The following is a 72089-nucleotide window of genomic DNA, read 5'->3' as shown; positions in this document are numbered from 1 at the left end:
TTAATATTTTTTTGCTGTAACAAAATAATAATAAATTATTTGGCATAAATTCCCCCTTTAAAACTGGATTTAAGGTTATATAAGTCAAGGTATCTAATACAGCCCATTTTACTCTGAATACATGAAAACCAGAAGATCCCCTATAAGATTCCTTGAAATAGACATGAAGCCTGGGGCAATTTTCTTGAAAACTATTCCCCTCATGAAAAAATGTCGGTAATACAGGCATGCCATAGCTGATCTTACCCAAATATGCCTGCTACTGAAGTTACAATTTCAAAATCCTGAAGATCCATTTGCTTCTTCTTGGTAATTCTCACTCAGTAGATAAATTATTCCATTTTCCCCACTCCAAACCCAGCTATGTTTGCTCTTCTAAAAGGAATCTTGCTAAATCTGAGTCTGATTTATCCTCTCGTTTGCCTCAATTCCAAGGTTTTTGTTTTAGCAATAGTAAACCTTTTCCTGCCCCCCACTATCCCTAACATAATCATGTTAATATTTCTTCATGTTTTATATAAAAACATGTTTAATTAGGCTTATGACCCATTTATAGACTTAGGTTAGGAAAACTTTATATATTCTGGTGCTTGTAGCAAACTTTCTGTGTTCATAACATTTTATATTTTATAATTAGAATATATTTTATTTTGAGGTGAGAGTTTGCTTAGATTTCTTTACTCATTGCAATACTTGGGGAAGTAGATATTGAAAAGAGCAAAGAAGTAGCATTTGTGTGGGCAGTGGTGAATAAAGCAGTAGCCACGTTCTTATAATTACATAAGATAAATATTATGCAACCCAGCCTTCATTTTAAAAATATAAAACTGAAAACTAAAAATATTTTGGGACAGCTAACTATATTTTCACTCCTCAGAATTCTTCAGTATACCTTATGGTCAATAGATTTAATATAATACTCTACAGCAGATTCCTCAGGAAAGCCTGCTCCCATGCTGATGGCGACATCCTGTGCAGAGATCATCTGATTCATTCTGTCTAGGTCACTGGTTTCCCATTCCAAGGGCATCCTGGACACACCTACAGAAGTGAGTCTCAAAGTATGGTCCCTAGACCAGCAGTTTTAGCCTCACCTGAGAATTTGTTAAACATGCAAATTCTTCAGCCCTACCTTATACCTCCTCAGAGACTCGGGATAGGGCCCAGGTATCTGTGTTTTTAAAACTCTCCAGATGATTCTGACACATGCTGATGTGTGAGAAACACTGAAATACTTAGATTGTTCTAATTATGATCTACCATGCCTGTTCCAGGCTGAAACTTTTAGGGATAAGATCTTTCCTGTAAAGTTCAGTAAACATCTACAGGCATATAGTGTAGTGATTAGCAGAATAATCTTTGGACCCGATTTGGCATGTTCTAGAATTCTTCAAATAGCCTAATTTCCCTTACTGCATTTGCTACATCTATATAATGAGGATATTAGTATTCATCTCCTAAAGTTATCATAAAGATCAAGGAATAAGGATCAAAGAACTAATATTTCTAAACTCTTTGTAGAATGACCCACACAAAGAAAATCAAAACAATAATACTTATTGATGACATTATTATAGATATGGTAAATATATTTTTATTGTTAATATAAGAAATTATCTTCACAATTATTCTTATTGAATCTATTTCAGTTTTGGCATTCAGTTTGCCTTAGATATTCCTAGCTTATAAAGTAATAGTCACTGTTGAATTTCTCTTTGTGTTTAGGGAAGGATATTGACATCTAATTTTCTATAGTTTCTTTTCCCATTTTATAAGTTGTTAGATACGCCAAAACATGTTTTTCAAAGTTTTAACATAATTCTAAACAGTATAATTTATTTGGTCACTGAAGGTATAAGTATGTGTATAGATATATATAAGTGAAATAAAATACTACAAACAATACTATATATGATTTATTCTGATATTTTATATCCCATATATGTATTATATATATTTCTATTTTACCTAAGTAAAATACTCTGCTACCATCCCCCATGTAATAAATATAGGCAGTATGAAGAACCCTGATTAAGCCAAATATAATTTAATAAGAATATTTAACAACTGCCAATTTATACCATGTCAGGTACTATAAAGATATTGTCCAATATGACAGAGTTGATTGTTCTCTTCTTTGCTTTTCCGCAGCTCTTCATAATTATAACAGTTATCACATTACATTATAATTACCTATGTTTCTATTCTTTCCACTCTTACCAAAAAATGGAGTTATTGTAGAAAACAATCCAATTATACTGCCTAGTGTGAAATACACATTGAATGTAAGTATGGTTAGATATTCAAACCACTTTTTTGTTGTTATATCACTGCTCAACTCATAAATGCAAACATTGTTTCTGGTTTAAATGGTTACCAATTAGCACAATGCATATATGAATGCATAATATATAAAAATAGGGTTTAATTTTTTATTGTTTTTATACTAGAATTTGTTTTCTCCTATAGGCATATGATTAAAATGTGTGCTAAAAGAGCAAATTTTCAACACAGTGAGAGAAAGGATTTTGAACTTTTATGTACCATATATTAGCTTTTTTTCTTATGATTTATATATCCATATTATTGCTAAAGCATCATTGCCTTGATTTTGTAAGGCAATATTGATTTGATCAAACAGATCCTTTATTATAATTAACATGAAAGTATTGATAGCAAGCTTTCTTTTGTAGTCATATACATTTTTATTTCCCTTAATGCCTTCAAAAATGTACCAAAGGATTTTCCAAGCATTTACAACGTTAAATGTGTGTCAATTTCTGTAAGTATATCTTGAATTGTCTACTTCTCTGTGAGTCATTTGCAAGCACAGATTCACTTGGTTGTCAATGCCTCATTGCTACATTTTGGCTTATCAAATAAACATACATACTTAATAAGAATATTCAGAAACTATCTTCTTGGAGCAACCATGTAAACTTTTTTACAAAAATCATGATCGTCATATTTCTTTCCTTCATGATTACTGATGAAATGGAAAAAAAATGACCTTTTCTGTCTGACTGCCCAGTGAATTCTGCACTCAGACACTGAAGGCAGCTTTGATTGTGTTTTGATGTTTTCACCAACCTATTACTGTATTGACTTGATGGAGACAAAACATACATCTGTGATCTCATTTTTCTCTAGCAGTTTTTTCCACTCAAACAGACATGTACACAAATATCCACAGGACAGAAGAATGCTTTTAACTGAAGCAAATCTCTTAGGAATAGTGTCATGCAAGAAGCTCTTTTTGAAAGACTATAGCCTGCTGTTTGTGTCAAGCATTTTTCTCCCCTTAGTGAATGACACTGAAATTAATGCCAGAAAGAAAGATTGTATTATGAATAAGTGTTTCTATTACACCAAATGTTCCCATAGTGCTAAAGACTGAGTAGTAATTGTATCTCTCTTGATAAAGGCCACAAGATTTCTACCATCTATTTGCTGTATTAATATGCTGCAACTGTCCCTTTGAATTAGCATTAAGAAATATTTCTTGCTAATGTCATGGAAGGGCAAAAAGTATGTCTCTTTCAGAGAAGAAGCACCCAAATCAGAGTTGTCTTTCCTTGGTTCTCCTCTATAGTCCACTATTACAATACTACTTTACTTCTGATGCTAAAATAATTAAATTATTACAGAGATCTAGATGTTGTTATTACTAAAAACTGAAAGATGATGAGTGGAGCCATTTAAAATAGAGCTGGAGCAGCCATTCCAGAGAAAACGCCTTGCAGGTCCTATTTTCTGTACCTCTGAACTGGACGAAGTACCAACATTCTGAGAAGTAAGCAAAGATACTAGAATATCCTGTTGAAAGAACTGATAAATGAACGAGTGACCACTTCACCTAACCAATCAATGAAGTACAAATGGAGCTTTACCTCATCTTTTACCAACTAACACCTCACCTGGTTGATTACTGCATTATGCACCAAAGAACTCTTCTCAAAAACAAATTACCTCACCTTTCTCTCTTTTTCTCCCATAAAAATCCTGAGCTCCTCTCTTGTAATCAGTAAAACTATTTGGGTTTCTCCCTAAATCTGTGTACCCCAAATTGCAATTCTTTGATCCCAAATAAACACTTTGCCTCTTGAATTGTACGTTCAATTTTTAAGTTGCCAAAATATTTTAGAAATCCTCTTTCTAATAACCCCACACCCCTCACACACATGCTATTGAAAAATACGTATTAATGGTACTTTATTTTATTGCTGATTTCATGAAAATTCAAATTCATCAAAAGCTATAAAGTTTGATATGTATTTATCAAAGGCTTATTCTTCATTATTGCATAAGCTCTCACCTTTAATTTGTACAGTTGTTTGAACTATATCTTTCTGAAAGCATTTCCTTTATTTCTAAACACATTTTACCAATGTTAATTTTAATTTGCTCTTATTATGCATTCATGGATAGGAGTCTACTTTCTTTAAATAATCATCTTTAAATTTCTAAAACATGTTCAATGTAATCACTTCCAGCATTTTCTTATGTCAATACAATTATTCATGTCCTCTCCCCTTTGTACTGTGTCTATTCCACTCTATGTAAAGAAATATGAATAATCTTGTTTTGAATTATTAATGGATGTTTAATTAACAGAATGTTTTGTTAAGTATTTTTTAGACTATGCCAAAAACTGTGAGAGTTATAAGCTTGAAAAGACGCATTCTGATTTTTTCTGTGGGGATAAAATAATCTTCCAGGATGTTATCATTCATGAAAGAACTTAACGCCTCCTGTGCCGAGTTCTATTGGAGAGCAGGGAAGAGGAAGACCCTCTTGTACAGAAGCATGTTGATGAGATAGTTTTAGAGGCTGACTTTAAAGCATCAATAAAATTTTAATTAATCACTGGAGAAAAGAAATGAAGAAAGAGATTGCAGTTTGAGGGACTGACATAAAACTATGGGTACAGAAAACTGCAGAACATCATCAGTTAAATAGTCCAGGTGGCTATAATACAGGATATGGAGTTATTTTGTTTTTGTTTTTGTTTTGCGGTACACGGGCCTCTCACTGCTGTGGCCTCTCCCGTTGCGGAGCACAGGCTCCGGACACGCAGGCTCAGCGGCCATGGCTCACGGGCCCAGCCGCTCCGTGGCATGTGGGATCCTCCCGGACTGGGGCACGAACTCGTGTCCCCTGCATCGGCAGGCGGATTCTGAACCACTGCGCCACCAGGGAAGCCCCCAGGATATGGAGTTTTACACTTCCCTCTACTCACATAAACTTTTACATGTTAAAACCCGATTGACTAATATTCAACTATTATATACTGCTTTTTCCATTCCTTATTCCTATGCTTACCTTTCATATACATGCTAACTTATCCATGTCCCCTTTAAGTATGAACTTTAAAACTGGATACATGTGTCAAACGTAATTAGATCAGTTTTGACTAGGGTAAGGCTGTTCCCTCTCTTGATCTGGATGCCGTAATCAATTAGTAATAATACATATTTTAACGATTTTATTAGCTGTATTATCTGAGTTTATCAATAAAAATTCCAAGATTTTTTTTCTTGTCCCCTCCCACCTCCTGTTAAACCAGATCTCACCACTTATAGATTACTTTCATATTTATTTGAATTTCTTACTGCTCAATTTGATTTTATGGAATTTGGTCCTCTATAGCTGCATGCTTGCTGAGTTTTTCTGATTTTTTTTAGGTATTCTTATGCATGTTATTTTTAAAAAACTATTTGGCTAAGCTATTAAATGCTATTTAAAGAAAATAATCAAAGACCTTATTGGAGAACACCCACAAAGTTAGCGCAATCCTTCAATCAATGCAGATTAAATCTAATTTTTAAATAATGACAAATTCACTGAGTTGTAAGTGTTCCCTTAAACTTTGACATGATTTGTATATCAAAATAGACTTTTTTCTTGTGGCATTACCCTGAGCTATTAATCTTATAATTTCTTGCTTAAATATCATCTCTACAAATTGTGAATTATAAATCAATTCATGATATGTTCAATGATTTAAATGTTTACCAAAACTAAATATTAAAATAAATATGTACATTATTGTCTATAGATATATACTGGTACCATGCAGCAATTAAACTTCAAAGAAATGGTTTTCACATGTTTCTGTCCCTTGAAATGATTTTATTCAATTCCTTTTTTCTCGTTTGGTATATAAGAAAATTAGAACTGAATATTACTACTTTCTTTGTATGATCTGTTATATCACACTGCAAAGATTAGGCCTTTCTCTTGCCAGTTATTCTTATTATAATGGTATCACAAAAGTATTCACTCTATAACCCATTTCTTTGTCAAAATGTGGTTCCAACTAGCAAACTGTTATTTTTAACACAGACTATTTTTTCTCTATTTGGAAAGCCATATCTAACTTCCTATTCAAAAACTTCTTTTAGCAATTTTAAGGCAATACAGTCAAAATTTAACTGACCGTTGTCTACCTAAGTCTTTTCCTGCTTCTAAAAGCAAAATTCAGAATTCAGATATAATAGGATTTTTTTGTTTCTATTGTCAAATTGTTGAATAATAATCAAACTTCCCTCAGTCCTTCCCACTGCTGAAAGAGAGAAACATCCTCACACTCTAAGTTAACCTCAGAAGTCATTTCTGAAAAATAATAACAGAAAACTCATTTCCGATTTGTGCATTTGAGAAATTAAGTGAAAAGATATACGTCACACTATTCAGCTTCTTTAATGACAAATAGGAACTTAATGTAAGTTATTAGTATATAATCTGCTTGTATTATTTGTGTTTATTTTTGAGTCACTCAATCTTTGCTCCAAGAACATGATGCTGTCAAGTTTAAAAGCCAGAGTTTCTCTGTTATGTCAGAGAAGGCACTACTAGCACTTTGTTTCTTTGAAATCTTTAATCATTTCCAGTTTTCTCTCAAACATTTAGTCATAGCATCATCTCTTCTCCTATTTCACAAAATGATTTAGAGCACCTATATAAGCCAAAGTCATTTTCATGAAGTGGTTAAGACAACATAAGCATACAGAAGGACAAGTAAACTATTTCATGTCATTATTGATATCATAAAAAGGTTTGAAAAAAACAAGGAAAAACCTCTGGTTAAATTATTGTAGCACTAAGTTCCTTAACTCTAATTCTCTCTACCTTCTTTTTAGCACAATAAGGGATTGCAACTCTATCTACATGAAATCAAAAAATTGTTCTTATGTGAAAACCAGCCAATTAATTCACTTAATAGCATATAATAACCAAAAATATGATTGAATTGACTGAATTTTGCATGTGACATTTGGAAAACTCCTTCAGAAATTTTTTGTCAAAAATATTTACTACAGGGCTTCCCTGGTGGCACAGTGGTTGAGAGTCCGCCTGCCGATGCAAGGGACACGGTTCGTGCCCCGGTCCGGGAAGATCCCACATGCCGCGGAGCAGCTGGGCCTGTGAGCCATGGCCGCTGAGCCTGCACATCCGGAGCCTGTGCTCCGCAACGGGAGAGGCCACAACAGTGAGAGGCCCGCGTACCGCAAAAAAAAAATTTACTACACACTTCTATTTAATTGAATAATGCTGTTAAGAATTTTTTAATTTTAATGGAATCTAGTTAGCTAAAATCAATATATAATACCATAGGCAAATTCTGCTGACTCTACCATGATTAGAAAAATGTGTAGTAAGCTCATTCTGTCATCAAGTAGCTGTAGCACGTGAAGTCCTAAGAGTGACAATTCTAGCAACACCATATGTTTTACCATCTGGATGATGCTGTATGGCCCATGTAGTGGTACACACTTTTCTTTAACAATTTCTAAACTGAAACTCTCAGGTTTTGTGAAGTAATCACCATTAATTCAAATCAAAATACTGACAAGTTGGTGGGGAGAATTATATGATGCTATTTTGTCCTTGCCTTTTTGTAGTAACAGAAAATAAATTAACAAAGGACAATTCCATGTCCTACATTTAATAAATGACATATTAGAATTTGAGGTTCACAACTCTATTTTTGATTAATTCATTTTGGTAATTTAAAATTTCTTAAATATTTTTGAGGACTTGCTAGGTTTTTTTTTTTTTTTCTATTTTGGAATTCGTTTTTTTTTTAACATTTCTTTTTTTTTTTTAACATCTTTATTGGAGTATAATTGCTTCACAATGGTATGTTAGTTTCAGCTTCACAACAAAATGAATCAGTTATACATATACATATATTCCCATATCTCTTCCCGCTTGCGTCTCCCTCCCTCCCACCCTCCCTATCCCACCCCTCCAGGTGGTCACAAAGCACCGAGCTGATCTCCCTGTGCTATGCGGCTGCTTCCCACCAGCCATCTACCCCACGTTTGGTAGTGTATATATGTCCATGCTTGCTAGGTTTTGATGAAGCTATTAAAACAATTTAGGGCTTCCCTGGTGGTGCAGTGGTTAAGAATCTGCCTGCCAGTTCAGGGAACACTGGTTCGAGCCCTGGTCCAGGAAGATCCCACATGCCACGGAGCAACTAAGACCGTGCGCCACAACTACTGAGTCTGTGCTCTAGAGCCTGCGAGCCACAACTACTGAGCCCATGTGCCACAACTACTGAAGCCTGCGCCCCTAGAGCCTGTGCTCTGCAACAAGAGAAGCCACCACAATGAGAAGCCCGCACACCGCAACGAAGAGTAGGCCCTGCTCGCCGCAACTAGAGAAAGCCTGTGCGCAGCAATGAAGACCCAACACAGCCAAAAAAAAAAAAAATTAAAAAAAACAATTTAAAACCATTATATATTACAGCATATTGTGCACAAAATTTCATAATTAAATTGTTAATACCTTTTCAAACATTTATCTTCACAGCCTGATTTTCACTTGTACAGCCTCAAAATACTGTTTAAAGTGATAGATTTTTTATGATGTTAAAGAATAATTTGACAAATGCAAAGTATGTTTATGGGAGGAGCGAAAGAATTCTGGTTATGGAATAAGCTGCGTATATCCATGTGCGAGTGCTGTAACATCAAAATTGGATTTTCCATGAAATGTTTAAAATAAATGTTTTATTTAAAACCATGGATCTTGTCACATACTAGAAACATTTCCAGTCAAATCAGTTAATTAGTGTCTCTTGAAGTCAGTTAAAGTGCTGTCATCCCTGTAGTTTCCATAGCCTTCTGACACATATCTAATATGAGTTTGATTGATTGAAAGATACTACCTGTCAAATAAATCTGGTGGAAACAAAGTTAAGAAAAGGAAAAAAAAAAGTCCTACTTCAGCGAAGTGCCTCAGATCTTGACTAGGCTACATGGACAACTATCCACTTGAAGCAAGTAATTTAAATTTCAACTCATATAGTAAAGAATCATATTTCATAAATGGCAAAAGGACTAAAAAATTATTAAAGACATAAAATATTAATATAGAGAAAAACAAAGGATTGAGAAACATATACAGTATATAATGTAGGAATTTAGAACAATTTAATTGGACTATGATCACCCTAACATATTAAACCACAGGTTATGAAATGATGGCAAGTATCTATTAAAAATGAGGAGGAGAGGGGCTTCCCTGGTGGCGCAGTGGTTGAGAGTCCGCCTGCCGATGCAGGGGACACTGGTTCGTGCCCCGGTCCGGGAAGATCCCACATGCCGCGAAGTGGCTGGGCCCGTGAGCCATGGCCGCTGAGCCTGCGCGTCTGGAGCCTGTGCTCCGCAACGGGAGAGGCCACAACAGTGAGAGGCCCACGTACCACAAAAAAAAAAAAAAAAATGAGGAGGAGAGAAAGAACTAGCCCACACATATCAGTACAATATTTGGAAAGACAAAGCAAATCTGTACGGTTGTATTAGACACCTTAAGGGCATTATGTAAAGCTGACCCCCCTCATATCTGATCCTTGATGGCATGTTAATTTTACATTTTCTCTCTTTATAGACATTACTAATTTGAACACAGGAATATAACTGGTCCCAGCATAGGCAAGCAGATTATTTCTATTGCAGTGTGAAATGGTGACGATAAGATAGCCCGACAGTATCTGTGTTGGCATAAATTAAAATATGTGAAGCTGTCTCCACTGTGGAGGACATATTTTGTCATGTATATGTCAAAAATGTAACATCAATATTGTAATATGTCACCTAACTATCATTTTTCACATTCTATGCAGGGTGAAATAATTATGAATAATCACATAGATGTGAATATTTTGGACAAGCTCCAACAGATCTAGTCTCAGCCTAATTTTCATCTCAAGCTCTTCTTTCTCTTCAATCTTCATAACTAGAAAAACTGTCTGGCTGCTGCTTTAGCAATCATAAATTCATATTAATATCCATATCATATTATTGTCCTACATAGTTTAGAATGGGTGGTGAAATTCAAGGCCACCTACTTAATTTGCAGAACCTAGTAAAATTAAAATGTGAGATTCCTTGTTAGAAAAGCAGGGGGAGAGTGCTGTTAAAGGTAATAAATATAAAGCTTTTCCCATCCTTCCATGATGGGTGTCTCAAAGTGTCATTGCAATTTTTATTTACTATATAATGCCATTTTAGGTAAAAAATAAATAAAAAGTTAAATCATTAGCATAAGTTTTACCATTGTCTTTATATTGTGTAATGGCAGTTTTTAAATGCCTGAAATTATACAATTTGTATTTTATAGCTCACACATGCATATGCATATTGTATGAACAGGGGAAACACTGCAGAAATCTAACTCAACTGCTTTTATTTCACTTCTCTACATTTGGCTGATAGGTAAGGAAGGACTGAAAGATAAAGGAACTATAGATTGCCCTATCTTTCCTTTTTCTTCTATGTCATCATTTTCAGCATAAATGGTTGGCTAATACAGGGAAGTAACGTAAGAAAGAATATAATAGGACCCTTTGATTGTTTGCATTTTTTAGAACACCATGGCCTTCTTTAAGTCTTCAAAGCAAGTCTGGTCCAAATGAAAACTGTGGCTCTCAGGCTCATTGCCCTTGCTTACTTGATTATAGATGAGACACAATTACCTTGACTTGTTTTGAGTCACAAAGAACTTCTGTGAATCTTAGGTCCTCTGGAATTCTCTACTCATGGGACATTGTGAACTATGTATGTGAATGGGATGAGAAGGAAAGGTGGATATGAAAATTGCATGTATCTCTTCTGCTTACATGGATGATTCATTGTCCATGATTCTGTAAGTCAGTCTTCACTTACAGAACACAAGGTTAAAGATAAAATTATTAAGAATTTTAAATATGGTGATTGCAGAGTGTTAAAGCAAGTGTGGTGCCCTTCCGAGTGCAAGGCTCAGTGTGACAATACAGGTCACATACCCATTAAACTGGCCCTGGTTAAATGCCAAACTCTTTTTGAAAGTCCCAATAGGCATATCTGACCCCATATTTTTGTGTCTTTACCATAATATATTCATGGTTATCCATTAACTTTTGAAGTCAGATTAATTCAGTACATCTAAACCTTTTAAAAGTCGTTCATGGAGATGTCTGGTCACTACCCATCATAATTCTTTATGTGAGAATTTCATAGGTAGTCTTAAAAGTATCTATATAATACATGATATTTTGATTTCTTTTGTAGAACTGAAATATAGTTGACCCTTGAGCAATGCAGGGATAAAGGGTGCTGACCTTCCACATAGTCGAAAATTTGCATATAACTTTAGACTCCCCCCAAACTTAATTACTAATAGTCTACTGTTGACCAGAAGCCTTATCAATAACAGTAAATTAACACATGTTCTATATGTTATATGTATTATATACTGTATTTTTATAATAAAATAAGCTAAATAAAGGAAAATGTTATGAAGAAAATCATGGGAAGAGAAAATATATTTACACTACTCTACTGTATTTATTAATACTATAAGTTTACATAATCTGTTTACAAATTTACATCATCTGTTTATAAGATGAAATGTCTATCAGTACCTACATCAATATTGTTTTATATGATACAAAACACTGTATATGTTATACATATTACTAGTACTAGGTATCAAAAATGAAAAGATAATGTAAAAAAAATTTCTTATTTACAGGTAAAACAATTCATGCATTGATAAGTAAAAGGCAGCAATATTATTGCTTTATGTAGCTTAGTGTAATCAATACGATTGCTTTACAGTAGCCTAACCTATACACTAATGAATGCATCATTATAAAATTTTTATGGCATACAGTATTACAGTCATTTTCATAATAAGTATTGGAACCATTGTTACATTTTTTTTGAAAACACGTACCTGTGATAATAGGTTGCTATGCAGTTTTTTCCAGTTACAAGAGAGGCATACTGCACAGTAATGTAATTCTTTGAAAGCAAAGTTATAAAATGGTAAGCAAACTAACACATTATTAATTTTATATTAAGTGTTACTCACCTGATGCCTATGTAAGGATAGACTAGTATCTACATGTATTTTATGCATTCATGATAAACCTTTTAAAAAATGTTTTCAATGTTTCTAGGCTATGTTGGTACATCTATGAGGTTCTTTCAACTTGTCACAAATCTCCAAAAAATTTTCAAATATATTTATTGAAAAAAATCTGCATATTATTGGATCCACACAGTTGAAACCCATGTCATTCAAGGGTCAATAGTATTCTTTTTCATCACACATACATGCACATATACAGATTTTTCTCAGACAATATGTAAAATTATTTAAAGTGAACATTAATACTTAAAAATTTTAAAACTGCTTAACACTTAAAAAATGAAAATCAACAGGATTTAACTGAAACTCGTCCTTGAAAATTAAAAAAAAAAGTAAGGGAATGTAACTTCATTTGAATACAATAAGTAGAGAAAACAATGCCAACAAACTAACTCATCAGTTGTTCTGTACAACACAAGGAGATATGAGAGAGCTGTAAATCTTTAAGGTTAGTTAAGGAAGAATATTGGCTGCTCCTCAAGGATCAATTGAATGATGAATGTGCAGATTTCTATTTGCAACCACATCCCAAATGCTGATGTATGTCAACAAACAAGTAAAACAGATGTTACCCAAGTTGCCCATGGAGCCAAGAACTGATGGGCTGGATGTGTTGCATGAGAGCAAAAATGTACCTGAGTTGTGATCTCACAGAGTGGATTCCTATTGACCACATCTATTTTATAGTAGGACAAAAATTATTGGGGAAAAAAAAGAAGAAAAGAAAGTTTGTAGCTGACAAAGCTGTTTAGCTGTGGTCAAAAAGAACTGATGTACTGTACAAAATCTACAGTGATGGAAGGGTAAAAACACACAAGGGACTGTATGTGAAATCAATATTAAGTATGTATAAGCTATTAAATAAGTGATAATATATTGTTCATTATAAAACATTTTTTGCTAATAAACATCTGAGTACAATAAAAGTAATTATAATTACTAAAACTCCTGTATATTCCAAATCTGTCTCAAACTATGTAATGCCTCCAAAACTAATGTATGCTTTTAGAATAACATATGACATGTCTTATCTTCTCAGAAAATCTAAAAGGTATACAAATTATTCATATACTCACAGATACACAAATATTTCTTTCTCAGAAACAAACCTAGAAGAATACAATTAAAACACATAGTATTATTCATTTTCAGCATTTTCATACATTAAAACAAATAAATTAGGAGTCAAAGGAAGAAAACAGTGTTCTTCCATCTATGTTGTTTATCTTCAATGTCATCAACTGCTCTCGGTCAAAGTATTCCATTTTGCCTACTGTTTCAAGTGTTCCCATTCCTATAGTCTGCGACTATGTCTAAGCTTTCTCTTGGGTTGCCAGTAAGCCACCCTCTACCTCAGGCTGGCACAAGTCAAGGAGCTCTCTTTGAGTCCTTGGTAGGCCATCTCCCAGCACAGGTGTTTCTTATTTATCTAGAACTACAGGACGGAAGAATTGTTCTCCAGCCAAATAATCTGGACACTATCCACCTTAATTCTATAATGAGCCTACAAAGAACAGTTCCACTATTTTTCACATGTAATCCCCACACCCTGCACCAAAGGCATCAAGCCTCCCAGGTCATTATCAGCCATGCTTATTTCTATAATGCCCTAAAAATGCCCTGAAATGACATATCTGATACATTTTCCTCTCCTCACAATTTCAAATACAGTCTTCTCTGGAGAGTAGGACCTGTTACCAACAAACTCCCTCTATCCTCATTCTGCTTCTCAGGATTACAGTCACTTCCTTGCTCTAGTGGAAACCTGAAGGTCTGCTTCTAATATGAACAAGTCAGATCCTACTTGACTTTCAACCCCTGCCTTTCCAAAGATAACAACTAAAAAGTCCAGACAAATACAAGAAAATCACCTGAATGCACTAAAGACAACAAAAAACAAGGAGGAAAATTCTGGAAGAGAATGGAAACTGGAGAGAAAGGAATAGTACAGAGTAAGTTACTCATTTTTAAGGCTTTAAGGCTTTAACCTGAGGATTGGATGAAATCAGAGCCACCAGTGCATCTAAATCTGATAGAAAACCTAGTCTTCTGTCCAAATGAACAAGGAGACTAACTTGGAAATAAGCACAGCCCCTAGAATGTCAGGAGGGAATCAGAAAGGAGAATTGCAAGAGTGGGGGCCCCACATTCTATCTACAAACTTTTCCTGATTGTCTGGCTGACCTTGGAACCAGGTACTCAGAAGACAGACTGAGATTTGATGAACTAAACTGAGGAAATGTTGAGTAAGAAGGATAAAACATATTCAGCTACAAATGATGGTTGAGATTGAGGAATATATGTCTAAATGACACAAGTCCAATTTTTTTTCTCCAATACATTGTCAACATATAGGCAATTTAGAATGTGCACATACTTATTTTCTGTTCTTCATATATGAATGTAATGTTACTTATTAATAGGCTTTGAATTATTTTTCTGTAGTTGATAAGTTTACATAGTATGTTTGCAAATGACTTTTATAATTTTAATACCTAAATCATAAACCTAATATGTTCAAAATATAGTTCCATACATTTAGAAATCATAAAAAAACACTAAATTTCTACAAGATGCAAACATCTATGGAAAAAAAATTATGGTATACATCTATGGAAAAAAATTAGCAATTAACAGCTAAATGGTCAAAAAAGGAGAAAGAGACAGATTTTAAATGTCATTATCACAGTTGTGAAAATAAATTAAATTGAAAACATCCCAAATTTGGGGGTATAAGGGAGAAACACATAAATGTATAACTGAGAGTGGTATAGTTAATTTTATATTAATGATCTGTATTGTCCTCCTAAACTATCTTAATATACTGCTAGGCAAGCTAACACTGTAAAGTATTTCAATACTTCCATAAGTAAATCTGTAATTATATAACAAGGAGACACAGGACCCCCATATAAGCTACACACATGCACAAATCATCCATATATACACCTACATATTTGCATATTTCTGGATCTTCAAAAACTTGCTGAAAAGCTAAAATGAAGGTTACTTTACACTTCTTGCTTCTAATTATTTAGTCCATATTGTAAGTTTTGTAAACAATGTATTTTCTTAGGATAAAGTTTTATAATTCTCTCAAAGAATTGGCGTTAATCAAAAAATTCACTGAGAGGACCCTAACTTACTTTTTGCAACAAAGATTCTTACATCTATTGTGATAAAAATTGATAATGAACAACTACAACTTGATGTCTACTTAAAAATTTTACTCCATCTGGTACATATTATGGTAACTACTGCCTATTAAAGAGAGGAAGAAATAAAAGAAGAAGCAAACAAGGAAGGATAAGAAGAAGAAAGGAAGGGAGAAAGGAGACAAGCAAAGAGAGAAGAAAGAAGGAAGGGAGGGAGGAAAAGATAGTGGAAGAAGACTGAAAATTGGTATTTGGGTGAATGTGTACATCATATTTTTAAAAGTGGATGTATGTTTAAATATAATTTATCCCTCTTTGATTTCAGTTAAGACTAATCTATTTGCCAAAAATAATATCCTATAAGTTAAAAAATCATTTTGCCTTTACTTTTTTTTTTTTTTTTTTTTTTTTTTGCGGTATGCGGGCCTCTCACTGTTGTGGCCTCTCCCATTGCAGAGCACAGGCTCCGGATGCTCAGGCCCAGCGGCCATGGCTCACGGGCCCAGCCGCTCTGCGGCATGTGGGATCTTCCCAGACCAGGGCATGAACCTGTGTTCCCTGCATCGGCAGGCGGACTCTCAACCACTGCGCTACCAGGGAAGCCCCTTTTCTTTACATTTTAAACTAGAATTTACAGTAGATACAAAGTAAAGCTAGGAATTCCACTCAAGTGGCAAGCCAGTTAATCATCATTTGTTTCTTTTGATTTCACAATTAATTTGAATGGTTGAGAAAGCAAGTAATTGTTTTTGGCAGCCAGATTTGAGCTGGAAAGAGATTGTACAGTCTCTCTATCCTCTGAAACAGCATTAAATTTGGTTTCCTAAGGTTTGCAATGAGCTGAATACAAGTTAAGCTGAAGTTGAGTACAATTTAAATGACAGTTGAATGTGTGAGCTACACACAGCATGTTGCCTAAATAAATCAGTAACCTTATAATCAGGCACTACTTGTACTTTTCAAAGGCCAAATATCATTACTTCACAATTGGTATGATTTTCCTCTCCACTAAAATTTACAATCTTTTTCAAGTGCAGATTTGTAAGAGCACTTAGAAAGACAATGTTCAAGGCAATTTTTCACCATATAATCTTCTTGATTGAGGGTTACCTTTAGCTCTTTCAAACTCTTCATCTTGAGAGATTTAGTCATTAGGAAGGTGTTGAAAACTTTTAAAATTTAATTTGTCAAGATAACATACTGATGATTTTTCATCTTACAATTCTCACCTTAATTTTAGGAATTTGACAGAAAATTCCCCTCAACATAGGCAATCTGAGTTTATCCTGGGCTTGGAAGCCTATTGGTTTAAACCATTCTCTCTCCAGCTATAAAATAGAGCTAGATGAAAGGCGGAGAAAACTGACAACTGAGCATGTACTATCTGTCAGCTATTTTGCTGAGAATTTTTCATATGATATTTTATTTAATTTCTTTTGTGATATGTTATTACGCACCCACCTCCATTGTTTTATTAGCAGAGATTGGGGTTTTTAAACCTACATCTACCCAATTTCAAAGTCCAAATAATTTGTACCAAACCAAGCTACATCCAAAGGAAGCATTGTTAGAATTTCTTTTGTTTTTCTGTTTGTATTGGCATAAATTCCTTTTCTATATGTTGAAAGTACTACATCTCAACAAATAAGTCATACCAATTTAATATCTCTGAAATGAAAAACACAAAATATATTAGAGGAAATATGAAAGAATAGTGATCAACCCTATGCCATTGTATAGAATTTACTATATATTACAAAAGTAAAACTTTTATAACAGAAAATTAAGCAAGCAATTTAGATTTTAACAGCACCTTAACAACTCCAAAATAGTTACTTATCTTTCTATTCTTTTATGTAATTTGGCACATTCCTGTTAAAATTCTTACCAATGTAAATTATAGATATGTAAAGATTAAAATAGTGTTAACAAATTCAAAATTCCTAAGTGTTAGAAGTCTAAGTACTAACTAAATTTAATAGAAGTATAAAAAAATCATTATAACAAATGCATTAATGAAGAAAAATAAGTTAAGCACCATAACCTGTGATGATTTCAATGAAAAAAAAAGACAAAGAATTATGGGTGTATATCAGAAGAAACCTGAGATAGGTTTTAACTTATATGTTAAACAACTCACAATCATTTGAAATGTTCTCATATATTTTGTTTGATATTTTGTATTATCATGTTTTATATTTTGATTGATAGTGCTTTTGTCATCATCTTTTGGTGATTGTCAGAGAACCTACTAGATTTTCATGTTAAGAATTAAAAAGCAAAACAGCAGATAATCTAGATTTGTATCTGTCCACTAGGGAGACGCTTGATTATTTTTGTTGGGAATGTGTCATCTAATGTTTCCAACATAAATACTGAAAATATTTGGAATAAATTAAGGCAAAAAAACTACTGTATTTTAAGGTTCAACTGGTCATTAAATATCTACAACAACAATATTGTAATAAGTGATGTCAATATCATGGAGGCATGAGACACTCTGTCTTTCCCCTTCAACTTATAACCAGTTAAACATCCATAACTCTTCCTCTGCCTCTATATACAAGTAAGTTAGAGAGTTCCACATATCTGTACATCTACAGGTGGGTGAACTGGAACACAGGAGACAGAACTGGGGGCAAAGCAGAGGCAGTGTTCATAATCCTGGTCTTCTGGCCATGGCAGCTGAACCTGCAGCCCCAAAGAACCTTGTAGCAGCAGAGGAGGTAACACACATAACTCTGGCCTCCCAGCTCTAGTGGCTTCTGTGGCCACAGGGAATTGTGCTGCAGCAGTGGGGCATGTAACCTCACCTTCAACTGTGGAGGCATCTATGACTCTGGTCCCCCTACCACAGTGGTGGTGTCCACAAATCTAACAAACTCAGATACAGCAGAGGTGACCATTCCCCCAACACTGCCCCATCCTCCCACTCCCTGTGCATTGGCAGAGCCCACAACCCAGGCAAACCCATATGGGTGAAGACACCCATCATCCTGGAGCCCCAGGCAGTAATGCCAGCAACAGCAACAAAACAAGCAGCAGCAAGGCATCAGTGACCCTGGAGACATAAGCAGCAACAATAAGGGCCCAAGGCAACACCTCTAGCAGAGGTAGTGTAGGGTGGAAAGTGTCAATTCTCAAATATAGCCAGAGACAACGTAGGTAAGAGAAATTTTTTTAAAAAGCTTATGCTTTAAAATTATCTACTCAAAACCAAAAGAAAGGCCTCTAATTACTAACCTTTGAATTGTTACAATCAAGTAAAAAAATCTTTACCTAAAGAAGAAAGTTGTTTACTATGTCAAATGTGCCAAGAGTGGAACAACTTATCAAGCACTATGAAAAACTATAACATGGTATCACAAAAAGGACATTTCTCCAGAAACCAAACTTAAAGTCACAGAATATTTTAATCTAACTGATAGAAAATTCAAAAAGCTTCACAAAGAAAAACAATGAGCTACAAGAAAACTCAGAAAGGCAGTTAAATGAGCTCAGAAATAAAACTAATGAACAGAAGAAATACTTTTTTTAAAAGGATTGAAACATTAAAAAAAAGAACCAAAAATAAATTTTGTAGCTGAAGAACTCAATAACTGATATGAAGAACACATTAGCACTGGAAATAAAGCAGACCATATGGAAGAGAGAATTAGTGATCTTGAAGACAGAAATCTAAAAATGATAAAGGTAAAAGAGGAGAGAGAAATAAAATTTGAAAAAAATGAAGAAATTCTATAAGCAATATACAAATTCATGAGGAAGGGTGACATAAGGATAATGGGTATCCCAGAAGAAGAAGAGAGATAGAAGGGAGCAGAAAGTTTATTTTTAAAAAACTAGCTGAGAACTTCCAAACCGGGAGAAGGAATTGGATTTACAAATCCATACTGCTAATATAACATCTAATTACCTCAACACAAAAAAAGATCTTTTCCAAGACATATTATATTAAAACTATTAAAAGTCAATGAAAAAGAAAGGGTTTTAAAGGCAGCAGGGAAAAAATTGACAGTAACCTACAAAGGAACTCCCATTAGGCTATCAGCATATTTCTCAGCAGAAACTCTACAGGTCAGGAGAGAGTAGAAAGACATACTCAAAATACTGAAAGACAAAAACTGTCAGCCAAGAAAACTCTACACAGCAAAGTTATCTTTTAGATATGAAGAAAAAATGAAGGCTTTCCCAGACAAACAAAATCTGAGGGAGTTCATCACCACTAGACCTGCCTTATAAGAAATGTTGGAAGGAGCTCTTTTTACTTGAAATGAAAAGGCAAAAGTACATGAAACTTTGACCAAGACATTTAAAGCTCTATATCAGAAAATTGAATCTCTATATCAGAATAAGTGGTTAAACAATTATAGCATAAATGTTAAAGGGGAAAAAGAAGTAAAAATAAATATAGCTACTTTAATTTGGTAATGAACTCACAACATAAAGAGAAATAATTTGAGACAGCAAAAGCATTAAAGAGGAAAAGGAAAGAACTTGTATAGGCAAATGAAGATAAGATGCAATCAGAAGAAAAAGGACTATTTTGTCTATGAGATATTTTATACAAACCTCATAGTAACTGCAAAACGTAAGTCTAGAGTAGAGACTCAAAACACAAAAAAAGGATCTCCACTGGAGGGAGATCAAGATGGCAGAGTAAGAGGATGTGGAGTTCACCTAACCCCACAAACACAACAAAAATATATCTACATGTGAAGCAATTGTCATGGAAAACTAACTGAACACTTGCAGGGGGATTCCTATACAACTAAGGCTAAAAGAAAGATACACACGTAATTGGGTAGGATGAGAAGAAAAGTATTAGGTCAGGACATATGTCCCTGGGAAGGGACAATGAGGAAAAGGGAGATCACATGAGTGGTCACTTGCCCTGGGGAGTGAGCAGATCAAGCCACAGACTGAGCGGCCCAGTCAAGGAGTCCTACCTGTGGGGGACAGGCCTCCTTGGCTGCTAGGAGAAAGTCTGGGACAGAAAGAAAGTCTGGAGGAGGCTAGACTCCACTTGTGAGAAGTGTGCAGGTACTGGCTTGCCTCCAGATAGGGTGGAGAAAGATGTGTCCTAGCAGTTGCCACCTTGCCAGGCATCACAGTGTGAGCCAAGCAAATGCCTAGGCTCCACTCACTCCATGCCACAGCTTGGTACTAGATCCAGGCCAGCCAGGACCTGGGAAAATACTTGATCTGGGAATGCAGAGGTGACCCAGGGACCTGGGATGTAGCCCAGGTATGGTGGCAGTGACCATTGTTGGTGCTTACTCAAACAGCACCCCAGAAGCAGCTCAGACTTCTGATGGCACCATGGCTGCTTGAATTCCCACAACCAGCACGCTGTGCTCCTCAGTTCCAGCCAAGCAAATGGTCCAGCCTTGCCTGCTCCACACCACAGCCTAACACTAGATCTGGGGTCACTATGACAAGGGAGAAGACAGGACCATGGGCTGTGTCTAAGCAGAGTCACAGACATCTACACAGGCAGCACATCAGGCCCCTGTAAGTGAACAAGTCCATTTGCTTCAACACTACCCTTCTTTGGAGCAAAGGCCTCAGTGCAGGGAGAAGGAAAAACACACACTTGAATGGAAGAGAGCTGGCTTGAGTGCAAACTTTAGGATTTCCACTCCAGCAACTTTGGCAGCAAACCATGCCCCTGACAGGGTGATGATGGATACCTCACACTCAGCACAAGCTCTAGCTCCTCCATCACCAGCCACATCCACTACCAAGGTGACAGTGGCTAGCAGATCCTGAGGAAAGACGTGACTGGCATCTAAATCAAATTCAGCCCCTCATCAAAGGCAGTGGGAAAATGTAATCTACATAGTGATGCTTTCACATAAGAATACCCATTCAATATAACAAAGGGTAACTGTTTCACCTAAGTTCATAGTGACAGAGAAAGATAAACTACTGAAAGAGCATGAGAAATCCCCTGAAAATATAAGGAAAATAATGAAACAGAGATAAAAAGTCTGCCAGAGAAAGTATTCAAAACAATGGTAATAAAAATGCTAACTGAATTAGGAAAGAGAATTGATCTAAGCACAAATTATTTTATTAAGGAATAAGAAAATATAAAGAAGAACTGACTAAAAAGGAGAATAAAATATCTGAGATAAAAAGTACTATAAAAGCAATGAATAGCAGACTAAATGACACAGAAAAACATATAAGTGATTTGGAAAGTAGAAGAATGAAAATCACCCAAACAGGATGGCAGAAAGAAATACAAAGTTTAAAAGAAGCAACATAAGAGACCTATGAGATCACATTAAACATACTAACATTCATAATATAGAGGTTCCAGAAGGAGAGAGAGGAGGTTATCGAAAATATACATAAAGAAATTATGGCTAAAATTTTCCCAAACCTAAAGGAACAAACAAATATACAGGTACAGGAAGCACAAGGTGTCCCAAACCATGTGAACTCAAAAGAGCAACAGCAAAACACATCATAATTAAAATGGCATAAGTTAAAGCAAAAGAGAGAATTCTAAAGGCATCAAGAGAAAACCAAAGTCATATACAAGGGAACCTCCATAAGTCTATCTGCTGATTTCTCTGCAGAAACTTTGCAAGCCAGAAGGGAGTGGCATAATATATTCAAAGTGCTGAAACAGAAAAACCTACAACCTAGGATATTCTACCTAGCAAGATTATCATTTAGAGTAGAAGAGATAAAAACTAAAATAAATACTAAACTTATATTAAAAGAAACGTTGAAGGGTCTTCTTTAAATGGAAAAGAAGCAAGAATCTATAGGAAAGGGAAAATTCCTGTAGGAGAGGCAAATGTATATTAAGAACTAAAGATCACATAAATGAGCTAATACATAGATAAAAATACAAAAAAATATAAAAGCAAATAATAATAAACAGTAAGAGATAAGCATGAAAATGTAAAATACATCAAAAGCACAAAATGTGTGGGAGGAGAGTAAAAAATATAGATCCTTTAGAATGTGTTTGAACTTAAATAACTATCAGTTTAAATCAAGTAGATATAATCATAGGGCAACATATACAAACTCCATGGTAACCACAAATCAAAAACCTACAACACATACACAAAAACTAAAAAGAAAGGAATCCAAACATATTATAAAAGAAAATAATCAAACAATTAAGGGAGAAGCAGAAAAAGGAAATGAACAGAGAAGAACTTATAAAGCAACTGGAAAACAGGTAATAAAATGACAATAAATACATACTTATTAATAATTACTTTAAATGTAAATAGACTAAAAGTTCTAGTAAAAAGACAAAGATGGATGACTGGATTAAAAAAACAAGATCCTGGGCTTCCCTGGTGGCGCAGTGGTTGAGGGTCCGCTTGCCAATGCAGGGGACGCGGGTTCGTGCCCCGGTCTGGGAAGATCCCACATGCCGCGGAGCGGCTGGGCCCGTGAGCCATGGCCGCTGAGCCTGCGCGTCCGGAGCCTGTGCTCCGCAACAGGAGAGGCCACAGCAGTGAGAGGCCCGCGTATCGCAAAAAAAAAAAAAAAAAAAAAAAAAAACAAGATCCTTTCTTTAATAAGATACTTCCTACAAGAGATTCACTTTAGGGCTAGAAAAACACACCGACTTAAAGTAAGAGTATGGAAAAAGGTATTTCATGTAATCAGAAATGACAAGAAAATGGGGATAGCAATACTCAAATAAAATAGACTCTAAAACAAAGGCTATTACAAAGAGGAGCATTATATAATGATAAAGAGATCAATACAAGAAGAGGATAGTGCACTCATTAACATATACACTACCAACACAGGAGCACCTAAATACATAAAGCAAATACTAACAGACAAACAGAGAGAAATTGACAATAATACAATAAAAGTAGGGGACCTTAACACCTCACTGACATCAATGGACAGATCATCCATACAGAAAATCAGTAAAGCAACAGACGTCCTAAATGACACAATAGACCAGTTTGATTTAATTGATATCTACAGGGTACTACATCCAAAAGAAGCAGAATACACATTCTTTTCAAGTTTACATGGAATGTTCTCCAATGTAGATCACATACTAAATTACAAAACTGCTTTGCCAAAAACCTGCTTTCAGTTTTCGGGTTAATTGGATTTGCTGGCAAAATAACCACTAACCAATATATTGGAGATAAATGTCATATTTCCCTGTTTGACAATTGTATCTGTTATCTATTACTGTATAATGAAACAGTCACAACTTGTTGGCTTAAAAAACAATAATTTCATTTCTCAGGATTCTGTGAGACAGGAAATTGTGCAGTGCTAAGGCATAACACATGTCTTTTCTTTATAATGTCTAATTAGGCCTATATTTCAAAAGGCCTAACTCATATAATTTATTACTCTAAGTGGTAGTAGTAAAATATAAGGTTTTTACTAATGTATTTGCTTAATAAATTTGTCTTGTAATATTATTTATTGATTTTACAATATGTATTTTTTTAACCACACCAGGTCATTTTATCTTATGATGATCCTTAATATTTAATTTTATTTTCATGTGTCCCTTGTTGTGATAACAAAATAAATAAAAACAATTAAAACATTTGAAAAATTATATTTTCTAATCTCCAGATATTAACTAAAGGCTAGCAAAAATCTGCAAACATTGATATATTTTAACTTGCCCTATTCCCATTCTCCTCTCCCCATCTCTGCAAAATCTTTAAAAACCAACAGTCTTGCAAACATAAAAGCAGTGGAAATAAGCATTGTAGTAGCCACTGGAGCAGGTAGAATGGGTTTGGAGATCACCAGAAACCTCATCCCCAGGGTCTTTGAAAAATCCAGACAAACTGTTCATATCTATATGTCCACATTAAATTGAAAGAAAGTCCTGAGTAAGCCCTAATCTCTAACCTATGGCTGACATTGATGCACTGCACAAAGAAGTGAAATCTAAAGCAGAATTGAAAACTGAAGGACTTATTTGTACATGGCATTTCATAAAATGTCTGTATAATCATTAGCTGGCAAACAAATTAACCAAGCTGAGACATGAGTTATCCCACAAAACAAACAATTCAGAGAAAAATAAACAGAATATTGACTTTAAATAAATAAAACAGCAAAGGCACAAAAAAATTAAATAGTACCACCATACCAAAGACAAAGGAAAATAACACCATGAATAAACTTTTAGAGGGAAGAAGAATCTGATTTCCAGAATGTTTACATTATATTATTCAATAAATTCAGTTTTTAACACAAAATATGAAATATACAAACAGAAAAATATTACTGATACACAGGAAAATAACAGCCGATAAAACCTATCCTTGAGGAACTCAGTCTAAAGAACTATAGAGAAGTGTGAGAATGCTGTCTCACAAATTAAGAATACCAGTAAATTAATAGAAATTATTTTTAAAAAATCCAAACAGAAATTCTGAAGTTGAAAGCATAACTGAAATGAAAAATTCACTAAAGGGATTAAATAAGGTTTGGACTGATAGAACAAGGACTTAAACAACTTGAAAATAGGTGAATTGAGATTATCCAGTCTGAGGAACAGAAAGAAAATAGAATGAAGAAAAATAAACACAGACTTAGAAACCTGTAGGGCACTATCAAGTGTACCAACATAAGCATAACAGGAGTCTAAAGTTGAGATAAGAGAAAGGCAGAAAAATTATTTGAAGAGATAATGAAAGTTTAAACTTCCCACATTTGATGCAAAATGTTAATCTACACATCCAAGAAAATAAACAAACTCAAAGTAGTATATCAAAGAGATCCATACCTTTACATATCATAGTCAAACTGTCACAAGTCAAAGACAGAGAGAGAATCTGGAAAGCAAGCAAATGGACTCATCACATACAAGCCATCATCAGTAAGATTAACAGCTAATTTCAAATCAGAAACTATGGAATCCAGAGGACAGTGAAATGATATATTCAAAGTGCTGAATTTTTAAAAAAGTCAGCCAAGAGTTCTACACCCAGCAAAATTATCCTTCAAAAATTAAGAAAACATTAAGACATTATCAGATTAAAAACAATTCTTGTACAAATCCAAAGGGAAACACACACTATTAGAGCTAGTAATCAAGTTCACCAAGATTGCAGGATAAAGGGTCAATACACAAAAATCAGCTGCATTTCTGTGCATTAACAATGGACAATCTGAAGAAATTAAGAAAAATATTCCATTTACAAGATCATCAAAAATAATAAAACACTTAGGGATAAATTAAGCAAAAGAAATGCAAGATTTTTACATGAAAAAGTATGAAACATTATTTTAAAAGATTAATAAATGGGAAGACATGCCACGTTTAATTTTTTTACAAAATAATTTTTATTGGAGTGTAGTTGATTAACATTGTTGTGTTAGTTTCTGCTGTACAGCAAAGTGAATCAGTTTTCCTCTTCTTTACACAATATCTGCTCCTTTTTATATTCTTTTCCCATATAGGTCATTACAGAGTACTGAGTAGAGTTCCCTGTTCTATACAGTAGGTCTACAGCTGTACCACCCTGAATATGCCTGATCTTGTCCCATGTTTATTGGAATCTTATTCGTTAAAATGGCCATGCTCCCCAAATTGACACACAAAGTAAAAACACTCCCTGTCAAAATTTCAGCTGTCTTTAGGAGGAACAAAAGGGAAAAAGATATTGAACAGAGTGAGCAAATACATTGTATTTTGTACCACTGTATTTTGTACATAGAATTTATAGCCCAATTATCTGTAATATTGAGTTCCTATAAGAGATAAGATTGAAATAGAGACCTTCAAGATGGTGGAGGAGTAAGAAGTGGAGAATACCTTCCTCTCCACAAATACATCAAAAATACATATACATGTGGAACAACTCCTACAGAACATCTACTGAACACTGACAAAAGACCTCAGACTTCCCAAAAGGCAAGACAGTCCTCATGTACATGGTTAGCGCAAAAGAAAAAAGAGAAAACAGAGACAAAGTAATAGGGAGCTGTGAAGGAGGAAAAGTTTCCAGACACTAGGGAGCCCCCTTACTGGTGGGGATGGACAGTGGGCAGGGGAGAAGTCTTGGAGGCATGGAGGACAGCGCAGCAACAGGGGTGCAGAGGGCAAAGCAGAGAGATTCCTTCACAGAGAATCAGTGCCAACCAGCACACACCAACCTGAGATGCTTGTCTGCTCACCCACTGGGGCGGGTGGAGGGTGGGAGCTGAGACTCAGGCTTTGGAGGTCAGATCCCAGGGAGAAGACTGGGGTCAGCTGCGTGAAGACAGCCTGAAGGGGGCTAGTGTGCCACAGCTAGCTGGGAGGGAGTGTGCGAAAAAGCCTGGACCTGCTGGAGAGGCAAGATACCATTGTTTCAGGGTGTGCAAGGAGAGGGGATTCCTTCCCTGTGTGCCCATAGAAGTCAGAGCACTGCCTAAGCAAGCTCCAGTGACAGGTGCAAGCCACAGCTATCAGCTCGGATCCCAGGGACAGGCATGAAATGCTAACACTGCTGTTGCGTGTTAGAATTCTGTGTGCAAGCAAAGGTAATTATGCACCCCTCCACCCCCACCCCCACTCCCCGGAGCCTATGTAGCACGTCACTGCCAGGGTCCCGAGATCGAGGGACAACTTCCCTGGGAGAACACATGGTGCACCTCAGGCTGTTGCAATATCACACTGGCCTCTGTCACTACAGGCTCGCCTGACTTTCCAATTATGACTACCGTACCCCTCCCTCTCCCCGGCCTGAGTAAGCAAGAGAACACTAATCAGTCGCTGCTTTAATCCTCTCCTGTCTGGGCGGGGAACAGATGCCTGAGGGCAACCTAACATGCAGAGGCAAGGCCCAAACCAAAGCTGAACCCCAGGAGCTGGGTGAAAAGAAAAGAAAGGGAAATTTCTCTGTGCAGCCTCATGAGTAACAGACTAAATCCCCACAATCAACTTGATGAACGCTGGATCTGTGGAATACCTGAATAGGCGACGTATGTTCCCAAAACTGAGGTGCTGGACTTTGAGAGGAACTGTAGACTTAGGGTTTGCTTTCTATGACTGATTTGTATCTGACTCTTATGTTTATTTTAGTTTAAATTTTTAGTGTTTGTTATCATTGGTGGATTTGTTTATTGCTTTGGTTGTTCTCTTATTTTCTTAATTTTTAATGTTATTATTTAAAAAATTTTATTATTATTTTTACCAGTTTTTCTCCCTTTTCTTCTGAGTCCTGTGGCTAGCAGGGTCTTAGTGCTCTGACTCGTTGTCAGGCCTGAGCCTCTGAGGTGGAAGAGCTGCATCCAGGACACTGGACCACCAGAGACCTCCCAGCCCCACATAATATCAATCAGCAAGAGTTCTCCCAGAGATCTCCATCTCAACACTAAGACCCAGCTCCACCCAAAGGCCAGGAAGCTCCAGTGATAGACACCCCAGGCTAAACAACTAGCAAGATATGAATCACAACACCCCCCATTAGCAGAGAGGCTGTCTAAAGTCATATTAAGTTCACAGACACCCCAAAACACACCACCGGACATGGCCCTGCCCAACAGAAAGAAAAGATCCAGCCCCACTCACCAGAACACAGGCACCAGTACCCTCCATCAGGAAGCCTACACACCCACTGAATCAACCTCACCCACTGGGGACAGACATAATTAACAATGAGAACTATGAACCAGCAGCCTGTAAAATGGAGACTCCAAACACAGTAAGTTAAACAAAATAAGAAGACAGAGAAATATGCAGCAGATGAAGGAAAAAGGTGAAAACCCACCAGACCAAACAAATGAAGAGGAAATATGCAGTCTACCTGAAAAAGAATTCAGAGTAATGATACTATAAATGATCCAAAATTTTGAAAATAGAATGGAGAAAACACAAGAAATGTTTAACAAGGACCTAGAAGAACAAAATAGCAAAGAATGATGAACAACACAATTAATGAAATGAGAAATTCTCTAGAAGGAACCAATAGCATAATAACTGAGGCATAAGAATGGAAAAGTGACCTGGAAGATAAAAAAAGGGGAAATAACTGCCACAGAGCAGAATAAAGAAAAAAGAATGAAAAGAATTAAGGAAAGCTTCAGAGAACTCTGGAACAAGATTAAATGCAACAACATTTGAATTATAGGTGTCCCAGAAGAAGAAGAGGAAAAGAAAGGATCTGAGAAAAATTTGAAGAGATGATAGTTGAAAACTTCCCTAACACGGGAAAGGAAATAGTCAGTCAAGTCCAAGAAGCACAGAGAGTCCCATACAGGATAAATCCAAGGAGAAACATGCCAAGACACATATTAATCAAGCTATCAAAAATTAAATACAAAGAAAAAATATTAAAAGCAGCAAGGGAAAATCAACAAATAACACAAAAGGGAATCCCCATAAGGTTAACAGCTGATCTTTCAGCAGAAGGTCTGCAAGTGAGAAGGGAGTGGCAGGACAAATTTAAAGCGATGAAAGGGAAAAACATACAACCAAGATTACCCTACCCAGCAAGGATCTCATTCAGATTTGTTGGAGAAATTAAAACCTTTACAGACAAGCAAAAGTTAAGAGAATTGAGCACCACCACACGAGCTTTACAACAAATGCTAAAGGAACTTTTCTAGGCAGGAAACAGAAGAGAAGGAAAAGACATACAAAGCAAACCCAAAACAATTAAGAAAATGGTAATAGGAACATACATATTAATAATTACCTTAAATATAAATGGATTAAATGCTCCAACCAAAAGACATAAACTGGCTGAATGGATACAAAAACAAGAACTGTACATATGCTGTCTACAAGAGACCCACTTCAGATCTAGGGACACATACAGACTGAAAGTGAGTGGATGGAAAAAGATATTTCATGCAAAGGGAAATCAAAAGAAAGCTGGGGTAGCAATTCTCCTATCAGACAAAATAGACTTTAAAATAAAGATTCTTACAAGAGACAAAGAAGGACACTACATAATGATCAAGGGATCAATCCAAGAATAAGATATAACAATTGTAAATATTTATGCACCCAACATAAGAGCACCTCAATACATAAAGCAAATGCTAACAGCCATAAAAGGGGAAATCATCAGTAACACAATAAGAGTAGGGAGCTTTAACACCCCACTGTCACCAATGGACAGATCATAAAAAATGAAAATAAAAAAGGAAACACAAGTTTTAAATGATACGTTAGACCAGACGGACCTAATTGATATTAATAGGACATTCCATCCAAAAACAACGAATACCCTTTCTTCTCAAGTACTCATGGAATATTCTCCAGGATAGATCACATCTTGGATCACAAACCAAGGCTTGGTAAATTTGAGAAATTTTAAATCATATCAAATATCTTTTCCAGCCACAATGCTATGAGACTAAATAACAATTATGGGGAAAAAACTGTAAAAAAAAAATACAAACACATGGAGGCTAAACAGTATGCTACTAAATAACCAAGAGATCACCGAAGAAATCAAAGAGGGAAGGAAAACTACCTTTAAAAAAATAACAGTGAAAACACGAGGACCTACAAACTAAGGGATGCAGCAAAAGCAGTTCTAAGAGGGAAGTTTATAGCAATACAATCCTACCTCAAGAAACAAGAAACACCTCAAATAAACAACCTAACTTACACCTAAAGCAGTTAGAGAAAGAAGAGAAAAAAAACCCCAAAGTTAGCAGAAGGAAAGAAATCATATAGATCAGATCAGAAATAAATGAAAAAGAAATGAAGAAAACAATAACAAAGATCAATAAAACTAAAAATTGGTTCTTTGATAAGATAAAAAATGATAAAACACTAGCCAGACTAATAAAGAAAAAAAGGGAGAAGACTCAAATCAATAGAATTAGAAATGAAAAAGGAGAAGTAACAACTGACACTGCAGAAATACAAAGGATCATGAGAGATTACTACAAGCAACTATATGCCGATAAAATGGACAGCCTGGAAGAACTGGAGAAATTCTTAGAAAGCACAACCTTCTGAGACAGAACTAGGAAGGAATAGAAAATATAAATAGACCGATCACAGGCACCGAAATTGAAACAGTGATTAAATATCTTCCAACAGACAAAACTCCAGGACCAAATGGCTTCACAGGTGAATTCTATCAAACATTTAGAGAAGAGCTAAAACCTATCCTTCTCAAACTCTTCCAAAATATAGCAGAGGGAGGAACACTCCCAAATTCATTCTACGAGGCCACCATCACCCTGACACCAAAACCAGACAAAGTTGTCACAAAGAAAGAAAACTACAGGGCAATAACACTGATGAACAAAGATAAAAAACTCCTCAACGAAATACTAGCAAGCAGAATCCAACAGCACATTAAAAGGATCATAGACCATGATTAAGTGGGGTTTATTCCAGGAATGCAAGGATTCTTCAATATATGCAAATCAGTCAATGTGATAAACCATATTATCAAATTGAAGGAAAAAAACCATATGATCATCTCAATAGATGCAGAAAAAGCTTTTGGCAAAATTCAACTCCCATTTATGATAAAAACCCTCCAGAAAGTAGGCATAGAGGGAACTTACCTCAACATAACAAAGGTCATATATGATAAACCCAGAGTCAACATCTTCCTCAATGGTGAAAAACTGAAACCATTTCCACTAAGATCAGGAACAAGACAAGGTTGCCGACTCTCACCACTCTTATTCAACATAGTGTTGGAAGTTTTAGCCACAGCAAACAGAGAGGAAAAGGAAATAAAAGAATCGGAAAAGAAGAAGTAAAGCTGTCACTGTTTGCAGATGAAATGATACTATACATAGAGAATCCTAAAGATGCTACAGAAAACTACTAGAGTTAATCAATGAATTTGGTAAAGTAGCAGAATACAAAATTAATGCACAGAAATCGATTGCATTCCTATACACTAATGATGAAAAATCTGAAAAAGAATTAAGGAAACACTCCCATCTACCATTGCAAAAAAAAAAGAATAAATTATCTAGGGATAAATCTACCTAAAGAGACAAAAGACCTGTATGCAGAAATCTACAAGAAGCTAATGAAAGAAATTAAAGATGATACAAAAAATGGAGAGATGTACCATGTTCTTGGATTGGAAGGATCAACACTGTGAAAACGACTATACCCCCCAAAGCAATCTACAGATTCAGTGCAATCCCTATCAAACTACCAATGGCATTTTTCAGAGAAAAAGAACAAAGAATTTCACAGTTTGTATGGATACATAGAAGACCCCGAATAGCCAAAAGAATCTTGAGAAAGAAAAATGGAGCTAGAAGAATCATGCTCCCTGACTTCAGACTATCCTACAAAGCTACAGTAGTCAAGACAGTATGTTACTGGCACAAAAACAGAAATACAGATAAATGGACCAGGATAGAAAGCCCAGAGATAAACCCACACACATATGGTCGCCTAATCTTTGATAAAGGAGGCAAGAATATACAACAGAGAAAAGACAGCCTCTTCAATGAGTGGTTATGGGAAAACTGGGCAGCTACATGTAAATGAATGAAATTAGAACACTCCCTAACACCATACACAAAAATAAACTGAAAATGGACTAAAGACCTAAATGTAAGGCCAGATACCATAAAATTCTTAGAGGAAAACATAGGCAGAACACTCTATGAACATAAATCACAGCAAGATCCTTTGGACCCACCTCCTAGAGAAATGGAAACAAAACCAAAAATAAACAGATGGGACCTAATGAAACTTAAAAGCGTTTGCACAGTAAAAGAAACCATAAACAAGACAAAAAGACAACCCTCAGAATGGGAGAAAATATTTGCAAATGAAGCAACAAAGGATTAATCTCCAAAATACATAAGCAGCTCATGTAGCTCAGTATCAAAAAAGAAACAACCCAGTCCAAAAATCGGTGGAAGACCTAAATATACATTTCTCCCCAGAAGATATACAGATTGCCAACATACACATGAAAGAATGCTCAACATCACTAATCATTAGAGAAATGCAAATTAAAACCTCAACGTGGTATCACCTCACACCAGCCAGAATGGCCATCATCAAAAAATCTATAAATAATAAATGCTGGAGGGGGTGTGGAGAAAGGGGTACCAACCCTCTCGCACTGTTGGTGGGAAAGTAAGTTGATACAGCCACTATGGAGAACAGTATGGAGGTTCCTTAATAAAGTAAGAAAAGAACTATCCTATGATCCAGCAATCCTAGTACTGGGCATATACCCTGAGAAAACCGTAATTCAAAGACATGTACCCCAATGTTCACTGCAGTACTATTTACAATAGCTAGGACATGGAAGCAACCTTAATGTCCAATGACAAATGAATGGATAAAGAAGATGTGCACATGTATACAATGGAGTATTACTCAATCATAAAAAGAAATGAAATTGAGTTATTTGTAGTGAATTGGATGGACGTAGAGTCTGTCATACCAAGTGAAGTAAGTCAGAAAGAGAAAAACAAATACCATATGCTAACACATGTATGTGGAATCTAAAAAAAAAAAAGTTTCTGATGAACCTAGGGACAGAACAGGAATAAAGATGCAGACCTAGAGAATAGACTTGAGGACACGGGGAAGGGGAAGGGTAAACTGGAATGAAGTGAGGGAGTAGCATTGACATATAATACAGTACCAAATGTAAAATAGAGAGCTAGTGGAAGCAGCTGCATAGCACAGGGAGATCTGCTTGGTGCTTTGTGGCCACCTAGGGGAATGCAATAGGGAGGGTGGGAGGGAGATGCAAAAGGGAAGAGATATGGGGATATATGTATACAGATAGCTGATTCACCTTGTTATACAGCAGAAACTAACACAACAGTGTAAAGCAATTATACTCCAATAAAAATGTTAAAAAAAACTGGAAATATATATTGTTAAAATACATATTAGTTAATAAACTCTAGGCTAATGAGACCAGCTATTTTCTTTTTGAGAATTATGTGGGCATCACTGACAATTTATGATCATGGAAATGACATGATTTAACCCAAGTCTGAGATATCTTAATCTAGGGGCAACGTAAATTATCAATTTGGAGAAAAGGAGTTTGCAGGGCAAAGGATAGTAGATGCATCCAACCTGCAGAAAGTGTGGCAAGATAAATGAAAGAAAGCTGAAGGATAGTTAAAGCTAATAGAAAACTGTCAGCATTTGACAACTGACAGGATAGAGTTTTGGAGGGAAATACATTTTGAGGTATGAAACAGAATTAACTTAAAGAATGGCACTTCCATTTAGAGAAATAGAGTGATTAACTACCTCATGGATACCTCTTTCTGAATTATCATCACTTTATTCATCAAATTGAAAACTGAATAATAAATTGCCCTACTTTACACATGTAACCCTACCAATAAAGTTTTTCTTTTTCAGTGAACCCAGCTTGATAAATGACACCACCATATCCTAGTCAATTAAGTCAGAAAACTCAAGAGTCACCTTAAAGTTATACTCTCTGATCTATCATCATATCTGTTTTATTTAATCCTATGTGGAAGAGAGATCTGATGTCACTCTTCCAGGTGTGGAGAAATTATAAGCAGTTGACACTGCTTTAGTAATGTCAGAAAAGATAGCTTGGTAAATGTGTGCTTCCACATGTGCAAGAGAAGCAAATCTTTGTATCTGGAAAATTAGACAAGAAATCATCACAATTGTTGTCTTATTAGAGATGCCAAGGACATTATCTACAGTTTATTCAAAGTTGATCTATGAACTCTTGGTTTCAGACATACCAACTCATTCACTGTGTTAGCAGACTTAATGATTGGCTTTGAGGGTTGCAGCCTGAATAAGCACATAGTTTCATTGCAGATGATAAGTTAATGGTATTTAATATTCATCAAATACTAACCCCCTTTCCTATCTTCATGTTTGTCTTCTACACTCCAGTGAAATTCTTGGGTATAATTTCTGTCCCTTATACCTTTGAATTCTGAGAGTCTAGCTCAGTGCCTGAAATATAGAAGATAGTCATTAGACAATGTTTTTTTCACTGAATACATGAATAGTTACATAATACGTTGCAAGATTATTTTTACCTAGTAAAGGATGTCTACTTTATAAGAAGAAAAGGGTAAAACTTTAGTTTCAAACTTTAGTGCTAAAGGATTAAACTTTAGCACTTCCAGACAGAACTGCTAACATTTAGTAACTCATGACTGGGTTTTCTGATTTCAGTTAAGTGGGGTTTTTTTGGGTAAAGAGTGGAGAAAAGAGAAAAGGAATAAATTTGAATCCATAGCTTATACATTCAAGAAGTTCACTGTGACAGCACAAATATTAATAAGACAAAATGTGAGTGAGATGACATGAGTTATGCATTTGAATTAAATATTATATTTTTAAATCCATGGCAACCATGTAAAAGCTAATTTGGATAACATGGGTTGAGTTCAAAAATGACTGAGGAAAAGAACAAATTTTCTCTTATGCAAAATGTGTTATGCTCTCAAAATATAGAATATGCAAATATGACCATAGCAACATATAAACCTAAGGAAATATAGTAATATCTTTTATCAGCATTCCAGTGGTTACATAATATTTACCGGGCATCACCTGATTTTATAGCACTATATATTTGCATGTTATCAAATCACTAGAGTGCATATTAACGTTTCAATGAAATTAAATTTTCTATATTGTAGAAACAAATGTTTACAGAAAATGTAATATTGTGAAAAGAAAGGTAATTTTTTTTCTCTGTTACAGATAATTTTAGGTGGAAAAAGGATTGTGTTAAACATTCTGAAGACTACTAGGTATAATGTACATCAGTGTTATGGACTGAAATATGTTTCCCCTAAATTTGTGTTGAAGCCTTAATGTGCCATGTGACTGTATTTGGGAAAAGGGCCTACAAGTATGTAGTAAAGGTTAAGTGAGGTCATTAAGAGTGGGGCCTTAATTCAATAGGACTGATGTCCCGATACAAGGAGGAAGAGATATGAGGCACCTCTTTCTCTGCAGAATGCAAAGAAGAAAACTTGTTTGAAGACACAGGGAGAAGTAGCAATCTGCAAGCCAGGAAGAGAGCTCTTACCAAATCCAAATCTGCTGTCACCTTGATCTGGGGCTTTTAGACTTCAGAAATATGAGGGAAAATATGTTTCTATCATTTAATAAGCCACCCGTTCTGTGGCATTGTTATGGAAGCCTTTGCGGATGTTACCTAATGATGACTTCTCATCATAGAATATCAACATATAATTATGAGAGTATCTTATTAGAGAGTATCAGGAAGTAGGTGGAGAATAACATTCATGGATCCTTGCCACCCATCCCTAAATCAGAGAGTGGAGAATAGGTTCTCAAATAAGCAACCATTTCAAGGAAAATGTCAAGATGGCAGGGTCAAGATAGCAAGTCTTCTTTTCTGATGGTAACTACAAACTAAAACAAGGAAAGGGAAACTGTATAGTATTTTCAAAAATAAAATGAGCAAAAGAGAAAGCTCAAAATCCATGAAAATATACTGGATGAAAGAAAATGCTTCTCTCTTAAAAAAATATTGTAAGAATCCAGCCAAGGGGATATTGTATCTATAAAAACTAAGAAAAATTAAAGGGAAATGACTTGAGTTTTAGGTAAAAATACTTGTAGGTAAAAGTGACAATTTGTCTATTATAAACTATAATAGAAGCAAGGAACAAAACTACATGTACAGAAAACAAATGAGTGTAAAAATGATGAAAAACTTGAAAATTTCTTCTAGAACTAAGGTAATATAAAGCAAAAAAAGACACTGATCAAAAAAAGTTTTTTAAATAAAACAAAATTTAAGAATACCTTGGGAACAGATCCAGAAGATCCCATTTATTTACTATAGAACTAGAGTCAAGAAAGAAATGGTAGATTTAATGGAAAGGAAACAATAAGAGACTTCACATGCTAAGAAATATCAACTTTTGAATGGAGGCAAAATTAATAAACATATTTTGATACCTAAACATATTCTATTATTTTTATTTAATTAAATTATGGATTAAGTTTTTAAAAGTTTTTGGACAGAAAATATATACAACTTAATATGAAGCAAAAATCACCCTGGCCAGTACAATTATTTACAATATAAAACACCACAATTTAAAAAAAAAATGTGGCCTTTAGTAATATGATTTTGGTAGTCACAAAATTCTGAGAGCTATAGAAAATCATTTTTAGAATATTGGGAAACAGAGACAATTCTTTCTGAATAAAAGTTAAATAATGTAGTATTCCTGTTAACAAAACAAAAATATAATTCTGGAAAATTCAGATTATGGGATAAAAGAAAGTCAGTGTCTAATGTAGCCAGTTTAAGAATGATTAACTATCATCACCACCACCACCATCACCCAGATTATATCAACAAAATGCCAAGTGAGGTGTAGTAGTGAAAATATACTAAACTTTTAACTCATAAAGTTAGAATGATGATATCTCATTTGATCTCACTTTAACTTTGACAACAAAAAGGAAAATAATCTTTTTAATGTTTATTAAAGACAATAGTAGGACAGTAGGATGCATGCTTTCAAATAAAAACAAGATAATAAATCTACATCATACAAAAGAAGAGATGGAAATAAAGATAAAAGAGTGAAGAGTTAGGTGACATAACTCAAACCTAAGAAAAATAACACCAGTGAATTTACAGTACATTTATATGACAAAATATTATACAACTATTAAAGTATTTATGAGTATATTCATTCTAGATAAAAAGTCACTTATGTTTATAGATAATTAAAGCAAAAATAAATCTTTATATGTAATCTAATTTTAATTGTTTTAAAATACATCATAGTTGATAACAATGACAAGAATAATAGTAATCATGATTTATGGAATTATATAATTAATTTTCCAAATACTACCATGAGATAGGAAAAGTTAGATCTGTGATAAAAATGTGATACATCAACACAAGAAAGTTTCTGAAATTTGGCAATTTTCACACACTTAGAAACTTTAGTGTACAATTCTAAATTATGACTATTTTTCAAACAGTCTAGCGTTTCAACTCTAGCAATTAGGAAGCCTGTTAATAAGTGCTATGTTGCCTCTACTCAAGAGCATTAAGAGCAGAAAACAGAGCTAAGTTGAAAATATTCTTAGTAAACAAAGAGTGGCAGTCTTAATAGCCCTAGGAACTTAATCAAAACCTCTGCCAACCCCAGGCTGAACAATAAATTACTATAACCCACAGCAACTCATAGGAAACCAGGAATAAAGTAACATCCAGAAGTATGTGTCTGCATCTAAGACTGCACACTCTCAGGAGTGATCAAAGTGTTTTGAGAAGAAAAATCTCATCTGTTAGACCTAGGGTGAAAATGGGACAAAATAATTCCTTACTGTGATAAAAACCTCCAATACACACACACACACACACACACACACACTACACACTCACACAATTATATGGGGGTAAAATACAACTTGATAAAAGTCTTTGTTAGGATTAAGTATAACGTTAGACTTGTAAGTGGCATATGTTAATCTGGGGAATTTCTTAAAGAGCCAGGCTAAAAAATAAAAACAAAACAAACAAAAATCAGAGGCTACATATTGCAGGGAAAGAAATTTCATATAATCAGTTTAGTCAAGCCATTATACAAATAAATAAATGACCATGAAAACAACATCACCTTCAGGGGTTGAAGGGTTGAATGTCCAGGGTAGATATAATATTACTTATTATCTAAAATATCTAGTTTTCAACAAAGCATAGAAGAAATACAATGTAATAGGAAGGTGTGGCTATTATACAGGAAAGACATCAGGTAATAAAATTTATTTTTGAAGGAGCTCTGTTAAACTTGACTAACAAAGACTTCAAATCAGCTATTATAAATATGTTCAGAGAACTAAAGGAGATGATGTCCAAAAAACGTAAGGAAGGTATGATGACCATGTGGCATAAAATAAGTTATGTCAAAAAAGAGATAAATATTACAAAAAAAGAATTTAATGAAAATTCTGGGGCGAAAAATGACAATAAAAATTTTAAAATTCACTAGAGGACTTCAAAGTAGATTTGAGTTGTTAGAAAAATAGCAAACTTGAATACAGATATACAGAGACGATGCAATCTGAAGAACACAGAAATAAAAAGAATTAAGAAAATTAAACAACCTCAGAGAAATGTGGAATACTTTAGTTCATCAACATACATATAATGAGAGTATCAGATGGAAAGAAGAGAAAGAACATAAAAATATTTAAAGAAATAACAGCTGAAAACTTTCCAAATTTGATAAAAATAGTAATGTATACATCCACGAAGTTCAATGAATTCCAATAGGATAAATACAAAAGATCCACTCCCAGACAAATCATAATAAAAATGCTGACTACTGACAAAGAAAAAAATCATATAAATGGAACCCTAATAAGATTAACAGCTGACTTTTTGTCAAAAAGAATGGAGGAGAAAAGACACCTTAACTATACATTCTAAGTAGTGAAATTTTTTTAAAAACCTCAAAAATATAGATTTAGCAAAAACATATTTCAAAAATATAGGTAAAATAAAGACATTCCAAGATTGGCAAAAATTGATAAAATATTTTACTGGTATTCTACCATTCAAGAAATACTAAAGAGAGTTCTTCATGCTAAAATCAAATGACTACAATACTGAGTGAAGTCAGTCAGACACTGAAAGACAAATGTCATATGATATCGCTTATATATGAAATCTAAAAAAAGGGTATAAATGAACTTATTTACAAAACAAAAGTAGAGTCACAGATATAGAAAACAAATTTACAGTTATGAGAGGATAAGTGGGGAGGGGATAGGGATAATTTGGGAGATTGAGATTGGCATATACACACTACCACATATAAAATAGATAACTAATAAGAACCTACTGTATGGCACAGGGAACTCTACTCAATATTCTGTAATGACCTATACAGGAGAAGAATATAAAAAGAGTGGATATATATAACTGATTCACTTTGCTGTACACCTGAGACTAATGCAATATTGTAAATCAACTAAACTTCAATAAAAAATATTTTAAAAGTACAAATTCTGATGATAAAAAAATGAGCAATCCAAAAAAAAATCAAGTGACTACTGACAATAATTAAAATTTATGAAAAAATAGTTTAAATAATGCTGTTTAAGGTAATTCTGAATTATAAAATTATAAAATACACTATAATTGTATATTTCTTTTCTCAACTGATTTAAAAAGTAAATATATAGAATGTTTACATAATTGTATTTTTGAATTTGTTTATAATATATAGAAATATAATATATTGTACAATAAGAGCACAGAGGTGGTGACAGGGAAGAAAGATATATTTGAGTAAGAAAATGACTCAAGAAAATAACACAGAAAGAAATCTGCAGAAATCAAAATGGTAGGTAAAGATAATATAACAAATTCCATAAGTATATACTCTCCTTTTTACTCTCAGCTTATTTGAAATATATAAAATGATATAAAGTAATAATTATGATAATCTCTTGTTGATTTTATAACATGAAAGGAATATGTATTAAAATAATAGCACAAAGAAGGGGGGATAGATAAAAAACTATGAAAGACTAATGTTTGTTTTTATTTTATTTTATAAATTTATTTATTTATTTATTTATTTATGGCTGCATTGAGTCTTTGTTTCTGCTCATGGGCTTTCTCTAGTTGTAAGAACAGGGGCTACTCTTCACTGCGGTGTGCGGGCTTCTCATTGTGGTGGCTTCTGTTTGTTGCAGAGCATGGGCACTAGGTGTGCAGGCTTCAGTAGTTGTGGCTCGCAGGCTCAGCAGTTGTGGCACACGGGCTTAGCTGCTCCATGGCATGTGGGATCTTCCCAGACCAGGGCTCAAACCAGTGTCCCCTACATTGGCAGTAGGATTCTTAACCACTGTGCCACCAGGGAAGTCCCAAGTTTGTTTATTTTTAGAACTGAGGTTTTATATATCTAAAATATATCCAAGAAGTTAAGATGTTTAGCATAAGCCCTAAAACAATAAAGCAATAAAGTAATAAATAATATATATAGAGAGAGAACTACTAAAGGGATTAATATGTTTTACTAGCAAATATTCATTTCATAAAGAAGACATTAAAGTGGAGCAGGGGATTAAGGGAATAAGAAGACTTGAGGAAGGGCTTCCCTGGTGGTGTGGTGGTTGAGAGTCCGCCTGCTGATGCAGGGGACACGGGTTCGTGTCCCGGTCCGGGAAGATCCCACATGCCGCGGAGTGGCTAGGCCCGTGAGCCATGGCTGCTGAGCCTGCACGTCCGGAGCCTGTGCTCTGCAACGGGAGAGGCCACAACAGTGAGAGGCCCGCGTGCCGCAAAAAAAAAAAAAAAAGACTTGAGGCATATAGAAAACTATAATCAAATGGCAGATGTTGATTCTACATATTATTAATGACAATAAATGTGAACTTATTAAACAATCCAAACAAAAGGCAGAGATTATTAGAGTTTAAAACTATATGCTGTCTGCAGAAGACACAATTTAGATTCAAAGAAACAAGTTGAAAATAAAATGATGAAAAAAATATTTACTATGCAAACAGTGAGTGAGAGAGCTGGGGTGGCTAAAATAAAACATAATAGGCTTTAAAACAAAACTATTAGAGATAAAGAGGGGCATTTTATGATGATAAACTTGTTAGCATATCTGGTAGAAACAGTAATTACACACATGTATACAGCTAACAGCAGAGACCCAAAATACGTAAAGCAAAAACTGGAAAACTTTGAGAGAAATAAAAAATGCAAAAATAATAGTTGGAGAGTTCAATTCTCCATTTTCAATAATAAATACAACAATTAGGCAGAAGATCAAAAGAAAATGGAAGACTTGAATAACCTGAAAATTCCAACTAGACCTAATAGATCAGTAAAGAACATTTCACCCAACAACAGCAGATTTCATATTCTTTCAGGATCACATGGAACATTCTACAATATAGATGATAAGTTAGGCTATAAAACAAGCCTTAATAAATTTGAAGACATTGAAATCATTCAAAGTATGTTCTCTGATGATAATGGAATGAAATTAGAAATCAATTCAATTTATTTCAATGCATTAAAATTAGAAATTAGAAGAAAATTTAGGTAAAAATTAAAAAAAAAACTAGCAATGAACAATCCAAAAATAAAATTTAAAAAATCAATTTATAAAATCAGAGTGCCATAACACTTAGGAATAAATGTATCAAAAGGAGTGCAAGACTGGTACACTGAAAATTACATAGCATCATTGAAAGTAATTAAATAAGACATTTTAAATAATTGGAAAAACATACCATGTTAATGGAGTGGAAGACTTAATGTTATTAAGATGACTATATTCTCCAAAATGATATACAAATTCACTACAATCAAAAATACAATAAGGCTGACAAAAATCACAGCTACCTTTTTTTGACAGAAACTGACACACTGATTCTAAGATTCAAATGGAAATGGAAGAGGTAAAGAATAGTCAAAATAATCTTGGAAAAATATGTTGGAGAATCATACTTCCAGACTTCAAAACTTTCTAGAAAACTACAGGAACATGAAAATGTGGTACTGGCACATGGACAGACACATAGCAATTGTAATAAAATTTAGAGTTCAGAAAAAAAAAGACCCTAACATTTGTAATTGATTGGTTTGACAAGGTTTACAAAATAACTCAAAGGGGAAAGATACTTCTTTTCAAACAAATAGCAATGGAACAACTGAATATTCACATGCAAAAGAGTTAGTCCTTATTTACATTACACACAGAAATTAACTGTAAATGGAACATAGACCTAAATGTAAGAGCTTAAAACTATAAAACTCTTAGAAGGATACATAAATCTATATGGTCCTGATTTAGGAAATGGTTTTTTAGATATGATATCAAATGCACATGTGACAAAAAATAATTAAATTGGACTATATGAAAATTTAAAACATTGTGAAGATAATATCATTAAGACATTAAAAGATAACCCACAACCATGTTTGCAAATCATCCAGAATATTTAAAACACAACTCAATAATAAAAAGACAAGTTACTCAATTAATAAATGACACAGTATTTGTATAAAATACTCAAAATATTGAACAGTAATACTCAAAAGAGAGGAAGCACAGCAGGAAAAATAAAGAGACAGAAAGAAAGGGACAGACCTCTTGAGATAAAGAGAGAGGCAGAGAGAGCCAAGGAGGAACAAAGATATAGGTAAATAAAATGATCACAGTGACAAATGGATTTAAACATGAATTTAAATAGATGCATGGAGGATCTTAAAATATAAAGGGAGGTAGAAGGAGTTTATTTTAGTTTCATCAATAGAAGCATATTTTACTGAAACTTTGCTTCAAAGGAAATTTAAAAACAGTTGAAACAACCACAAAATTGGACATTTAAGATAAAATTTACCTAGAGGTATTAGGGTAAAACAGTTTCTGCTAAGTGGCGTAATGGTTGGTCATTAATGATAGAAGTCAAGAGAACACTTCAAGGATAACACTTCTCGCTGACACCCTTCTATCTTACCTTTTTTACTATCTTCTTAGCTTTTCTTTCTTTGAGAAAGTAATCTTACAATATCTGAGTTATTTTAATTTTGTTTCATTGATTTTAGTTTATTTTGGTACAAGTCTATCTCTACCACTTTTTTTTTTTACCATATCTTATTATTTAATTTTAGGAATAAGAAAGAGATGAATGTAACCTGCTGTGCATGCTTCCCACAGATAAATACAATTATGTGCCACATCTCCACTGAACCATCTCTGAGTGAGTAGGAGGTACATTTGCTGTAAGCCACAATAAGCACAGTTCAGAACTGAATATCAGTGTGGTTATAAGTAATTTTAGTAAACATATTCATAACTGAGTCACAGTTACAAAAAAACATTTTATTTGATTCATATAACTGTGAATACTTATTAAAGACTTTTGGTTACAGGTCATTAGTCCTGAAGAAATGTACTTTAAATTTCACTCAAGGAAATTGCAGATTTATATTAACACAGAAAAAATAAATGATGAAATGAAAGTGAATCTTGGATTACATTTTTACTTAAATGACCATATGTACTGTTAATGTGAAAATGAATAACCCATGAACAAAATAGAAGACTAAACCTTACAGAGATTTTGAATGACTATGGAGCTTTAAAATATTGATCAAGAAATGAGTCATTGTTAAAACCTTCTATATGTAATGTTGAAACCACAAAAACACTTTCCTGATAAAGGCACATGAGCACAGGAAGGAATATCCTAAATATTTTTTTTATCAGAGCCATAGGAAGTGAGTGATTGACATTCATTAGACAACCAAGTTGGCTTCAGCTTGCCCTTCTTATACAGATTAATGCCCTAATTATTCTTTCTTGTCAGTTCTGAGATTACTACTGAATTTCCATAGCAAAGTGGATACGTACAATCTGATTATCTGTTTAGTTTCATATTCTCCATAAATAAAATAACCAAGTGATATGCTCTTACCTGACCTTGTTTTGCTGACCATCATGTGTATCAGAAAACTTCTGGTTTCCAGTGATGCGGATCTAAAGCCTCACAGGTTTTTGCTGATATTGTACCTTGTCCCTGGAGGAGACACAGATATAAGACATAGGAAAAACATGATAAAAATTCAGCAGAAGGGTAAATTAAAACTACAACTTGGGGAATAACAAGAGAAGGTCAATAACATTAATTTTATATAATGACTGAATTTAAATGATGTAGATACAAAAAACTTAGAAATTACAATAAAATTTAATAAATATAAGAAAATTATTGTTTTCAGAAAAGGAAAATGAGACTTAGAAAATGATTTGTCCATCATCACAAAGTGATATGGTGATATAAAAGGAATCTAATTCTAGATCATTTGACATCAAGCAATTTGTTCCGTTCCAAAATATATTTGAGAGAAAAAAAAATTTTATGTGGGTCAGTTTTCATAAGTCTTTTCTTCTCTTGGGCACATTATAATTTTGCCTTCACTTCTGGGAAAATTTATCTTTTCTTCCATGTATTTTCTTGATTTTAATTAATTCTTGTTTTATTTCTGACATTCATTTACATGGTTTAATTCTCATTTAAAGAATTAAATTGAGAATTTATTTTGTTATAGTTGCTGTGTAATGTTGACTAATACTTTTGTCTCCTTACATTGTAGACAAGATTCAAGAGCATCCTCTTTCATTAGTCTAGCAAAGGACAGTTTTGCAGTTTAATTGATGGCTTCTTGTGTTTTTGTTTTCTTTTAGTAAGATATTATTCCTATGTTGTTTGTTCTCTTTTATCTTAAAAGTTCCTCAATATCCCATGTTCTTTATTTTTTCTCTCATTATTTTGTCTCCAAAGTATTGTTTTCCCTTCTTTTCCCCAGTGGTGATACTTTTTAAAGACTGCCTCAAGTTCCCCACACTTAAAAATCTTTTCCCTATAATATTTGTTTTGATCTACCATGACATCTTTCTTGTAATTTCACAGTTCAATATTGTTGTAAACTGATATTCCAGAAATACAAACATAGTTAGTTGCTTCAGCATTTTTCCTCACATGTTTCTTTTAGTATTTATGTTTTGAGAAATATTAAGTTTATTGTCCTTGTTAATGTTTATTTTAGACCTAATATTTTACATAGGTGATTCAGGCTAGCATTTTCTATGGTGTTAATCTCATTATAAGGCTGATATGGATCACATGTAAAATAATTTATTGTACAAGGGAAATATTTTCATAATGACTAATTTGGATATATTCAGTGGTATTTCAAGGTACACAAATTGAAACAAGAATACAGTTTTCACAAGAATAACTAATGAAATACAAATAATACCTTATGTTTTAAAGAGATTACTAGTTAGCTCAGTAATGCATGCTTGGTCTTACTTTTTATTCTAGAAAATCACTAATCTTTTGGAAAATCAAAAATAAGTACCATAGCATTAATCATAAAACCTAAATGCAGCAATATGAACCTCATTTGATGGGTAAAAATAACTTTAAAAATTCTATTCACTACTGACTTGTAATAAATATTATTTGCATAGGTAAGAATATTTTTTCTAAATTATAAATGACAAACTAGGAATCCATCTTAACTGGAAGAAATAAAAGTGAAATGGAAATCAGTGAAACACATTTTTTCATGCTCCAAAATTCTATGCTTTGATATCTTGCTAAAGTATTTGATTAAAGATAGGCTGAAAACTTGTAAGGAGATGGAAAACAAATTTATCTATCAGTGAAATACCTTTAATCTTATGCAACCATTATCAACACACTGCAGGATATTCAACACAGAGGAAAAATATGGCATTACTAAAGACTCAAGGTAAGCAAGGGCTATCATTTATTTATTTATGATTTCCTTGTTTTAAAAAAGGCATAGGTTATCTTTTTATAAATTCATTTAAGCCCAGTGATTACTTCTGGCTATGTCTCATTAAAACAATAGGTCATGCTTTTAGAGAGAGTTCAAGATGGCAGAGTAGGAGGACACTGGACTCACCTCCTCTCTCAAACATTTCAAGACTACAAATACATATATAGAACAACTTTCACTGAAATTGACCTGGGAACTTGCTGTTAAGAAAGAACAACACAGGGGGCTTCCCTGGTGGTGCAGTGGTTAAGAATCTGCTTACCAATGCAGGGGACACGTGTTCGATCCCTGGTCTGGGAAGATCCCACATGCCGCGGAGCAACTAAGCCCATGTGCCACAACTACTGAGCCTGCGCTCTAGAGCTCATGAGCCACAATTACTGAGCTCGAGTGCCACAACTACTGGAGCCTATGCACCTAGAGCCCATGCTTCGCAACAAGAGAAGCCACCGCAATGAGAAAGCTGTGCACTGCAACAAAGAGTATCCCGTGCTTGCCGCAGCTAGAGAAGGCCTGCGTGCAGCAACAAAGACTCAATGCAGCCAAAAATAAATAAATAAAAGTTAAAAAAAAAGAAAGAAAGAATAACACAAAGTTTGCATGCGAAGCAAGCTGGTCAGGAACTGCACCTCTAGCAGGGGACAAAGAAGAGGAGACTTATCACAGGCTTGGGGATCTTACCTGGGGAGTAAGGTGTTTGAGCTACATATTAGACACCCCAGCTCTGGGGTCCAATACCAGGAAGACAAGCCCCTTAGCTTATTTAAAAACCAGTGCGGCTTACTGGAGGGCTATATGAAACTGAGACTCCACTCTTAAGAGCACATTCACAGATTTGCTTACTTCCAGTCACAAGGCAGAGGAAGTAGACAGAAAATTGCCTGGGGCTCTGGCCAGCCTGCCAGGACCATCCCAGTGCGCCCCCCCCCCCCGCCCACACTCAGCTCCTGCTCCAGTACCTCTTTCTTCAGTGCTTCTCCCCACTAAGGCAGAAGCTACCTTTGTCAATGAGACTGCACACATTTGGAGGGAAAGTAGCTAGGTCAGACTCAGTCCCTGTCTCTGACTGGGACATGCTTTGGTGTTCACACTCTGAATGGAGTGAAGGTAGCTCCAGGGCAGACACAAACACCTCCACAGAGCACAGGCCTGTGCACACTTGGGTAGGGGCAGAGACAGCTCAGTGGTGTGGTGCCAACCTCTCCAGCCCCAACCCAGCTACCAATTAAGGTGTGCCCACCAGGGGAAAAAGTAAAACCAGAACTAAGTGTAGCCCCAAGCCATCAGGTCCCTGCGATGTCCTAAACCAAGGTGGAGCCTGCCATCACACCAGGGAGAAACTCAATTCACTCAGGGTTCCTGCTCCAGCCCCTTGGGCCCCAACCATGCACCATGTTTAGTGGTGATGGCCACTAAATGTGAGAGAAGTCCCTGCTTGCAGCTGGCTCAGCTCTAGCCTCTCCAATTCCATCCCTACCTCTCACCAAGGTGGAGGCTACCAGCACACCTTGGGGGAAGACAGAGACCATGCTCACTAAAAATCCGGGTCTTCCACCAAAGCCACTGGACACATGCAGACTGCAGAGGGATGTTCCACACAAGGACAAACTTTAAGACATGGATAGGTAAATGCTTCATCTAATTTCACAGGGATAAAGTTAAACAAAATGAGAAACAGAAAAATATGTTTAAAATAAAAGAACAAGAAAAAAAAACCTGAAAAAAAAACCCCTAATGAAACACATATAAATAATTTACCTTAGGCTGGGGGAAAGAACAGATAAACACAAGAATATAATAACTGTAAAGAAAAAGTAAACTAGTAGTGGGAATTAACAGCAGTTTAGGTGATACAGAAGGAAACACAAGCAATTTGGAAGATAGAATAATGGAAATCACCTAATCAGAACAGCAAAAAGGAAAAAAAATTAAAAATGAGTATAGTTTAAGGGACCTCTGAGACAACATCAAGCATACTAACATTTGTAGTATAGGGGTCCTAGAAGGAGAAGAGAGAGAAAAAAATGCAGAAAATATATTTGATGAGATACTGGCTGAAAACTTCCAGAACCTGAAGAAAGAAACAGGTCTCCAGCTAAAGGAAACACAGAGAATCTCAAACAAGATAAACCCAAAGAGATCCACACCAAAACATATCATAATTTAGATGATAGACATTAAAGGCAGCAAGAGAAAATCAAAGAGCCACATACAAGGGAACCTCCCCTCAAGCTATCAACTAGTTTTTCAGCAGAAAACCTGCAGGCCAGAAGGGAGTGGCCAAATATATTTAAAGTGCTGAAAGAAAAAAAACTACAACTTAGGATATTCTAGCCAGCATGGTTATCATTCAGAATTGAAGGGAAGATAAAGAGGTTCTCAGACAAGTTAAAACTAAGAGTTCACCAACACTAAACTGCTCTTCCAAGAAGTGTTAAAGTGTCTTCTTTAAGTGAAATAAAAGGGCTACAACAAGAAATAAGAAAGTATGAGAAAGGAAAAATCCTACTAGTAAAGGCAAAGATAAAGTAAAGTAAGTAAAGGCAGTTGATCAACCACTTACATAAGCTAGTCCAAAGCTTAAAAGAGAAAAATTGTAAAATCAACTCTAACTGCAATAAACAGTTAAGGAATAGACATGAAGATGTAAACTATAACATAAAGAATGCAAAACATCAAAACATGAGGGTGGAAAGTAAAAAAAGTAGAGCTTTTAGAATGTGTATGAACTTAAATGACTATCAGTTGAATATAACTAGATATAGCTATAGATGAACTCCATAGTAACCAAAATGAAAAACGTACAATACACAAAAACTAGAGAGAAAAGAAGACTAACACTAAAATAAATAAATAAATAAATAAATAAATAAAGCCACAAAGGTAGAGCCTAAAAAAAGAACAGAGAAGAACTACAAAAACAACCAGAAAATCACAAAATGGAATACATAGTATATACTTCTCAGTAATCACTTTAAATGTCAATGGACTAAATGCCCCAATCAAGAGACAGGATGGCTGATTAGATTTTAAAAATCCATCTATATGCTGCCTACAAAAAACTCACTTCAGAGCTAAAAACATATAGACTGAAAGTGAAGGAATGGAAAAAGATGTTCCATGCAAATGGAAACAAAAAGAAAGCTGGAGTACCAATAATCATATCAGACAAAGTAAACTATAAAACAAAGTCTAGGGCTTCCCTGGTGGCACAGTGGTTGAGAGTCCACCTGCCGATGCAGGAGACATGGGTTCGTGCCCCAGTCAGGGAAGATCCCACATGCCGTGGAGTGGCTAGGCCTGTGAGCCATGGCTGCTGAGCCTGTGCGTCTGGAGCCTCTGCTCTGTAACAGGAGAGACCACAACAGTGAGAGGCCCACCTACTGCCAAAAAAAAAAAAAAAGTCTATAATAAAAGACAAAGAAGGGCATTATGTGATGATAAAGAGATCAATACAAGAAGAGGATATAACATTTGTAAACATAAATGCACCTAATATAGGGGCACCTAAATATATAAAGCAAATATTGACAGACATAAAGGGAGAAATTGACAACAATAAAATAATAAGAGGGGACTTTAACACCCACTTATATCGATGGACAGATCATCCAGAGAAAAATTCAATAAGGAAACAGTGGTCTTAACTGACACATTAGACTAGGTGGAATTGATAGATATCTACAGGACATTTCATCCAAAAACAGCAGAATACACATTCTTTTCAACTGCACATGGGATATTCTCCAGGGTGGATGACATAGTAGGCCACAAAACATGTCTCAACAAATTCACGAGGAAAGAAATTATGTCAAGAATCTTTTCCAAACACAACTGTATGGCACTAGAAATCAATAACAGAAAGAAAATGGGAAAAATGCAGACACATGGAGACTAAACAACATACTGCTAAGAAACCAATAGGTCAATGAAGAAATCAAAGAGAAAATCAGAAAACACTTTGAGACTAATGAAAACGAAGCACAACTTTTCAAAATCTATGGGATGTAACGAAAGCAGTTCTAAGAGGAAAGTTTATAGTAATACAGGCCTACCTCAAGAAACAAGAAAAATCTCAAATAAACCACCTAACCTACCATCTAAAGGAATTAGAAAAAGAAAAGCAAACAGAGCCCAGAGTCAGTACAAGGAAGGAATAATAAAGAACAGAGAGGAAATAATAAAATAGAGTCCAAAAAACAATAGAAAAGATCGGTGTAACCAAGAGTTTATTTTTTGAAAAGATAAACAAAACTAATAAGGCTTTAACTAGACTCATTAAGAAAAAAAGAAAGAGGAACTAAATAAACAAAATAAGAAATGAAAAATGAGAAAATAAATTGATATCACAGAAAACAAACTTACGGTTACCAGGGGTAAGGGGGGTAATAAATTGGGAGATAGGCATTTATATATACACGCTAATATACATAAAATAGATAACTAATAAGGACCTACTGCATAGCACAGGGAACTCTACTCTGTAATGGTCTATATGGGAAAAGAATCTAAGAAAGAATGGATATATGTATATGTATAATTGATTCACTTTGCTGCACACCTGAAACTAATGCAACACTGTAAATCAGCTATACTCCAATAAAAATTAAAAAAAAAATTTTTAATGGAAAACAAAACAAACAAAAAAATTACAAACAATCATAAGAAAATACTGTGAACAAGTATATGCCAACAAACTAGACAACCTACAAGAAATAGATATATTACTAGAAACATACAATCTTTTAAGACTGAATCAGGAATAAATAGATAACTGTACCTACAAATTACTAGTATTGAAATTGAATCAGTATCAAAAATCCCCCAACAAACAAAAGTTTGGGACCAGAGAGCTTCACAGGGTAATTCTACCAAACATATAAAGGAGAGTTAATACCTATCCTTCTCAAACTATTCCAAAAAATTGAAGAGGATTGAACAGCCCCAAATTCATACCATAAGACCATTCTTACTCTGATACCAAAAGCAGAAAATGCATCACAAAATAGAAAATTACAGGCTAATATCCCTGATGAATACAGATGCTAAAATCCTCAACAAAATATTAGCAAGCCAAATTGAACAATATATACCAAAGATTATAGACAATGATAAAGTGGGATATATTCCAGGGATGCAAGGATGGTTCAATATCCACAAATCAATAGTTTTCAAAGTACTGTACTGTAAGATTAAAAATGTTTTCTTTATTTTTTGTGTTTGTTTGTTTTTTATGTATTATTTGTGTGAAAAATATTATAAAACTATTATAGTACAGTACTGTATAGCCAATTCTGTTAGTTGGGTATCTAGGCTAATATTGGACTTATGAACATGCTCTCAGAACTGAACTCATTCGTATGTAGGGGACATAGTAAACATAAATAAATGCCATGTATAACAAGCCCATAGCTGACATCATACTCAATGGTGAAATGCTGAAAGCATTTCCTCTACGATCAGGAACAAGACAAAGGTGTTTACTCTCACCACTTCTATTCAACATAGTAATAGGAGTCCTAGTCACAGTAATAAGACATGATAAAGAAAAAAAAGACATTCAAGTTGGAATGGAAGAAGTAAAACTGTCACTATTTCAGATTACATAATACTATACATACAAAACCCTAATACTCCATCAAAAAAAATTATTAGAATAAATGAATTCAGTAATGAACTATCAGAAAGAGCAATCAAGAAAACAATCCTATTTACAATCTCATCAAAAAAGAATTAAATGCATAGAAATAATCAAGGGGATGAAAGATCTATACAATGAAACTATAAGATATTGATGAAGGAAACTGAAGATGATACAAATAAATGAAAGGTATCCCATGTTCATGAATTGGAAGAAGTTATACTATTAAAATGTCCATACTCATCAAGCAATCTAAAGATTTAATGCAATCTCTATAAGAATACCCATGGCATTTTTTCACAGAACTAGAAAAATAATCCTAAAATTTGTATGGAACCACAAAAGACCACAAATAACCACAGCAATCTTGAGAAAAAAAGAACAAAGCCAGTAGTATCACACTCCTTGACTTTGGATTATACAACAAAACTACAGTAATTAAAGCAGCACAGTACTGGCATAAAAATAGACACATAAATCAATGGAACAGAATATAGAGCCCAAAAGTAAACCCACACACATATGGTCAATTAATCTATGACAAATGAGGAAAAATATACAATGGGGAAAAGAATGTCTCCAATAAATGGTGCTGAGAAAACTGGACAGCTACATGCAAAAGAATTAGAATTCTATTAGAATTCCTCACACCACATATAAAAATAAACTCAATATGTATCAAAGACTTAAATACAAGACCTAAATCCATAAAACTTCAAGAAGAAAACATAGGCAGTACACTCTTTAGCACTGGTCTTAGTAGTACATTTTTTTTGGTATGTCTAGTCAGGCAATGGAAACAAAAGCCAAAATAAGCAAATGGGACTACATAAAACTAAAAGCCTTTTACACAGTGTGGGAAATGATCAACAGAATGAAAAGGTCACTTAATGGGACCTTTGAATGGGAGAAGATATTTGCAAACAATATATATCAATCATAAGAAGTTAATATCCAAAATAAACAAAGAACTTATACAACCCAACATCAAAAAACCCAAGCAATCCAACTTAAAAAATGGGCAGATTACCTTAAAAGACATTTTTCCAAGGAAGACATACAGTTGGCCAATAGGCACAGGTAAAGTTGTTCAGTAACACTAATTATCAGGGAAATGCACATCAAAACCACAATGAGTTATCACTTCACACCTCTCAGAATGGCTATTTTCCAAAAGATAACAAATAACAAGTGCTGGTGAGGTTGTGGAGAAAAAAGAACCCTTGTGCACTATTGGTGGGAATGTAAATTGGTGCAGCTATTATGGGAAACAGTATGGAGGTTTCTTTAAAAAATTAAAAATTGAACTACCATACAACCCAGCAATTTTATTACTCAATATTTATCTGAAGGACTTGAGAACACTAATTTGAAAAGATTTATGCACCCTCATGTACATTGAAGCATTATTTACTATAGCCATGATACACAAGCAACCTGAGTGCACATCAACAAATGAATGGATAAAGCTGATGTGGCATATATATATATATATATATATATATATACACACACACACACATATATATATACACACATATATACACACACACACACACCCACACACACAATGGAATATTACTTATCTATGAAAAAGAAATGTTGCATGTTGCCACTTTTTTGAAACATGGGTGGACATAGAGAGTACTATGTTAAGTGAAATAGGAAAGACAGAGAAAGACAAATACTGTATAAATTTGCATATATGTAGAAATCTAAAAATACAAACACTCAGAAATACAGAGAACAGGCAATTGTCAGAGGGAGGGGACTGGGGAGAGGAGAGAACTAGCTGAAGGAGATTAAGAGGTACACATTTTCAGCTACAAAATAAGTTATAGGTATGAAATGTACAGTGTGGGAAATATAGTCAATAATTATGTATTATCTGTGTATGGTGACAGATTGTAACTGGACTTACAGTGGTGATCATTTTGAAATGTACAGAAGTATTGAATCACTATGTTGTGTAACAGAAACGAACATAGTACTGCATATCAATTATACTTCAAAAGCAAATAACCAGCCAAATAAGTTCAAAGAAAAAATCATCATATTTGTGACTACCAGAGACAAAGGGTCAGGGGAAGAAAAATTGTACTGAAAAAAGAAACAAAAGATTATTATTTAAAACATACCTGATTAAGATAAAGCTTATTATAATAAGCTTATAAAGTTTATAATAAGTTTTTCTTTTATGTTGAGAACAAGAACTCTCATTTACTGTAGCGGTATTTGGAAAACAGTTTGGTGTTACCTATCATACTTGAATTTGTGCATATACTATATGTTATATAAATTCTACTCCTAGAAATATATTCTTTTAGTACTGTCCCACATATCCACCAGAGATATGTATAACAGTGTGTATATCAGCATCATTCATAATAGTAGTAAATAAATAAATATATAACCTGCAAATATATATAACACAAATATTCAATAGCAGAAAAATTCTTGTATCTCAATGAAATATTATAAAATTGTGAAAATGAAGAATAGCAAATGTCATCAATATTAATAATTCTAATGGGACTCTATGATAAAATAACTAGGTGTTTGGAGCCAGACTTCCTGGTTTCTAATCCTGGTTTAGCCATTTACTTGCTGTTTAGCCTTATGCATAACACTTAACCTCTCCTTGACTCACTTTTCTCATGTATATAATAAGGATAATTAAAGTAAACAACCACCAAAAATTTTTGCAATGTTAGAACATTTATGTTCATATTAAGTACCATAAAATTGTTAGTTTTTGCTATCCCACAAATTCCCACCAAAATATTACTGAAGAAATAAATTTCAAAAAAATACATAATTGTTAGCATATTTAATATTAAAAATAAGCAAAACATAATTATTTAACAAATATTTATATTTGGGGTAAATGTATTTTTAAGGAACAAGAATATAAATAACTAGAAAAAGGATAGAAGTTAATGACTTCAGGGTCAAAAGGGAATAATTTCAGGCAATGGAATACAAGCATTTTCAATGGTGTTAGTGATGTTTTATTTTTAAGCTAAGTCCTGTGTGCACAGTTGTTTGATGATTATCACTATCCTTCAGATTGCAAAGTCATGCTATATACTCTTTATGTGAAATGAATCACAATAAAATTTTTTTAACTTTATAAAACTGTCTAAAATCTACAACTATTCGTAAGTACTATTTTGTTTCATTACAATATGTTAAGTTTCTTAGAGCAGAAATTTCTGTTCCTTCTGGACCTCCAATGCCTACAAAAGTCCCTGGTAGGTAGTGGTTGCTCAGTGCATATTGATGATGGATTGAATGTTAATATATAATAACCTAAACAAGATTGAAGAAAAATTATGTTGAAATTGCACTGTGACATTATCGAACCTTCATTTTCCACTTACACAAACCTGAGAACATCGAATTCTTCCTGACCTAGATGTTTTGTTTTTGATCCTCTTTTCCATGATGTACTTAGATCTGCCAACTCTTGTTCCATAGTCTCTCTGAAATCTATCTTTTCTCCTTTTGCATCCAGACCTCACTAACTTTCTGAGTACTGCCAATATTGCACTAAAATTCATGCTCCATACTCTGGTATAAGTTCTTTTACTTGAACCATAATTTTAAGCTAGGCAAACAGACTCCTGCAAATTTAAGTTAGGCAAACAGACTCCTGCAAATCAAAGGTGGTATAGTTTATAAATAAAGGAGTAAGAAAGAAATGATTTTCATTCATCTTATTTTTAATCACAAGAACTATTTCCAAAAAGGACAAAACTCAAGAAAGCAGGCAAAAAACAAAACCCAAAAAAACCAAAAACCAAACCAAACAAAAAACTATGCTTGCGAAAATAATGAAGAGTATTCAGTTAAAATTTTAAAAAATACATAAATCTCGTTCTTTGAGAAGATAAACAAAATAGATAAACCACTAGCCAGACTCATCAAGAAAAAAAGGGAGAAGACCCAAGTCAATAGAATTAGAAATGAAAAAGGAGAGGTAACAACTGACACTGCAGAAATAAAAGAGATCATGAGAGATTACTACAAGCAACTCTATGCCAATAAAATGGACAATCTGGAAGAAATGGACAAATTCTTAGAAAGGCACAACCTGCCAAGACTGAATCAGGAAGAAATAGAAAATATGAACAGACCAATCACAAGCACTGAAATTGAAACTGTGATTAAAAATCTTCCAACAAAGAAAAGCCCAGGACCAGATGGCTTCACAGGCGAATTCTATCAAACATTTAGAGAAGAGCTAACACCTATCCTTCTCAAACTCTTCCAAAATATAGCAGAGGGAGGAACACTCCCAAACTCCTTCTACGAGGCCACCATCACCTTGATACCAAAACCAGACAAGGATGTCACAAAGAAAGAAAACTACAGGCCAATATCACTGATGAACATAGATGCAAAAATCCTCAACAAAATACTAGCAAACAGAATCCAACAGCACATTAAAAAGATCATACACCATGATCAAGTGGGGTTTATTCCAGGAATGCAAGGATTCTTCAATATACGCAAATCTATCAATGTGATAAACCATATTAACAAACTGAAGGAGAAAAACCATATGATCATCTCAATAGATGCAGAGAAAGCTTTTGACAAAATTCAACACCCATTTATGATAAAAACCCTGCAGAAAGTAGGCATAGAGGGAACTTTCCTCAACATAATAAAGGCCATATATGACAAGCCCACAGCAAACATCATCCTCAATGGTGAAAAACTGAAAGCATTTCCACTAAGATCAGGAACAAGACAAGGTTGCCCACTCTCACCACTCTTATTCAACATAGTTTTGGAAGTTTTAGCCACAGCAATCAGAGAAGAAAAGGAAATAAAAGGAATCCAAATCGGAAAAGAAGAAGTAAAGCTGTCACTGTTTGCAGATGACATGATCCTATACATAGAGAACCCTAAAGATGCTACCAGAAAACTACTAGAGCTAATCAATGAATTTGGTAAAGTGGCAGGATACAAAATTAATGCACAGAAATCTCTGGCATTCCTATATACTAATGATGAAAAATCTGAAAGTGAAATCAAGAAAACACTCCCATTTACCATTGCAACAAAAAGAATAAAATATCTAGGAATAAACCTACCTAAGGAGACAAAAGATCTGTATGCAGAAAATTATAAGACACTGATGAAAGAAATTAAAGATGATACAAATAGATGGAGAGATATACCATGTTCTTGGATTGGAAGAATCAACATTGTGAAAATGACTCTACTACCGAAAGCAATCTATAGATTCAATGCAATCCCTATCAAACTACCACTGGCATTTTTCACAGAACTAGAACAAAAAATTTTGCAATTTGTATGGAAACACAAAAGACCCCGAATAGCCAAAGCAATCTTGAGAACGAAAGAAGGAACTGGAGGAATCAGGCTCCCAGACTTCAGACTATACTACAAAGCTACAGTTATCAAGACGGTATGGTACTGGCACAAAAACAGAAAGATAGATCAATGGAACAGGATAGAAAGCCCAGAGATAAACCCACGCACATATGGTCACCTTATCTTTGACAAAGGAGGCAGAAATGTACAGTGGAGAAAGGACAGCCTATTCAATAAGTGGTGCTGGGAAAACTGGACAGCTACATGTAAAAGTATGAAATTAGATCACTCCCTAACACCATACACAAAAATAAGCTCAAAATGGATTAAAGACCTAAATGTAAGGCCAGAAACTATCAAACTGTTAGAGGAAAACATAGGCAGAACACTCTATGACATAAATCACAGCAAGGTCCTTTTTGACCCACCTCCTAGAGAAATGGAAATAAAAAGAAGAGTAAACAAATGGGACCTAATGAAACTTCAAAGCTTTTGCGCAGCAAAGGAAACCATAAAGAAGACCAAAAGACAACCCTCAGAATGGGAGAAAATATTTGCAAATGAAGCAACTGACAAAGGATTGATCTCCAAAATTTATAAGCAGCTCATGCAGCTTAATAACAAAAAAACAAACAACCCAATCCAAAAGTGGGCAGAAGACCTAAATAGACATTTCTCCAAAGAAGATATACAGAGTGCCAACAAACACATGAAAGAATGCTCAACATCACTAATCATGAGAGAAATGCAAATCAAAACTACAATGAGATATCATCTCACACCAGTCAGAATGGCCATCATCAAAAAATCTAGAAACAATAAATGCTGGAGAGGGTGTGGAGAAAAGGGAACCCTCTTACACTGTTGGTGGGAATGTAAATTGATACAGCCACTGTGGAGAACAGTATGGAGGTTCCTTAAAAAGCTACAAATAGAACTACCATATGACCCAGCAATTCCACTATTGGGTATATACCCTGAGAAAACCATAATTCAAAAAGAGTCATGTACCAAAATGTTCATTGCAGCTCTATTTACAATAGCCCAGAGATGGAAACAACCTAAGTGTCCATCATCGGATGAATGGATAAAGAAGATGTGGCACATATATACAATGGAATATTACTCAGCCATAAAAAGAGACGAAATTGAGCTATTTGTAATGAGGTGGATAGACCTAGAGTCTGTCATACAGAGTGAAGTAAGTCAGAAAGAGAGAGACAAATACCGTATGCTAACACATATATATGGAATTTAAAAAAAAAAGTCATGAAAAACCTAGGGGTGAAACAGGAATAAAGACACAGACTTACTAGAGAATGGACTTGAGGCTATGGGGAGGGGGAAGGGTAAACGGTGACAAAGCGATAAAGAGACATGGACATATATACACTACCAAACGTAAGGTAGATAGCTAGTGGGAAGCAGCCGCATAGCACAGGGAGATCAGCTCGGTGCTTTGTGACGCCTGGAGGGGTGGGATAGGGAGGGTGGGAGGGAGGGAGATGCAAGCGGGAAGAGATATGGGAATATATGTATATATATAACTGATTCATTTTGTTGTGAAGCTGAAACTAACATACCATTGTAAAGCAATTATACTCCAATAAAGATGTTTAAAAAAAAGAAAAACATAAATCTCAAAAGAAATAATTTTAAAATGAGGAAATCAGCCACTTTTAAATGTTAGATTGGAGAACTTTTATACATCTGACAATTTACCTTATAGAGTGAAATATAGTTTGAGCCCATTAATCAACATGAATCCCATCTAAAAATAATCCTCAGCATGGACTTTCTCAGGACATATAAGATATGTAAGAAATAATATATTCTTGTTAATTTATAATAGATGTTATATAATTGTATAATTGCTCCTTCTGAATAGATAACTCAATATGAAAAATATGAAATCCATGTCAAGCAAGCAATACAAATATTTAAGCACTTACTATTCATTTTTAAGCACTTTCTATGTGTCCAGTTTTGAGAAGATTACCAGTGATATAAAAATTAAGAAATACATTATATTTATGTTCAAATAGCTTGTAGTCTCATTAAAGAGGTAAGTAGCTATAGTACTAATTAAGTGTTGTAAATAAGTATTCACAAGATCACATGCAATCCCAGCAAACAAAGTCTATCTTAAATAGGCAAAGCAAGGAAGAAAATGCATAGATATTAAAATCTAAGTGTTTTCTGGGTGAAAAATGGGAGAAAATGGAGATAGATAGGAAAAGCCTTCCAGGTAGATGCAAAAATACAAAGATGTCAAAGCATATAAGAAATCTGAAGAATAAAGTGTAATGAAACAAGAACATGAAAGTATTTAAAGCAATGATAAAAATACACTGATGAAAATTCAAATTTAAATTTGGAACCAAATTTAAAGTCCCTTGCATACATATTAAACCATATACCTCAATGAGCATAAATGCTATTTTGTTTCTTCATAATTAGTCTCTTAGTGCTTGATAAAATATAAAATAACATTTTGCAGCCATTGTGACCTAAGGACCCTTTCCAGGATGTAACACGTTGTATATATTCCAAATATGAAGTTTAGATCTGTTATAAAAATCATAAAATCAACATTGATGGTGGGCAATAAGTCTCCTTGGGACACCTTTAAGAAAATACGTATTTTAAGTTATATTATTCAGAGATAATCTTGAGTGCTATAATATCCTAGAACTGAATTTTTCTTTCATTTACAACTTCTAGAGGTCTTCTCTGTTCCTGGTTTCCAACAGGCCCATTTGGGGAAAAGTGAATATTAGAAATGTGGATTCCATATTCTTTCAGTATTATAGGAGACATTAAAACAGGGAAAAAGCTTCATGACATTGGTGACATGACATTTGCAATTATTTCTTGGATATGATACCAAATCACAGACAACAAAGCAAAAATAGACAAGTGAGACTACAAACTAAAAAGTTTCTGTACAGCAAAGGAAATTAACAGTGTGATAAGGCAACAAATGGAATGGGAGAAAATATCTGCAAACCCTGCATTTGATAAGGGGTTACTATTCAAAATGTATAAAGAATTCTACAACTCCATAGAAAAAAAAAAAAATTAAAAATGGGCAATAGACTTTTCTCCACATAAGATATTCAAATGTCCAGCAAGTATATGTAAAAGTGCTCAATATCACTAATGTAAATGAAGGGAAATGCAAATGAAAACCATAATGAGACATCATCTCATACCTGTTAGGATGGCCGTTACTAAAAAAAAGAAAAGATAGCAAGTGTTGGTGAGGATGTGGATAAACTGGAACACTCATATACTGTTGGTGGAAATATAAAATTGTTCATTTGCTCTGGACAACAGTTTGGAGGTTCCTCAAAAATTAAAAATGGAACTATCATATGATCCATCAATCCTACTTCTGGGTGCACTATTCAAAAGAATCAGGATCTTGAAAATTTATTTGCACTTCTGTGTTCACTGCAACAATATTCACAAATACCAACATTTGGAAACAAATTTCCATTGATAGATGAATAAATAAAGATGGCTTGTCAACCATATACGAAGTAAATCCTGTCTCCATTCTCTATTTTCCTGCTGTCTTGCATAGGCAAGTTTTGAGAGAATATGAATACAGCTATTTAATTGCTTGACTATTAGATTTCTTGATAGATTGACTCTTTATGGTTTACAAATAATCCCTATCCAATCCCTTTCATTCTCCAAGTGTAGGATAGCTGGTGAAGACTTGAATTATCTCAGATCAAAGGAATAGCTGGATAATTCCTATTGTTGGAGTTTCAGGATCTACTGACATCTATCCTTAATTAGATTCTGATCTTATACACTAATGCAGACTTGACTCCATTCTTTAGATGTGTTTTTAGAATCATTTCTCCTTTGAGACCCTGTTTGTAGTTCACCCTGTAACTTCAAACTTACAGTAAATTTTCTTGCTTTCTAGACACAACCTATCATATAAGTCTTGCTGACATTTTGTCCCCATTAACTTCATCCTCCTGAATTTTTCCTCTTGGTTCAATCCCCACTGATTTGTCTTGAAGTTACCATCTCTGAAATTGACAGAGGACTTGTCTCTGAGTACTGTTTTTAGAGGCAATGACACAAGATTCTAGGAATTTGGACGGTGGCAGGAACTCAGTTAATAAGAAACTGTAGGGAAAAGGTCAGAATAATACCAAAAGCAGAACTGACAAGTCTAACTTGCTGAGTACTAAACTAGGAATTCTTATAGCTATAGGGGTTAGAGTAATGTAGAGGCACGATCTTAAGAGTCTTGAACAAAAATATACTATTTTACTAAGTTTGATTTACATGTCATCCTGCTGGAGCATACTTAACATGGGTGTGAGGACACCTCTGTGCCTGTGAAGAGAAATGGCAGAGGTATGAATGTCTCCATTTGACTCACGAGGAGGCAGAGAACAAAGTTGTCTGGTTTGAGTCAAGGCTGATGTTTTTAAAAGCAGCTATTTATATTTTCTATATCATTGCTTTATATCCAAACGCTTTCTTTAAAATGTCAGTTGCAGGAACATTGAGTTAACTTATAAACTTGCAGACTTTCTAAATATTCATAAAAGAGGTAACCTATTTGAAGTAATCTATAAAGACAATCCAGCTTTTCCCCCCACATCTAAGATCAATAAATCAGATACTATGTAATGTCTTTGGGGGATGGGATTGATTTTTCAATATTTTAACATTCCTGTAAAACTACTGTATTAACTCTATAAAGTTCCCATTTAAATTTGGTCTATTACACTTTATTGGAGCTACATAAACTGATTTTAACTACTGAATATCCTCTTTTCCCACAAAAAAGAAGAAAAAAATCTGAGAATTTAATGAAAACTACAATAATTACCACTGCATGCTATTTATAAAAATGCATTCTGCTCCTGACCTAGTGTGTTACTTAGTGATATCTTGAGTCTTGACATATTTCCTGTGGGTGGAAAATTAATTGACTACTTTAATACTATTTTGGAATGGTGTTTCTAAGTAAATATGCTACTGAAAATTTACTGTTATTCTTTTAGAAACTTTATTATTCTAGTTTTATTAGTATGGACATATCTCCTATTATTGTAAAGTTTATATAAAATGATCTTTCTACATTATGGTTTGTCTTAGGATTTAAATATTAGCTTTTTATATTATATTATATTAAATTTCTTAACTTGAAATTTTATATGTACCAGCAGCATAATTTTTAGTTGTAAGAAAGTAACAATACACTGAAATATTTGATAATGTGTATTTCTTTTGTACACTTATGAAATCATTTAAATCTAACTCATGGAGATAAGAAGCTTCCCTGTTAATTCTTATTTATTCACCTTTTTAAATTTATTTTTGGCTGCATTGGGTCTTCGTTGCTGCACGCGGGCTTTCTCTAGCTGTGGCGAGCAGGGGCTACTCTTTACTGTGGTGTGCGGGTTTCTCATTGCGGTGGCTTCTCTTGTTGCAGAGCACGGGCTCTAGGCACGCGGGCTTCAGTAGTTGTGGCCCGCGGGCTCTAGAGAGCAGGCTCAGTAGTTGTGGCACACGGGCTTAGTTGCTCTGCGGCATGTGGGATCTTCCCAGACTAGGGCTCGAACCGGTGTCCCCTGCATTGGCAGATGGATTCTTAATCACTGCGCCACCAGAGAAGCCCCTCTTATTTTTAATATTAGCGCTCAGATACTTCAATGAATATGTTCAATTCTTGGAATTTGGTCCACTGAAAAATTTTAAAACTAGTCTCAATCTTAGACAAGAAACAGAAACATTAGGGTACCTGACTTTCTTATGCTTTCTATCTTCTTATTTTTCATAAGGTACTATTATTTCAAAGGAGGTAAATAGAACTCAAGCACATATGTTACTTCATTAACTTCAGCCATAAAGATAATGGCTATGTTTTATTATAACAAAACATAGATAATTATAAACTCACATTCTCCCTTTCTCATATTTGAGTAGTGTTGCTTTGCAAAGACATAGTTGTGTCTGCAAAGTTCAGAGAAGTTAATTTCTGCTTCCAAGAAAACTTCTCTGATTTTTTTTTTTTTTGCTTTGATTTCTATTGGCTTTTAATGTCTTTCTTCAGGCTAATATCTAAGACCCCCTACCTGCTGACTCCTTGTAAAATACTTTGGAATAGCAACACAAAAATACCATTGTATAGCCAGTATGATGCTGTTAAATCTTAATGGTAAAACATTCTCTTAGTAAGTTTTAACATAGTCTAAATGTCCTACTTAGAATGAGAACGTATTTCTAAATGTTAACTATGGATCATGTAATTCTGGGTAGCAGCTATAAGAAATTTCAAAGACTTTCATAATATTAGGTTTAACACAATAAAGACAGATATTTCATTTATATTACATTTATGTATACCACTGTAGTTTGAGTTTTTATGTCTTAAGAAGTATATGCTTTATTAAGATCAAAGCAATTGTGATCAATTGATTATCACAGGTATGAATCCCTATAGTGACCTTTACTAATATTAAACAATGATAATTTTAAAGGAAAATATTTACTTTGACTTACAAGTTTGAAGACTGTTGTACAAGTTATTCATAGTAGGAATAACTTAGATGTCTAAAATACAGCTAAGTACACAAAAATGCATATGAAAAGAACTATACTTAAAATTATATTTTATTAGCATATTAAAATATGCTAATAAAACTCTGTTAGCATAGTTCTGATTGCAAAGATTCATAAACAAAAAATTCATCCCTCTTATTTCAATTTTACTCATTAATATGGTAAATTTTGATCCTAAATTATACTTCTACCAATTTTTAAAAATACATCTGTCACTACACTGGGGTCTGGCATTAAAAATTGGATAATCAATTAAATTGATCAACTCAGCAAATCTTCAAAAACTCATTATAACTTTTTTTAAACTTGAAATAAAGTAAACTTGGCAACACACAATGAAATAAAATATAAACAGGCTGGATCCAGATGTTTAACCATCAAGACACAAGATGGTTGATCTGCTGGAAAGGGATGTGATTTATGTGCTTTGACTCAGAAAGCTTTCGAATGGTTAGAAGTAGATCAAGGGAGGCAGGAAAATTATCAATATGAATGCTACACTGAGTTATATTTTTTCCAGCCAATACCTGGAGCAGTCTGTTGGTAGTACAGCAATCAAATGAACCAATAGAATTGTCATTAGTGGATTTGCACTCATGCCTTACTAATGAAAATTGACAAAAAGACAGATAGTTTGCAAAGGTTTGAAATCTAAATTGAACAAATTAACAGAGAAAGAACAAAGAAACAGAGAAATTGAACAAATTAACAGAGAAAGTTAATAACCTGGAAGCACCAATCGATGGCCCAAAGGAATAAACTGCTAGTGTTGACTGAGTCATTACATGAAACTCAAAGGAAATGATACACTCTAAAAATTTTGCAGCAGTGGGAGAGAAAGGAAGGTCAAGTTTTATGACTTTAACTAGAAACCAGTGAGAACTGTACATACATGCTCTATAAATATCAAATTTACCTCAGGGGTTAGAGAAACCGACCAGGTAGCCTACTTGAAAAATGATGACTCCAAAGTCTTTAAATTGAATGCAAGATGCAATCAGTCGATTCCTCAGGAAAAAAAGCAACAGTCTATATTCTGGGGTATCTTATTTGCTTTTTTTTTTTTTTTTTGCCTGGTTTTCAGGAAAAGTATGTTTCTAAATTGACAATGGTACAGTAAACTAAAGTGGTTTCCAATTTACTTTTCAGAAATATTAATACAAATCACTTTCTCTCCTGTATAATTAACAGTATAATAAAACTCCAGAATTAATGAATGCAATAACAAATGAACAAATTAAAAAATGGATGTCATTGCAAATAGACTATTATATTTTAACCTACTTTTTCCAGAGTTATTATTATCATTTTAATTCACTATTCATTCTAAACTTAAATAATGCCCAAGGAGTCCCCAAATTTTATAGGAATCATGCCCAGATATACAAATTAATTAAGACTCATTGAGGGCTTCCCTGGTGGCGCAGTGGTTGACAGTCCGCCTGCTGATGCAGGGGACACGGGTTCGTGCCCCAGTCTGGGAGGATCCCACATGCCGCGGAGCGGCTGGGCCCGTGAGCCATGGCCGCTGAGCCTGCACGTCCAGAGCCTGTGCTCTGCAACGGGAGAGGCCACAACAGTGAGAGGCCCGCAAAAAAGAAAAAAAAAAAAAGACTCATTGAGAAGTTAGCATTTGAAAAACACACTTTGTCAAAACACCATCTTTTCTGACTATAATTTAAGTTCTCTCACACACACACACACACAAAATACTTCTATTTATTGTGTAGTCCTTCACAGCATTCTTTGTTCTATCCAGTTCTTCCCGTTTGGCAACATTGTTCAAAACTTTGAATAGTCTGGAACACAGAAAAAAATTCTGTATAATATAATATTTGATAGGAGATGGGTTCTTAGAAGAGACAGCATTCTGCATGCTAGGATTCATTGACAGTTTGCAACTGCTGATATACTAAGAATACTAAGGGCATATCAGAAGAGACAACTGGAAACTATTAAGGTATACATTAGGTAAATCTATCATTTGACCTTTGTTCCACATTTGTTCTACATCTGAAGGGTCATATTGATAAATTTTAACAGAAGACCAACATGAATGACTAGTTAGAGTAACAAAACTAGTAAGATCAGAAGTTTTAAATGGCATATGGGAAGACTGTTCTGGGACCCATTAAAAAAATTGAGCCATAGTAAAAAAGCTGGACCATGGAAATATTCAACAACAAATATTGCAGATGATTTTCAGGCATATTACTTGATCTGATCAATCAATGTTTTAGTTAAAAGAATGGTTTCTTTCAGTATTTGACATTGCATATGTCACTGCCTCCAGATGATGGGTTTAGTTTGCTTAACAGGTCTGTTTTCTGTAATGTAAAAGCCAATGTATTTGGGGATACTCCATTTCTTATTCAACATATAAATGCTTCTTACATAAAAATATATATTACAAAAAATAAAACTAAAGTGAGTAAATATCACTCTTTAGTAAAGATGTTGTTTCATATTTAAAATATAATAAATATTCATGAGATAGAAATTAAATATAGAGGAAAGTAGAGAAAAGAGAAATAAAAATTTCTTATATTACCCCAAAACAGAGACAAATACTGTCAGCAAGTTTGTGTGTTTCCATTATTCTGTCAATGCACTGAAGTATATCTTATATATATAAACATATTGTACATATATGTATATGTATAATTCTAATTGTTTTGTACTTTAAAATGGACATATGTCCATTTATTTTCAGCTAGATGGTTGTAAAATTGTATATATACACACACACGCACACACACATACACAGAGTAACGAATGGTAGCCTTATGAAAGAGATGGGATGCTTGTGCTTTGAAGAAATGATCTTTCTGTAAGTACGGGAAACAACTTCTCTGGGAATGCATGGTCATTCAGACTCAGGCAAGGAGAAGCTTGGTTTAGGGTGCTGGTAATTTCTTCCTAGATAAAAATTTTAAGGATCAAATTAAATGTGTAAACATGATTCTGGGGTCAGAGAAATCATTGAATTGAAGCAACATCAATCAAAAATGTATCATAACTCTCTAGAAACATGCTTATATATACTAAAAAGAAATGATGAGATTATAGTGATTAACTGAAATTTTCTACTTAGCAAGACTTTATTAAGTTTGTATTTTATGACACATTCTTAAAGGAAAGGGATTTATTCTATTCTATCAACGATTTATCTTACTTCATTATGATTCTACCACTGTTCCATTAATATTGATTTCTTAGCTGCCTTTGGAAGTAAAACAACACTTTAAAGTGTGTGCATGGCTTGAAACAGATAGATAATGCAAACACATAGCAAAAGAATTTGTGGATACACTCAACTAGTATTCTGCTTGTTCTTCTGCACCAAAAGGAGAAAATTTTACATAAAATTAGACAAAGATTGACAAAGAAGTTAAACCCTGAAGTTAAGCACCTAGATCACCAGTTCCCAAGCCATCCATGACTGATTTCAGTAAGAGGTACAAAGTAAATTTTCAGATGACATGGCTGAACCACCTTGAGTTGGTTTAAAAAAAAAGTATGTTAAATAAATCTTCATCACACCATGCTACTAACTTTACCAAAGTTGCTTGTGAGAGCTATATTTTAATTACAAATGATTATTATATTCATTATTACAAAATAAATATACATTTCAGATTTGAAAAAAAGATTATAGGCACAAGATCACAGGAGTTTTCTTAACTTTCCTGTAATTCGCAACAGCATAGTATTGTTATAAGAGACAGAATATTAGGAAGGATATACAGTTTCTTACTTACAGTTACTTTATTTTTAGTTGATCATGGCACTACAAACTGTCTTGTCATTTAAAGAAAATTGGTTTTATTTAGTATGTAATGGGCTTTTATAATACTCAGTATAATTTCAACAACTGAGAAAATTATATCCAGAGGACAATTTTATGAAGCACTTAGACACAAACAATGTAAAACTACATTAATGTTATCTCTTCTTACTTGTCTGTAGCCACCATTTGATTTTTGTAAAGTAGAAGAAATTATTTATGCATATTAACAAAGTAAAATCTCCAAAAGGAAAGATAAATAATTGATAAGCTATTTCCCTATGAAGCAGTGATGAGAAAACAAACCACCATATGGTTTGTTGATGGGATCTGAGTCAGAAAGCTTCAAATTCTTTTTTTACAGGAATTTGTTTTCCTCCAAATGTATATAATATTAGCTGTTTAGTTTACATTGCAAACAAATTTTAAAATTCTAATCTTTTCGAGTCTTTAACTTAGTAACCATCTGACATAATTGAACATAAATATTTTATATTTTCTTTCTCTAAGTATTTTTAACATAAACATGTTGAGAAATAAACATAAACCAATTTTTTACTCTACTACAAGCTGATAGCATCATTGTCAAATTTTATTTGTTTAAAAAGAAAAATCTTTGCATGGGTCATGTGCATGTATGTAGAAACAGGAATTCTTTTATGAGAGTGAAAAGAAAGAATTTGCGATCTTGTTTTTCCAATTGTCATATTCTGGGATCTAACTGGAAAATCATTAAAAATTAGGGCCACTAATCATTTAAATCCTTCTCTTAACAGTTGGACAAGAGCAATAGTGTTTCTGTCCTGCATAATTAACGTAATGAATACTAATTTTTGTTTAGTATATTAACTAAATGTGTGTGTGTGTGTGTGTGTATCTATGTGTGAATTTTGGTATCAATAGAACAAACACTTATAAAATTATCTCTCTCTAATTTGTGGACTTGCCTAATTATTTGAAAGTGTAGACTTCATCTTGGAGATCAAGTCCAAATATAGTGTCCTGCAAGCCTAGGGAGATAAGATTAAAGTTTACATTATAAATAGGTAGGATCAATATGCCAAGAACTCTGTAAAATTTAAAGGTAAGAATTTTCAGGTTGAAAATCTAAGTTTTAAGACACAATCCAGAAGAAAATCCCAGGTATGTATGAGACTGTAAAGCAGAGTTATTAATTAGGATGTAGAGTACAAAGTTGTTATATACACACTCTTAAAACTTTGGAATAAAACCTGAGAGATAAAAGATTATTAAATGTCACTAATGTGCATACTTGAGAACTGTTCAACATCATCCATAGCTCATTACTTTGAGTAGGCTACTGGGAAGGGATGGTGAATATATTTTTTCCCAAAACATAACAGGGTAGGTCTCAATTTTTTTTTAAAGAGGATAAACTGTTTATTAAGTAACTATGGAAAAAATAATGATTATTCACTAGAAGGGCAGAAACACAACTATAAAATTTAGCTTCTTATTCCTTATCCAAAGAGAGAAAGAAATATCAATAGCCATTAATATTTAGTTTCTCAAGAAAGTAAAATCACATAAAAATATATGTATTAATTTTCATATATCATATTTGATAGTTTTTTTTATAGAACAGTTTTAGATTTACAGAAAAAAAAATAGAGAAGATAAACAGAGTTTGCCATACCCATGTACACAGTTTATCCCTGGCTATATACCAGAATCATCTGGACTTCCATACTAGATGACTTAAATCAGAATTATTTAGGGAAAAGCTTATGCATGAATATCCTTAAAAGCATCTTTGATGACTCTGAGAGCTATCCCTATACATGAATTTCTAGTTAATGAGACACATTTAATATACATTCTTAATACCATTTCCTTCTGAAATATCAATAAACAAAGTCAAATGGAACAGGTAAAAAGATGGCAGCAAAAAATATTAGAAGCTTTAATGAAGATAGACAAGTAGTAACTTATTTAGCAGGCCAGAAGAGATATTGAAATTTAAAGCAGCACTGGAGGGATGCAGCAAGCGAAGCCTCGCTTGAACCTTAGGAAGCCCAGGAGTGGAAGACTCCTGCTAACTAAACAAAGGGTTCAAATAGAGCTGAAACTAAGAGGATTGATTGAAAGTCCATTGGAACATGGACTTCAATTTTTCATTAAAACCTTTTAAAAATACTAAAATTTAAATATACTTAAAATCTGTAAGGATTCACAGTTATAAAAAGTTATAGAAAACTTACAAAACCATTTACTTTATGGCAAAGTGCAGTTAATGATTGTAAACTATAAAGAAGATTTTCTACTTTTACCCTTATATTTCTACCATATTGGAATATTTTATGGGAACATATTTTATGTATAATTTAATTAATATTCTAAAGAGATTAAATCTTGCCAGTGTTCATTATTTTGAAAGTAGGATTCTATTTTCTCTACTGAAATTTCAAGGACTGTACTTTCAAAGTTTATATCTCTTCTACCAGATTATAATATAATGACATGTAAGTCATTATTTATGAGTATAGTGAATATTTCTTAATTGTTTACTTATGGATCCTATGTTGTGCTGTACTATCCAAAATCCCCTTGTTATGGACCAAATGTCTGTGTCCCCCACAAATTCATATGTTGAAACCCTCATCTCCAATGTGACAGTATTTGGAGGTAGGACCTTTGTGAGGTAATTAGGGTTAGATTAGGTCAAGAGGGTTGAGTCCCCCTTATGGGATTAATGCTCTTATAAAAAGAGGAAGAAACATAGGTATCTTTCTCTCCATGCTCTACCCTTTACCTGTCAACCCCTCCAGGAATGACTTGAACTGCAGAAAGTCATTTAACCAAGGCCACAACCCTTTCTGGGGCAGGCTACATACTATGACTGATTGCTATGGGTTATAAAAGCCTGGACATCAACCTCACTTGAGACAACTATGAAAAATCATTCTAATCTTAAGATCTTTGTGGAGTTTGGGGCTTGTATCAGAGCTTGACTTTTCCATCTGTCCAATACTACTTCCTTTCCATAGCTGTTGAACCCAAGGACACTTATGCACATTAACTCCAACTCAGAGAGTCTAAATCCTGGAACCTCATCTCCATAACCTTTAAAGAGGTAAAGTATGTTTTTCATGCATATAAGAAACTTTTGCTGCTGATTTGTTTCTCCTCTATTTAGACTGTGTTTGTTATGATAAAACAAACCATTAATCACAAGTTAATATTTTATGGATCATCAGAACCCAATCAAAAAGATGTTCTCATTCATTAAATTTGTGTCTCTCAAAGTAAGTTGAAATTTTAAAGCAATACTAGTTTGGTCATACTCTCCACACCTTAGGTCTTAATAAAATATGAACTTGAACAGTAAGTCTTGATTGAGATGAAGTAGAGAGACACACTATGAAACTTAAGATTCCTGAATATAGATTGAGAAAGATGTCAATGATATAATTCCCTCTGATCTCTTCCATTTTTTCACAAACCAGAAAGAAGGAACACATGTAGCTCAAAAAATACCCCAGGAAGAACATTTTACATTTTCAAAATTATCTATCTTCAAAAGTATATCAAACTTTTCAAAGTTTTTTGTCCTGGAACAAGAGGTAAGTTATCAAAGCTACACAGTTATACAGACTGCCAACAAACACATGAAAGAATGCTCAACGTCATTAATCATTAGAAAAATGCAAATCAAAACTACAATGAGATATCATCTCACACCAGTCAGAATGGCCATCATCAAAAAAATCTAGAAACAATAAACGCTGGAGAGGGTGTAGAGAAAAGGGAACACTCTTGCACTGCTGGTGAGAATGTGAATTGGTACAGCCACTATGGAGAACAGTATGGAGGTTCCTTAAAAAACTAAAAATAGAACTACCATATGACCCAGCAATCCCACTACTGGGCATATACCCTGAGAAAACCATCATTCAAAAAGAGTTATATACCAAAATGTTCATTGCAGCTCTATTTACAATAGCCAGGAGATGGAAACAACCTAAGTGTCCATCATCGGATGAATGGATAAAGAAGATGTGGCACATATATACAATGGGATATTACTCAGCCATAAAAAGAAACGAAATTGAGCTATTTGTAATGAGGTGGATGGACCTAGAGTCTGTCATACAGAGTGAAGTAAGTCAGAAAGAGAAAGACAAATACCGTACGCTAATACGTATATATGGAATTTAAGAAAAAAAAAATGTCATGATGAACCTAGGGGTAAGACAGGAATAAAGACACAGACCTACTAGAGAATGGACTTGAGGATATGGGGAGGGGGAAGGGTAAGCTGTTACAAAGCGAGAGAGTGGCATGGACATATATTCACTACCAAACGTAAAATAGCTAGTGGGAAGCAGCTGCATAGCACAGGGAGATCAGCTCGGTGCTTTGTGACCACCTAGAGGGGTGGGATAGGGAAGGTGGGAGGGAGGGAGATGCAGGAGGGAAGAGATATGGGAACATATGTATATGTATAACTGATTCACTTTTTTATGAAGCAGAAACTAACACACAATTGTAAAGCAATTATACTTCAATAAAGATGTAAAAAACAAAAAACTTGACAACTAGTAACAGAAAGTAGTGACCTAATCTTCAAATAAAGGTCTCATGAAGAAAAAAAAAAAAGGAAAATACATTTTATCAATATTTTGGGAATGTAGAAATAAATGTATTTATAGGGAAATTTATGGTATTAAGTGTAAATATTAGGAAAGAAGAAAGTTAAAAATCAGGAGCCTATCTTAAATTGTGGTAAAGTAGACAAAAGAAAATTAAATTTAAAGGAAATAGCAGAATGGAGGTAAGAAAAATAAGAGCAGAAATCCGTTAAATTAAAA

The sequence above is a fragment of the Leucopleurus acutus genome, assembly GCF_964270905.1.
Source record: "Leucopleurus acutus genome assembly, chromosome: 5".
Lineage (NCBI taxonomy): Eukaryota > Metazoa > Chordata > Mammalia > Artiodactyla > Delphinidae > Leucopleurus > Leucopleurus acutus.
Note: the sequence above shows the minus strand (reverse complement) of the source record.